The sequence below is a fragment of the Schistocerca americana genome, chromosome 1, assembly GCF_021461395.2.
Source record: "Schistocerca americana isolate TAMUIC-IGC-003095 chromosome 1, iqSchAmer2.1, whole genome shotgun sequence".
NCBI classification, from domain to species: domain Eukaryota; kingdom Metazoa; phylum Arthropoda; class Insecta; order Orthoptera; family Acrididae; genus Schistocerca; species Schistocerca americana.
In genome coordinates, this window is record NC_060119.1 from 1,014,246,452 (window position 1) to 1,014,318,540 (window position 72,089).

The 72,089-nt window shown below is 43.7% G+C and overlaps 1 protein-coding gene across 1 annotated transcript; it reads left to right on the top strand.

The window, feature by feature from the left end:
• The first annotated feature begins 18,514 nt into the window (after positions 1-18,514).
• LOC124548841 lies at positions 18,515-43,835 on the top strand. The gene is made up of 3 exons (XM_047125198.1): positions 18,515-18,671; positions 31,425-31,727; positions 43,629-43,835. The coding sequence occupies exons 1-3, from the start codon at positions 18,632-18,634 to the stop codon at positions 43,667-43,669; spliced, it is 384 nt and encodes a 127-aa protein (XP_046981154.1). The 5' UTR covers positions 18,515-18,631; the 3' UTR covers positions 43,670-43,835.
• Positions 43,836-72,089: the final 28,254 nt, after the last annotated feature.

Here is a 72,089-nt window from a genome sequence, read left to right on the forward strand (position 1 = left end):
AGATTTAAAACTTGCTTCGCTACCCATCAGATCACAAATGATCACAAATTGTTATTGCTGCATATTTAACTCCTTTCTGAGTCACTGATAGTTTTGATTATAGGGAATAAAGGTCATTTTTGCCTCTAGTTGTTGCAGGTATGCTCTTCTCAACTTGTGATGGGCTTTTTATGACGAATCTCAGAAGCAAATATGTGGGTTGTGACGGCGCAGTTAAAATGCCTAGCTCCTCGAACAGGTACCTTCATGACATCCGTAGGTGAACATCACATATCACATTGCTCACTTTTTGTAATAAATACGTTCTTTCTAAGTAGTGAGTTAACCTAGAAAATTATTCCGCAAGACATCATTGAGCGGAAACACGCAAAATATTTTAGGACGTTGACATGCTTGTTTCCAAGATTAGCAATTGTACGAACAACAAACGTAGCTGAACTTACTTGTTTGAGAAGCTGAGTAATATGCTTTTTCCAGTTCTATGGCTCATCAATATGTACGATCAGAAATTTGGAACAGTCTGCCCTACTTACTGACTCCTGCTCATGTGCTACTTAAATTGTTTGTACGACTCTATTTGTTGTACAGAAGTGAATGTAGTATACTTTTTCAAAATGTAGGGAAGTCCATTTTCAGAGAACCATTTAACAATTCTTTGGAAAATATTGTTTACCAACACTTCTATTCCTTTCTCTCTGATGTGATTTATTATAACATTTGTATCGTCTGCAGAAAGTATCACCTCTGCTTGTTGAATATTAAGTGGAAGGTCATTCATATACATAAGGAATGGGAGTGGAGCCAAAATTGAACCCTGTAGGGCACCCTTTACGACTCTTTTCCAATTTTCTATCTTGCTGACGTTGTCTGAGTTATTCAACACAGACTTTTGCATTGTGTTTGTCAACTATGATTCAAACCATCTGTGTGTAAAGCCATCAGTTCCATAAGACTTGAGATTTCCTAAGAGAGTAATATGATTTACACAATGAGTCAGTGTATAAATAGCATTCTCAGCCAAGCAAAACTTCTGGAATCTAAACTGTGATATGCTAAGTAAACTGTTTGCACTTAAGTGTGCGACTACTCTTGACTACATCACTTTTTCAAATATCTATGAAAAAGACGTCAGTAAGGAAACTGGACCATAATTGTTTACGTCTGACTTGTCTCCTTTCTTATGAAACAGTTTAAGAATTGCATATTTTAACCGTCTGGAAAAATTCCCTTTGGCAGTGATGCAATGCATATATCACTAAGAACTTTTCTTTTAATCTGGTACGACTTCCCATAATTCTGTTTGAAATTCCATTAACCCCGCAAGAGATTTTGTTTTTTAGGATTTTTGTAGTCGTATCAATGTCTGCGAAGAACAGTAATGCTACTTCCTGTTGCTTAAATTTTTGTGGAATGAGATTTTTAATATATTCTCGTGCTTCTTCAACTGAACCATGTAATTCTATATTTGCTGCTACGTTTAGAAAGCGACTGTTAAAAGTACTTACAGCTTGTGAATTATCAGCCACAACATTGTCATTTAGTTTAATTTTTATTAAGTCTTGTTCACTGACTGGCTGACTTGTCTCTCGTTTGACATTGTCCCACATAGTTTTAAGCATATTATCTATATTATTTATTTCTGTCAGGCCATGCATACTTCTGGACATTTTAATGACTCTCCTTAAAACTCTACAGAATTTTTCTAGTGAGCAAGTAACGTTGGATCTTGACTTACTCTAGCCCTTGCGTTATTTTCCCTCTTCCTGTTATATGAGATTTAAATTCCCTTATTTATCCACGGCTTTCTTGTTTCTCTAACAGAGGGCATGAATGATTTCCGATCCTTTGTAGATACCACAGGGCAGTGTTATTTCCGACCAAGTGGTTTAGTACCGTGTGTTTTCCGACCTGAGCCTTTCCCCACTGGTGATTTACACCAGCCGTTTACCAGTAGCGGATGTATTGTGGCCGGTAGTGAGGTAGTGCCCATGAGTTTCGTAGGCCTCAGCTACTTGTGTTCTATCGCTGTGAGAAACGGAAATAATTACAACAACGAAAGGGAAGCCGTAAGTTCTCAACGATGGATATCGCTGTCGGGTGCACAGAAAATATGGATAGTGTACGAACTGGTTGTGCTGAATTCTGATAGGAATAAAAATTGCAAATGGCAAATTCATGAGGGAACAGCAACGTCCTTGTCCACCTGATGAAGCAGATACGCAGATTAAGGAACGAGTGGATAAATGCAGAAAAAGCTTCCGCTAAGAAAAGACGGTACGTGTTTTCCAATATTTTTAAAGAGGAATTTCAAGATTTGGAAGATAACAGTTCACATTTCGTCGCAAATATGCCAAATTATGAGAACTCCAACGCAAGAAAAAAAGCTACTGAGACGACCAAGAAATCTGGTGCTACTTCTGAAAATAAATGAAGCTACATCTGCATAATTATTCTGAAATTCAGAGGGTTGTTCGAACCACCTTCAGGCTGTTTCTCTCACGTTCCATTCTCTAACAGCGCATGGGAAAAATGAACACTTAAATCTTCCTGTACGAGTTCCGATTTCTCTTATTTTATTACGATGGTGCTTTTTCCCTGTGTACGCTGGCGATAATAAAACGTTTTCACATTCAGAAAACAAAGCTGGTGATTCACATCTCGTGAAATAATATCGCCGCAACGAAAAACTTCTTTGTGTTAATGATTGGAACCTCAACTCGCTTGTCATATCCGTGACACTCTCCCGCCTGTTTCGCGATAATATAAAACGAGCAGTCCTTATATGAAATTTTTCCATGTTCACCGACAATTCTATCTGATAAGGGTCCCAAAACACACAGCAGTACTCTAGCAGAGGACGGACAAGCTAGTCTTTTCAGTAGACCTGTCGAATCTTCTAAACATTCTGCCAATGAAACGCACCCTTTGGTTTGCGTCCACACAACATAGATATAGATAATCATCGTTCAAATGTAAGTTGCTCGTAACTTCAATTCCTGGGTATTTAATTGAATTGACATACTTTAAATCGTAATGATGTGGATGACTTTAAACTTTTACTTATTCAGAGACAATTGCCATTTTTGCAACAAATAGACATTTTTTTTCCAAACCATTTCTGAACTGCTATTTGAGACGGAACTCAAGTTTTCTTTGAACAATTCAGCAACTGATTCATCTGAATCTGAGGGCCGGTTAAAGGGAAACAATTATTAATTCACTCCGATTTTCAAGTACAACCTCTACCCATACTAACTCACAGGAATTCTCTACTTCAATTTCGCTACGAAATAAACTACATCTAACAGTAACGAACACGCCGCCATCAACTGCATTTAATCTATCCTTTATGAAGCTGTTAGGTCCTTTGTAAAAATTTCGGCTGAACTTATCTCCGGCTTTAGCCAACTTTCTGTGCCTACAACGATTTGAGCTTCAGTGCTTTCTATTAGCGCTTGCAGCCCTGGTTCTTTCCCATCATCGCTATGACGATTTACAGTACGGATTGTTGTTATGCCTATCCTCTTCCTGTGTTCGACCTGAACCCCCTTAGACCTTTTTGTGTGTCCCCGAGACCTTCTAACATAAAAACCCTCCCAGTCCCCTCCATACAGGCGGCGCTATCCGAGTAGCCACTTCCTGTATGTAGTGGACCCTCACCTACTGATCAGAACCTGAAGCCCGACCACCCCATGAAGTAAATCGAGAAATCTGCAACCTACACGGTCGCAGAAACGTCTGAGCCTCTACACTCGACGCTGCACCAAAGGTCCGCAATCGGTTCTGTCGCCGATGCTACAGATGATGAGCTCTGCTTTCATCTCGCAAGCAAGACTAGCATTCTTCACCACTTCAGGTAACCTCCCAAAACCAGAGAGAATCTCTGCCGATCCTAAACTACACACATTGTTGATACTGACAACCACCTGCAGTCTGTTGCAGCCTGTACTGTTCACGTTATCTGGAAGAACTCCGACCAGTATGCAGACAGAGAGCACACTGAACTGCCTAAATACCTTTTACGCGTTGTAGTTAGTCTAATCTTGTCCTCACAGTCTCTACGAAAGTGTTGTTATCCATAGTCCTTGATTCCTCGTTTGGTACTGTTCTTGAAACTTTGTAATTAGGCCCCCGAAGAACAGTTGATTTCTATCCTCCTCAAATGTATACCAAATCCGGTTTTTCAGCCCCCCCCCCCCAATTTCTTTCACGAGTGAAATGACTCTGTAACCGGTCGTGCCACCATTCTTTGTGTATGTTGATTATCCCCCCTTAGCCCCATTTGTTATGGGTCCAAGCACTTGAGCAACAGTTTAGGATGGGTCCCAGGAGCTTTCAGTAAGCAATCTCATTCGCATACTGTGTTCCTTTTCCCAGTATCCAAACAGTGAAGCGCAACCTGCCACCAACTTTACTTACAACAGCTCCTGTTTGTTCATTCTATTTCATATCCCTATGTATTGTTAACCCCCAGAAATTTGTAGGAGTTGACTTGTTACGGTTGTGATTCACTGATAGTGCAAGTATAATATACGACGTTTGTGGAATGCATTGTTATACATTTATGAACATTTAAACCAAATTCATAGTATTTGCGCTACTTCCAAATCTTATCAAGGTGTGAGTGAATATGCTTTTTCTCATATAGTAGTTCATCATATATATCAGCACCACCTCCAAAATGTCTGAGGTTATTTTTAATATTGACTGCCAAGTCGTTACTGAAACACATGAGTAGCAGGGAATCCAGATACCGCTGGTTGCTAATGTTTTCTTCATCAACGGGATCCGAAACTTCGAGCAGGTCAGACGACAATGGATAACAATCAGTGATCGAGACTTCTGAGAAGAATCCTGCGCTACGTAAGTAACTAAACCGTAACGAACAGATGAGTGTGATGCCTTCTGGCTACATCGTCACGTCCACGCTTAGTGCTTACAGCATATAATTTTCCTATTGTAGAATGATGAAAACTGCTGTCATTGTCCTCCACTGAGAGAAAAATACTTTACCAATTGGAATTCTCAGTACACATTTGCTTCAGAAATTTACATTTTAAGTTAAGAATTCAGAGGGTTTCTCTTCCTTTTCTACAAATGGTACCCCACAAAAAATACCTTTAAAAGGTCGATTAGCAAACCAAAGTCTTTTCTTTGTTAATTTAGCGTTTCTTTTATGCGAGTCACAATGTTCGCTGTTGGGTGCTCATGAATCAACACTTGGTTATACCACGCTGTGATTCATTCGTAACGTTTATATTCTCTGTTGACATCAGTCCGCTGATTATTTTCTAATATAAATTATTTCAGTTGTGGATCTAACAGTAATTGATTTCTTGTCACAGCCGTTATGTAACAAGTTATTTATAAGATTCAGCTATTCCCAAGACTGAATTAATCAATCGCCATCTAATGTGGAGATACTGCACCTACACCATCAGTTTCTTTACTTTTAACTTTTTTGATGTTGTCACTTGAGATTTGTTTGTTAGCAGAACGAATAAATATTCTGTCATGTTACACATGTTAATTATGTTTTAGATAAAAAAAAATTGGCGCTGAGCACTATGGGACTTAACATCTCAGGTCATCAGTCCCCTAGAGCTTAGAACTTCTTAAAGCTAACTAACCTAAGGACATCACACACATCCATGCCCGATGCAGGATTCGAACCTGCGACCGTAGCGGTCGCGCGGTTCCAGACTGAAGCGCCTAGAACCGCTCGGCCACCAACGGCCGGCGTTTTAGATCATTTTTTAAGTTTATTCACTATCGAAAGACGATGTTTAAAAATGTTAATAACCTCATATGGGTCAACTACCCTCTTACTAGCAGAACTGTCACAGAATTTTTACTGTCTTGATTTAGGGGTCCTCCTCTGCAGCCAAGTGGACGCCAGCACGGTAGCTGTGCGTATACGGTAGTAAAAACCTCAGTGAAGGGCTCATCCATGAAATCTGAAACCTATCATGTGACATCTGTACAGAGTCACCGACGAAAAACGACGAAGCAACAGATCGGAGAAAAGTCTTCAGCGCATCTGACCCTTATGTGGATGACCAGGGTTCGACTATCGGTACGGCCACTGATTTTTCCTTGATGGGACGAATGGAACGGGGTGCGCTTAGCCTCGTGGAGGCAGCTGAGGATCTACAATAAAATGACTGGAAAGCCGACAACGGCCGGGAGCGCGGTGTGCTGACCCTGTGGTTCAAATGGTTCAAATGACTCTGAGCACTATGGGACTTAACATCTATGGGCATCAGTCCCCTAGAACTTAGAACTACTTAAACCTAACTAACCTAAGGACAGCACACAACACCCAGTCATCACGAGGCAGAGAAAATCGAACCCGGGAACCCGGGCGTGGGAAGCGAGAACGCTGCCGCACGACCGTTGACCCTGTGCTCCGCCACACCGCATCCTCCCGAAGCCACGTGGCAGAGGATGACACGGTGGTCGGTCGAAAGCTGGTGGTCTTCATGGCCTGATCGCGGAGTTTGATTTTAGATTTAGAGAAAGGAACTGAAACCAAAACTATATTGAACTTGAGAACAAGCATGCATCCATCGTCTTAATCACGTACCTATCACTGTACAAGAAGCTTTTCTACAGCTTATGTCGCGTTATCTGTAGCAATTTAAAGGAGATACGTTTTTATACAATGTTTTTATTCTTTAACAAATATTTTCAAAATGATTTAACAAATCCTTTCTAAATGACCCATACAGCTGTTTGAATATACACACATCAATGAAAGTTTTGCATCACCCAGGTCCCCAGAACTCCTGAAGATAGACGTTGACTGCGGATATTATATCACACAGTCCCTTTGACTGTTCAGAGATGTCACTAAACCCGCCCAGGCGTCTCGGAGTGAACCAAACCGGTGTTGTTCGGACATGGAGGAGATACAGAGAGACAGAAACTGTCGATGACGTGCCTCGCTTAGGCCGCCCCAGGGCTACTACTGCAGTGGATGACTGCTACCTACTGATTATGGTTCGGAGGAACACTGACAGCAACGCGGCCATGTTGAACAATGCTTTTAGTGTAGCCACAGGGCGTCGTCTTACGACTCAAACTGTGTACAATATGCTGCATGATGCGCAACTTCAATCCCGACGCCCAATCTTTGCCCATCTTTGCAACCACGACACCATGCAGCGTGGTACAGATTGGCCCAACAACATGCCGAGAGGACCGCCCAGGACTGGCATATCGTTCTCTTCACCACTGCTACAAAAGGGGCTCAATATGGCGCCCATCAATGCAAGAGGATGTGCAGAAATCTGGACCTCCACCTCTGAAGGTCTCGCTGTATGGTGGTACAACATGCAATGTGTGGTTTTCATGAGCAATAAAAAGGGCGTAAATGATGTTAATGTTGATCTCTATTCCCATTTTCTGTACAGGTTCCGGAACTCTCGGAACCGGGACGATGCAAAACATTTTTTTATGTGTGTGTTTATTTTAGTCATTAGTATGTAGCAAATTTATTAATTTTTTTCTCGTCACGTTGAAAGACAATTTCACAGCCTTGGGTTTAGGAACGCTATGTACCACAATGTTCTTATCAGTTAAACTTTTCCAGTTAATGATTCCATGTAACTAGTCATTTTTCACAAAGCATTTTCATTTTTCAGTCTTCATTCAGTTAATATACTTGTTATTCTTCGTCTAAATAAATAATACATTTAAGTGAAACGTGTGCCGAAATGTATACAAGAACTTACTGCACTTAATATTAACGTGTAGTAAACTACAAAACTTACTAAATAGTATTTTTGATATAATTTCTCTCATATACAAGTGGTATGTGTATGCAAATTACCTAAGTAACCATGGTTTCTTGAGCACACATACTTCCATAGTTGCTGTAGAGGTGAGTCCGCACCAGAAGCGCAAAATTCGTAGGAAGTGTTTAACACAGTTTCCCATACCACCTGAAAAATGACGTCGATTCTGTGAAAAGTAAACAAATACCATTATTAATTCCATCATAGCCTCTTTATTAATATGGAATGCATTGTTTTTCATCTTATTTTCGTGTGCAAAATCAGTATAAAATGGCCAGCCTTCACAAGTTCTGTGAAAAGTAAACAAATACCATTATTAATTCCATCATAGCCTCATTATTAATATGGAATGCATTATTTTTCATCTTATTTTCGTGTGCAAAATCAGTATAAAATGGCCAGCCTTCACAAGTTCTGCCGTTGGAGTCTAGTAAATTATTGTTTCATTGTTGGTGCTCCCCAATTACACAAAGGTGCGTGTGCCTCCAGTGGTTAAAAAATGGTTCAAATGGCTCTGAGCGCTATGAGACTTAACGTCTGAGGCCATCAGTCCCCTAGAACTTAGAACTACTTAAACCTAACCAACCAAAGCCATCACACACATCCATGCCCGAGGCAGGATTCGAACCTGCGACCGTAGCAGCAGCGCGGTTCCAGACTGTAGCGCCTAGAATCGCTCGACCACCAGCGGCCGGTGCCTCCAGTGGAATCAACAATATTTGTACCACCGATGTCAATGCACAAATGAAGTCCTGAATCACAGGATGAGAGCTGGTACAAATACAGGGTGAACATTGACAAAAACGACGAACTGCAGGACGGATTCCTAACTGGAAATGGAGGTAAAAAGTTCCTATGAACATGCGTCCGGAAATACATCGTTGTCACGGTACGCAGCGCTGACGAATGGAAGTCCCTCTGACCACGAGCTTGTGTTCCTTGTGTGTTGCATGCTGTGTAATTGGCGCAGTATTCCGTACGCAACAGAATGGTCCGTTATTCATGCCGGTAACAAGCCGATATGCTATTTGTATACGGCCAAGCAGCCTGAAACTGGCGAGACGCAGCAATGCTATATCAAAACAAATAACCTCATAGGTACCAACTACATCACATAACATTTCAAGCCCTTTTAGGCCGTTTAGTGATCATTGGTCCTTTCAGACCGACAAATGTGCGGGGAGGCGGTGAACTGTGCCTACACCAGACTTGGAAGATCGGGTGATTTGGAGGATCGCGTTCTATGTCTGTAACGCTATTCGGAGAGAGGACGGAACGCGCGAAATAATGCAGCAGTCCATGATGCGATGTTTGAACGCGTGCATTGCATGCTGTCAAGAACATTTTGAACATATATTGTGGTCTGCATGCGATACAGCTGTTTGTATTGTGCTCCGGGGCGATTTATTTTCGTTGCACGCACACCGTCCATTTCCGGACACATGTTCATAGGACTTTTTTCCTCCATGTGCAGTCAGGAGTCAGTCCCTGTAGTTTGTCGGTTTTATTAATGTTCACCCTGTATAATTCAAATGGCTCGTATGAAAAAGAGATAATTTCAAGCAATTTTATTGTGGAACCGAAAGAGTCTCTTGTGTTACAACAGAATCCACCATTATTACGTGAACATTTTGCGTTTTCTCTCCGAAGCTATCGATTGTATGTAGCTCCACTGCTTGCAATAAATTGTAGACTGATAAAAAGACCAAATAACTCAAATGAATCACATTACTCTATGTCCCGGAAGAATGTCCCGTAGCTACACGTGATAGCAACAATACGGAAACTAATCACCGTACGAGTACCGAAGTTGGTACCATTAACGTCTAGAGTATGGGGTGCATGGTTTCCATGCCACACAGCGCCACCGTCCACTTCCAACCATGGCCACAAGCTGTCGTGATCAGTGTCACACACCTGACCAGTCCCCAGTGCACTTGCTGATATGTCAACATGAGACTGGACAAAAGAGCAGGGCATTATTGTTGAAGCTCTATTATCAAAAAACAGTAATGCTGCAGCTGCACTTCGTGAATATCTTCGGCTGAAAGCATTATGGAAGGGTCCTCTTTGTCCATCTGCTGTGCAGAGCATGATGAAGAAGTTCGAATCAACTGGAGAACTGGTTGCACCACAGGTGGTTGAGGAAATCGCTGTTGCTATGGCAGACAACGCTGCGCGCAATTCCCGATCGTCAGGCATGCGTGTGCTATGTCACGGCAATGGAGCATCCCGTGGTCCATTGTACGGAAGGTGCTCCGAACCATTCTCAAATGGTATCCGTACAAGATCTATATCATACATCAGCTTGCACCACAGAGCGCACAACGGCGTATTGTCTTCGCTCATCATTTTCTCACAAGGACTGAAGTTGACGAGGCCTGGACCTGGACTATCCTATGGACAGAGGAAGCTCATTTTTCTCTGACGGGCGAGGTGAACACACAGAGTGTGTGGGGGTTCTCACCTCCAGTCACTGTCCATGAAGCTCCTCTGTATGGTGGACGTGTCACCGTATGGTGTGGCTTCATGGCTGCGTTCAGCATTGGCCCATTCTTTTTTGAACAAGTTGGCACTCAAGCACCAAAGACTTGCAGTGTGACTGGACAGCGCTACTGCGATATTCTTCGCCAGCATCTCATACCCGCCATACAGGAGAGTTTTCATGCAAGATGGAGAGCCACTGCACATCACTCGTGAAGTTCACTTGCTTTTCCGAAACACATCTGGAAACGATCGTATCCAGATGCTTGGGCGGCACGATCACCTGATCTCGCTCCCTGTGATTTGATTGTGGAGCTACCTGAAGGAAAGGGTTTACCAGGAGAATATTCACACGTGTGCTGATATGAAGCGCAGCATATCAAGAGAGGTAGCCCTCATACCCACGGAGATGCTTCATTCTGCTGTGCAGAATACAAGCCTGCGCTTTCAGACTCTTCTGGACACTGATGGGCGCCATATTGAGCCCCTTTTGTAGCAGTAATGGTACTGGTATATAATGGTATGACGTACTGCAGCAGCACATTAAAACTATCTCAGATGAATTAATTCTGGATCATTTCTCTTCCCCATGTCCTTGACATTAATGCTACGAAGTTTGGTAACCATATGACAGTTAGTTTCCGTGTTATAGGTGTTAAACAGGGAAAGTTTAATTATAACCACTCATTATACACTCCTGGAAATGGAAAAAAGAACACATTGACACCGGTGTGTCAGACCCACCATACTTGCTCCGGACACTGCGAGAGGGCTGTACAAGCAATGATCACACGCACGGCACAGCGGACACACCAGGAACCGCGGTGTTGGCCGTCGAATGGCGCTAGCTGCGCAGCATTTGTGCACCGCCGCCGTCAGTGTCAGCCAGTTTGCCGTGGCATACGGAGCTCCATCGCAGTCTTTAACACTGGTAGCATGCCGCGACAGCGTGGACGTGAACCGTATGTGCAGTTGACGGACTTTGAGTGAGGGCGTATAGTGGGCATGCGGAAGGCCGGGTGGACGTACCGCCGAATTGCTCAACACGTGGGGCGTGAGGTCTCCACAGTACATCGATGTTGTCGCCAGTGGTCGGCGGAAGGTGCACGTACCCGTCGACCTGGGACCGGACCGCAGCGACGCACTGATGTACGCCAAGACCGTAGGATCCTACGCAGTGCCGTAGGGGACCGCACCGCCACTTCCCAGCAAATTAGGGACACTGTTGCTCCTGGGGTATCGGCGAGGACCATTCGCAACCGTCTCCATGAAGCTGGGCTACGGTCCCGCACACCGTTAGGCCGTCTTCCGCTCACGCCCCAACATCGTGCAGCCCGCCTCCAGTGGTGTCGCGACAGGCGTGAATGGAGGGACGAATGGAGACGTGTCGTCTTCAGCGATGAGAGTCGCTTCTGCCTTGGTGCCAATGATGGTCGTATGCGTGTTTGGCGCCGTGCAGGTGAGCGCCACAATCAGGACTGCATACGACCGAGGCACACAGGGCCAACACCCGGCATCATGGTGTGGGGAGCGATCTCCTACACTGGCCGTACACCACTGGTGATCGTCGAGGGGACACTGAATAGTGCACGGTACATCCAAACCGTCATCGAACCCATCGTTCTACCATTCCTAGACCGGCAAGGGAACTTGCTGTTCCAACAGGACAATGCACGTTCGCATGTATCCCGTGCCACCCAACGTGCTCTAGAAGGTGTAAGTCAACTACCCTGGCCAGGAAGATCTCCGGATCTGTCCCCCATTGAGCATGTTTGGGACTGGATGAAGCGTCGTCTCACGCGGTCTGCACGTCCAGCACGAACGCTGGTCCAACTGAGGCGCCAGGTGGAAATGGCATGGCAAGCCGTTCCACAGGACTACATCCAGCATCTCTACGATCGTCTCCATGGGAGAATAGCAGTCTGCATTGCTGCGAAAGGTGGATATACACTGTACTAGTGCCGACATTGTGCATGCTCTGTTGCCTGTGTCTATGTGCCTGTGGTTCTGTCAGTGTGATCATGTGATGTATCTGACCCCAGGAATGTGTCAATAAAGTTTCCCCTTCCTGGGACAATGAATTCACGGTGTTCTTATTTCAATTTCCAGGAGTGTATTTCCATGATACTCTGCCCTTTCTTGAATGAGATTTCCAACGCTGCAGAAAGACTCGCAAAAGCTATATCGGGAGGTGATGGCTATCTTCTGGATCAACATCCATACCATGACCATGAAAACCACTGTGAAGTGCATGCTATTGTGTACTGCCTATTGTACTAGCTATTAGGGTGTACTCCCCCTACACTCACGTGTGGAGCGCAATAGAAATGGTTGCTAAAAGCCTCTGTGCGCGCCGTAATTAATCTAAACCCGTCTTCGCATTACTGCAACAACGATACGTAGGGATTCGTAATATATATACCGGGTGATCAAAAAGTCAGTATAAATTTGAAAAGTTAATAAACCACGAAATAATGTAGATAGAGAGGTAAAAATTGACGCACATGCATGAAATAACATGGGGTTTTATCAGAACCCAAAAAACAAGGTTCACAAAATGTCCGACAGATAGCGCTGGACAACAAAAGTCAGTGACTGCGCATGACAGTCGTGTATAAAAGGAGCTGTTATGAGAGATACGCCAGCAGTCGCAGCATGTTGACGTTACCTGAAAAGGCGCTTTTAGTGAAGCTGTATTATCAGAATGGGGAATGTGCTAGTTCAACGTTACGATCCTATCGCCATAGGAAGGGGATTCGAACGGGTAAAGGTCCGTTGACAAATGCAGCTGTGGTGAGAATGATTTCAAAGTTCGAAGCCACGAGTTGTTTAGACGATAGACCCCGTAGTGGCCGACCGAGCACAAGGCGTAATGCTGCTGAGACAGTTCAGGAAGAAATGGAGGCTGTAGTGGGTTCGTCTATGCACGGGAAAGTCAGCGCTCGTGCAGTCGCACGTCACACCGGCAGTCCATACACTACTGTTCGGTTGGCACTGACGCGTACACTCCGATTTTATCCGTACAAAATCCATCGGCATCATGAACTGTTACCTGGCGATTTAGTGAAGCGGAGGGCATTTTCGATGTGGGCGTTTCAAAAGATGGTGCAAGATGACGATTGGTTGAGTAACGTGTTGTGGATCGACGAAACTCATTTCACGCTCCGAGGGTCTGTCAACGCCCACAACTGCAGAATTTGGGCTACCGAAAATCCTAGAACTGTCGTGGAAACTCCATTGCACGACGAGAAAGTCACGGTATAGGTTGGATTTACCACATCTACCGTTATCGGGCCTTTTTTCTTCGAGGAAATGCGTGATTCTAGTTTTGTAACTGCTCCCGTGACGGATGAGAGGTACGCCGATATGTTACAGAATCGCATCATTCCCAGCCTGAATGATGGTGGACATATTGAGCATTTCCTGTAAAGAACATCACCTTTGCTTCGTCTTACTTTGTTATGCTAATTAATGCTATTCTGATCAGATGAAGCGCCATCTGTCGGACATTTTTTGAACTTTTGTATTTTTTTGGTTCTAATAAAACCCCGTTTCATTCCAAGCATGTGTGTCAATTTGTACCTCTCTATCTACATTATTCCGTGATTTATTCCGTTTTCAAATTTATACTGACTTTTTGATCACTCGGTGTATATATACATATAAAGATTCATCGCTTAAAGTTGTTTCTTGAAACATACTAAATAGGTTTTCATGGTATAGTTTACGACTATCTTCAACCTTTTGCCTGTTTACTTCTTTCAGCTTCTCCGTGACGCTCTCCAACTGGTCCAAACAAATTTGTATCCATTCGTATTGCTTTTCGTTGCGTGCATTCGGTAACCACTGTTGGCTCGATTTGGTGAACTGTGATTGGAACTGGAAGTATTGTTAGCGAAATTTGTGACGGTTGATCCAGTTTTTCTTCTTCTGCCTCTCCAGGGTTAGGCCTAGGACTTCTAACAGTCTCATCATCGGTCTCCCCACACTTCTCTGGCCCTATTACTAGTTTAGAAAGTCTGTGTGGTGGCACGGGAAGTACATGTACTCTCCATTTTTCTTTGTTTTGTGTTTCATTTTGGGTTACTGGTTGCATCACTCATTCTTCCCCTACTACTTCGATTCTGTCTTCCGTAATGCAACCTTTCACAGATCTCAGAAATTTCATTCCTAATGATTCTAGTTGCCGTAAATCTTTCTCAGCGTCCAACTTGGCACCCCATACAATAAAACGGGAACTGCCATGACTTTATCAAAATTTCACTGGTGACTCTTTCCTTGTTTTATGCTTAAGTGTTCTTCTGTATCTTTTTTTTCTTTCTTTTTTTTGAGTCTGGTTTGATGCGATCCGCCACGAATTCCTCTCCTCAGCCAATGTTTGCATCTCAGAGTAGCGATAGCAACCTAGGTCCTCCACTATTTGCTGGGTATATTCAAATCTCTGTCTTCCTCTACAGTTTTTACCCTCTACACCTCATTCTAGTGTCATGGACGTTATTCTCTGATGTCGTAACAGATGTTTTCTCATCCCGTCCTTCCTCTTTGTCGCCGATTCTACGGAGAATCTCTTCATTTCTTTCCGTATCAGTCGATCTAAGTTTCAACACTCATCCGTAACACCACATCTCAAGTGCTTCGATTCTCTTCTGTGCCTGTTTTCCCACAGTCCAAGTCTCACAATGCTCTGCTCCAAACGTACATTCTTACAAATTTATTCCTCAAATTGAGTCCTATGTTTGTTACTATCAGACTTCTTTTGGCAAGGAATGCACTTTTTATCAGTGCTATTTTGCTTTTGATGTCCTTTTTGCTCCGTCCGTCATGGGTTATTTTGGTGCCTAGTTAGCAGAATTCCTTTACTTCATCTACTTCGTGGTCACCAATCCTGATGTTAAGTTTCTCGCTGTTCTCAATTCTTCTACATCTCGTTACTTTCATCTTTCTTCCATTTAGTATCACTCCATATTCTGTACTTAGATTGTTTATTCCATTCTCCTTACGGAGCCACATAAGCAATGATAAGTATTAGTTTTTTTGTATATCCATATTTTGATCATATAATACGTCAAATCCTAAATGCTTGAAATGGGCTACCTATTTTATTTGTAGATATAGTCATATTGTAGTTTTCACTTATCGCATTTAGATTATGTGGTGCGATTTGTAATTTACGTTTGCTGTCTTCTGTGTTAACTTGACCATCCGCGAACAACACCGTGTTAATAAGTTTATTCCTCCAATATCTATGGATCATGTCATCTATATAGATACTGAATGATGATGGTGACAATCTAAACCCTTGTTTTATTCCTTGATTAGTTTGTGTTTGACGTGTTATATCTTTAACGTGTCAGTTCTAGTGTTCGTATATGCTGACTTGGATCACATGTTCATGGAATTCTCTTTTTTGTATTATTCTTGTAGCTTATTTCTATGAATTGTCTTGAATATTTCTTCATAATCCACAAATATTGGGTGAGTTTCCAGATTAAATTCTCGCCTCTTTCTGACTTATCTGCTTCAGTGAGAAAACATCGTCTATACACGATCTTCCCTTTCGGAAACGTGCTTGCTACGCCATTAAATTTACATCCGAAATATTTCGTATCCTTCCATTTATTATTTTGCTGTAGATTTTGTATCCAATATTCGGAATACTTACACCACTGTAGTTATTCGTCTTACTGCTTTCACATTTCTTTGATACTGAAATGGCTTTTGCTATATTCCATTCCTCGCGTATCTCATATTCTTAACACAACTAGCCAAAAGAGGCATCATTCTTAGCAAATTCCTCCGTGTTTAATAAATTTGGTATTTGTTTCATCTAGCTCTGGAGATATTAGGTTTTCCAATTTTCTACAAACTGTCTTCAATTCTGTCAGTTCTATATAATCTATTGCTTGCAGTTGTTCCGTATCATCCGCTTGATTGACTTCTAGTTTGTCGCGCGGTGTAGCCGCGCTGTATGGGGCGCCTTGCCACAGTTCGCGTGGCTCCCCCCGTCGGAGGTTTGAGTCCTCCCTCGGGCATGGGTGTGTGTGTTGTCCTTAGCGTATGTTAGTTTAAGTTAATTTATGTCGTGTGTAAGGCTAGGGACCGATAATCTCAGCAGTTTGGTCCCATAGGAACATACCACCACCACTTCTAGTTTGTATTAGACTTGTGCATGGGTTAGCAGCGTTTTTCCGTAAGTTTAATAAACACAACACATACACATAACACAGAATTCAGTCATCAATAATATATCAATAATATATTATCCTCCAGTATGTACACCAATATACCAACGCTGGGGTAACTTTTCGATTTCGTGGTTTTGAGGCGGAGAACTGGTCGAGCTGTCGGTAAATAAAACCATAACAACCAGAATATCAATATCCAAAACAAAAAACGCTATGAACTTATGTCCCAACCTAATACCATAGTTCTTTATAATGTGTAATTTATTCAGATGTTTGCATTACATTTAAATTTATCTGTACCCTTTTTTTTCTGTATTGACCTGTTTCATTAATTTTTGTGGTATTTCTTGTTTCCCATGGATCCAGTTTTTTTAAGGTCTTCATATGTTTTCAAAATACACTACTGGCCATTAAAATTGCTACTCCAAGAAGAAATGCAGATGATCAACGGGTATTCATTGGACAAATATATTATACTAGAATTGACATGTGATTACAATTTCACGCAATTTGGGTGCATAGATCCTGAGAAATCAGTACCCAGAACAATCACCTCTGGCCGTAATAACGGCCCTGATACGCCTGGGCATTGAGTCAAACAGAACTTAGATGGCGCGTTCAGGTACAGCTGCCCATGCAGCTTCAACACGATACCACAGTTCATCAAGAGTAGTGACTGGCGTATTGTGACGAGCCACTTTCTCGGCCATCATTGACCAGACGTTTTCAATTGGTGAGAGATGTGGAGAATGTACTGGCCAGGGTAGAAGTCGAACATAGTCGAACATAGAAAATGTTTCCAGAAAGGCCCTTACAGGACCTGCAACATGCGGTCGTGCATTATCCTGCTGAAATTTAGGGTTTCGCAGGGATCAAATGAAGGGTAGAGACACAGGTCGTAACACATCTGAAATGTAACGTCCACTGTTCAAAGTGCAGTCAATGCAAACAAAAGGTGACCGAGACGCGTAACCAATGGCACGCCATACCTTCACGCCGGGTGATTAGACAATATGGCCATGACGAATACACGCTTCCAATGTGCGTTCACCAAGATGACGCCAAACACGGATGCGACCATCATGATGCAGTAAACAGAACCTGGATTCATCCGAAAAAATGACGTTTTTCCATTTGTGCACCCAGGTTCGTCGTTGAGTACACCATCGCAGGCGCTCCTGTCTGTGATGCAGCGTCAAGTGTAACCGCAGCCATGGTCTCCCAGCTGATAGTCCATGCTGCTGCAAACGTCTCCGAACTGTTCGTGCAGATGGTTGTTGTCCTGCAAACGTCCCCTTCTGTTGACTCAGGGATCGATACGTGGCTGCACGATCCTTTACAGCCATGCGGATAAGATGCCTGTCATCTCGACTGCTAGTGATACGAGGCCATTGGGATCCAGCATGGCATTCCGTATTACCCTCCTGAACCCACCGACTCGATATTCTGCTAACAGTCATTGGATCTCGACCAACGCGAGCAGCAATGTCGCGATACGATAAACCGCAATCGCAATAGGCTACAATCCGACCTTTATCAAAGTCGGAAACGTGATGGTACCCATTTCTCCTCCTTACACGAGGCATCACAGCAACGTTTCACCAGGCAACGCCGGTCAACTGCTGGTTGTGTATGGGAAATCGGTTGGAAACTTTCCTCATGTCAGCACGTGGTAGGTGTCGCCACCGGCGCCAACCTTGTGTGATTGCTCTGAAAAGCTAATCATTTGCATATCACAGCATCTTCTTCCTATCGGTTAAATTTCACGTCTGTTGCACGTCATCTTCGTGGTGTAGCAATTTTAATGGCCAGTTGTGTATATTATGACTAGAAGTTAACAGGTAAACTAAAAACTACTTTTGGGTTGCAGAAATGATGCTCCCAACCTCGTGGAAGGCCAAGAAGGCATTGCTCCAGTGGAACACGGCCGTCGTTTCCATTAACGCTCCAGCAAGGTCACAGAGTGTAAAAGAAGCGCAGACAGGGCGATTCAGCTACCGTACCAGGAAAAGCCGTTGCGTCAGAGCAGAAGAAGGAGCATCGGAAGGCGGCGAACAGCGGGAGGGGAAGTGTCGACACGCGAGGTGAGGCGTGTGCCGGCGGAGTCTGCGATATAAGGGGACAGGGAGCTTCCGCGCCAGGAGCAGGACACACGCTGCAGACATGACGACAGCCGCTCTCTGCCTGCTGCTGCTCATCGCCGGTAAGTCGAGGCGTCTCCACGACTTTAACGCTGGTACTTATCCCGGATAACACACATCGAGGGACATACGGTGTGGCAGGCGCGATCATGAACCTCAGCTTTGAGGGCTGCAGATTTATGGAGCTGTTTCTAAGAGAGCGGCATTGTTTAGCGTATAATAATAATCATTAGGGATGAAGCATTTTTACGTCCGCAATGAACAAACTTTTTTTAGGGTTCTGCTCTTCAGTCAGTAAAAACGGGTCCTTAAAGGATGGCTTTTTGTCCATTTGTCTGACGGTCCGACTGCTAAGAAGACTTCTTCTCAGGAACGGGTAAACGCATCGTGTTCCATTTATGTCACATATTTAGGCCTGTGGTCCCTTGCGGGTGTAGAGATTGTAAGCTTCTGAGTCAATGCAGCCAAAAGATACGGCCATTTATGTCACATGTATTTTGATACTCGCAAACTCACTCTCAAAATCTGCTGGGTATTCCCTGGTGACCTAGAATCATGAAATTAAGCAAGAAGCAAGGTTTCATATCACAAGTAAACTAAAAAAATCTGAAACATTAAAAATTTCTTTTGCTAATTGAACACGCAGTTGCAGTGATCGTCCGCTAAAAGCATAATAGACGAACATTGCTGCATGCATACATAAAATGTTATAGCAAGTAAATAAAATATGTTTTGTTGAATTTTCTCTCTCTACATACCTAAACTGAAGTCCACTGCTCCCTTCTTTTTGTAAGTGTGGGCTAATCTCAGTAACTACTGTAGAGATTTTGGTACGTTGTTGAAGTTCCCGAGACTAATATCTTGTCAGTATCGATATCGACAACAGGCATAATTAAGTCGTTAGGAACGCTCAATGCGCGAGTCCTACACGCACGTTTAAAACTGACGTCATTGAACAACATTTCATTAAAAGCTATAAATCCGAAGACTGTTTGTAACACCACAGTGCCTTCCTAGGCATAGACCTAGTACGCCTTTGCCTTCTTCCTACTTTTGAACTGACTTATCCAGCCTTTTACGGGGGGACCCACAGTTTGTTATACAGCAAGAAATAAGACGGCACTTTTTTATTTTTTCTGTCGAGTGTTCGTTTTTGTCGCGAGCTTCTTGAAATCTGACTGTAACTAATGAGCGCTAAAGCCCACTCGAAATGTTCTCCAGTGAATTCAGTTGGGTTATTAAATTTAATGAACTTGAGTGTTGAACACAGCGATTCTCCCGCTAGTGGTCACAAAAATTGTGGTCTCTCGGAAAAATCTTTTGTGCCATCCTAAGCTGCTTATGCTTTACACCTGCTCCAGAAATATAGGTTTTTTCATACAGCAAATATAGTGTTACTGTAGATATGCTTCTAGGGCGAGGCGTCGGACGCCGCTGTGAAATTTCCATGTCTCATCTGCGCAACTGATCGCCATCTTGAGGTGGGGCGAACGCACTGCTGTTAACGAATTGTCAAATGAGGTGTGGAGAGTGGTATACTAGATACTCGTTTTTGCACTGTCTTAATGCTGTTGTAATATCACTTAATCGTCATATAACCGTGCACCTATACATACAAGACTGCAACAACTATGAAGCAGGATTACCTGCTTGTTTGCGCTTCTCGTGGAAAGAAAAGTTCGTATACCAAAGTTTGGAGCTATTAACTTCTGTTACTGTCAGAACTGATTGAAAGTTAAAACCATGGTACCACCGCGGCTGCAAACGTTTACCAAAATTAAAAATTTATCAAAATCGTTACAGCCCAGTTTCGGCTTCTGAGCCATTTTCAAGTGGTACTGATGACGCTTTCATTTTGGCGTACTGTACAATAGAGACTTAAGCACATGAACTCTGGTTGACAAGTTCGTCAAGAAACAACGTCTGCATTGACTTTCTGTGAGACTGTCAACAAAATGTGTTATGAACAGGGTAACAAATGAACTAAATAAGACAGCTTACGTTACGTTCCAGACCTCAAACACGTGGCTTCAATTTTCCTTAAATTGTTAGCGAATGGGAAATCCAAGATAAAGAACCTGACCGACTCGACAAAATGAGAGCTCTACTCGTCCCCTCCACACCGTGCCAGCAACGAATCTTACGTAATGAAGCGAACGTTACCGACCGTAGAAACTGCAGAGAACCAAAGAGCATACCACGCTGTGCACAATTTTCATCTCGTGGAACAGCTAGAGCTTAAAGTATACAGAAGTCAAATTCAGTAAGCAAGTAGTTTAATTTATTACTGCTTCTTAAGGTTTTCCAGATGCACGACAGGTCTAAAAATTTGGCGTGCGTCATCAGTGTCCGAGTCAATCAGAATTTGCATATATCTTTTCGTATTTGAGCAAGTATTGGAATGTGTTTCGAGAAACTGTAATTTGTATCCGTTCCTCTTATAACTGCAAGATGCACACACAAATTAATTAGTTATGGTTGTAACTATACGCAGCTGTTAAGTTACACAGAAATACTGTTCAATAATTTTATTTACATGTTTTGAAAGGTGGCTACACTGAGTCACAGCGCCAGAGATTGCGCCAAAGAGTTTTATTCCGCCGCTTCCACTGGCAGTAGTTGTTCAGAGAATGTCGAGGGCAGTTGTAGTTCAGAGATTGCCGTGGTCAGTGCTTGTTGAGAGGATGTCGATAGCAGTACTAGTTGTGAGCATGTCGTGTGCAGTTGTTCTGATGGGCTAGACAGCCGATGCTGTTCGATTGGTGATGTTGTAATGATCAGAGTGTATTTTTCGTCTATATATATGAGGTAATAAAACAAAATATTTTTATTTCAGATTTCCTAACTAACAATGTCTCTTGGTCACAGGTTCAGTCAACAAAGCATCTGGCTTGTGTTCATGTATTAGAGTGTAATTCTGGTTTCTATGTGCAATTATAGTATTTCTGTTTTTTTTAATCACTTCAGTATAAATGGTGTTTAAAATATCTTGTCTTATTGAGGAAGAACCGTGTCAGATGTGTACGTTGAATCACACTTCCACACACAGAACAGTCACACTTGTGCTTTGTTGTTTCGTAGCTGTTGTTTCGTAGCTTTTATAGTTGCTGGGGACTTAATTAATTAATTGTGTTAACGGAAATTTCCTTTCATTCTTTGTTGTTATTCTGTGCAGTCAGATTGCGTACTAATACTACTCAGGGCCAACCGGTTACGAGACTGCGTAACCGGACAGACAGCTACTAAAATTAAAATTATTTGCATTTTATTTAATTAAGCCCCCATGCAGTTTTTACTCCAGAAGATTAAGCTAATTACCAGGCGAAATGATATTGAGCCAGAGGAGTTCCCAAAAAATAAATGTGAGGTGTGTTTAGTTTTTCGCCTTTTGTCTTACAACATAGTAAAATTTCCCGAAAACTTTTAACAGAACCATCGGATTGCAACTGTTTAAGGTACAGTACTTTGACAGAGTCACCTATTGTCCCAGGCAACAGTCAGACAGTATGCGTATGAAACAATGGATAGTTGCATTTTTGATTTTGTACTTGTTGCTATATTTTTCATGAAATGACCTAGCTAAAGAAAACTTGAGTTTATAAAGGAACGGCAAGAATTAATTCGATAGCTATTAACTATCTAGTTTACGTTACAGAATTGCTTAGTTAGTCTGAATGCCCAAACCAACTTAACATGAGTTTGAATTGTTCACTAGAACGGCTGGCGAGACTACATCGTCGATATAAAGAACTCTATGGTCCAGCTCACCGTTAAATGTTACATTTGCTCGACTAGGTACCAGCGTTTGCAACAAATTCGTCAGAAATTTATTCTGAGGGACTCCGCGGCTCGTAGACAACACAAACCACTGTTATGCAATACTAGGAATCAACAACAGTATATCCGTCTATATGAGGCGGGAATAAGGGCTTAATTAGTTCACTCAACAGTGAGCTCTTCTGGAAAACCCACAGTCACCAGTTTTATAAATAGTTTATTGGTATTATACAATACAGTCACTAAGTAAGCCAAAGTCCTTACAGTAATATTGTATTCTGCAGAATATAACAAATTTTCTTATCGTTTATTGGCAGAAATTCATTACACTTTTCTGTCCTCTCATCAGCTCCAAAAGCGCAACTTTTCAACTTGTATTTCCGCTCCGCGAATACGAGTATACTTATTCACAATCGGCATTTTCACACATTTCGATTGTGCCTTGAAGAAAGAACGTGCTTGTTACGAGTGTTATACAACATTAAGGTCTACAATAGTTTCATTTTCCCATGTATCGAAAGTTGTTCTGTTAAATGTGAAAACAGAAGCCAACAACTACCCCGGTTTTTCCAGTCACTTTTTTCAGAGGCAAAGGAATCAGCAGATTCACTGTAGACAAGGCTGTTTACCCACAGACACACAATGCTAGACTGGCAAAGATGCGTCTTTTAGGGAACCCGACGTTTGGTGAGGTAAGATGGCGGTGTCAGCGCGTTTGTGTATGGGACTACTACGATTTTCTAAAATAAAATCTCATTGTAGCCTTTACGAGGCTAATCAAATTCTGTATTTGAGCAAATATTTGCGTACTAGTTGAGGTTAACATATACACTGTAGAACTGTATTAGGAGAAAGACATCAAAGTACATATACACACGTTTACAGAAGACCGTAATTTTCGAAAGAACACTCAAATGAATAAAGACACTTGTTATGAACGACAAATAGCACATTCCACTTATAGGAGCAATTTCGTAACGAGCATATTTTTCGAAGAAAAGCCAAAGTTGATCGAAACTGGTTAGTAAACATCATTAAGCTACGTCTGTTAATTCTAGAATTATGAAACCCGCTAAAATGTACATAAACTATTTAATCAATGCCGGTGTTTCAGATAAGACAAACTGTAATGCAATTATTTAGCATTACATACAGCACAAAAGCAAAAATACGTAAGATGTTTTTAGCTATTCTTACATAGTGACAAGTTCCTTTCCTTGTATCTTCCACCTGCTGTACGAGAAATTACAGTCAATCACGACGCATCTATTAACCATTTTGGCAAAACTCTAAAGGTAACACAGTTATATCAGCATAACCCCATTTCTTACGACTGTTTTATCAGTAAATAAACAACTGCTTACAAGTTCTTTGCGCTGGCCGCCATATTTCTACTCTAAAGTGACATCAGTGGCGCAGAATACGATATTGCCTGCCTAGTAACGTATGTCTGTGTGTTTACCAAAGAGCAAGAATATCTGTGGAGAGGACATCCAGAGCCGCAGAACATAATTATTGTAGTCAACCATTATCTCAGAAATATCTGGCTGTATAGTTACACAGAAATTAGTCCTCACGATATTAACTCTTCATTAGGTTGTATCTCAGTATTTTCAAATTACAACGTTGCTCTTTGTGGAATTATCTATCAAAAATGGCTTTTCTTCCTTTGATGTACTTCGATTTGCATCCATAGGAGCAACTATTATCCGCCTTTACTGTTACTAATTAATAAATGTGTGTAAACGGAGTAAACAGGTGTAATATTAAAGACTCGGTCTTAATTCAATATGCATACAAACGACGTTATACGTAAGTCACATGATTATACTGGATTGATGATGACGACAAGCGTAGTACGCTTTAACCTACATTCCTGCTTCGTGCTATTTCCTAGCGTGTTCTGTATACACTGTATTTTGAGCTACAGATGTTAGAGTTTGCCGTTGCACCTCATTTCTTGTCATGGTGGCCACAAAGTGTCACTAGTTTATGAGAGAAATCGCTTTACAATTAGGGTATGTCCTTGCAAGAATCTATTACATCGGTTGTTTCAGATTTCTGGAGAAGAATGAAATGAACTATATCAGAACTAATGCAAAAATTTTTGTATTCTGCCGTACAATTTTAAAACTCGAGCTAGATCTGGGAACTGAACGGCTGGTGAGAAAATCGTTTCTGTTTTATTTTCCCTTATTCTTTACCCGTTCCTCCTATTGTTGTGAAAATGACGCCAAGGTATTTGGTAGAAATCGATAAATTTCCTTCTTATTCCGCAATTCGTGGTATAGGCAAAATGGTAAGATGGATGATATATTAGATACTGTAATAGCAAATCATGAAATATTTGTAATTCGTACAGTGAGGCCCAAACAATGCAGATGGTTTTTGAACAAACTTACTTTGTTTACCAGAATTTATGTTGCCACTTGGACACCTTGTTGGATACCATATCAGCAAAGCTTGAAAATTTGTGATTCGTAAAATGAGGCCCAAACAACGCAGACATCTTTTAAACAAAGTTGCTTTGTTTACCAGAATTTAAGTTGCCAACTAAGACATGTTGTAGATGTGACAATGTATTTCTCTCAACACGATATTAAATGTAGATTTTTCAGAAAGGTGGTCTGCCAATCGATATGTTGCCACAGTTGTTTCGTTTACACTTGAGAAATTTCGTTGGGAAGCCCTTGCACATCCACCATACTGTCCCTATCTCTCCCCATGCAATTTCTATATTTTTGGAGGCTCGAAGAAAGACGTTCGAGGTCGTCGATTTGCTTCGGACGAATAAGTGCACACCTACGTAAAATAATGGTTTCTTAGGGAACATAAATATTTTTCCACTAAGACACTGACCGTTTTCACAGAGAGATAAATTTATTAACAGGTTGGGATTAATTTTTAAATACAAACAGTTTACTTACTTTTTCCCCATCTGACTCGATTTAAAGGATGGTCAGTTGCAGACTGGAAAACTTATAAGGGTATTGCGCGATAGACTGTGACGAGAAATAATTGCAAAGAAAAGAAATCGATGCGCTGCGCCTTTTCCGAGACAATTGACATAGAAGTTAGCCTATCAGGTCATTGCCCGCACAAATTCAAGCTGCCCGCCCAATACAATTGGTGTAAGTTGTTCTCATAGCGTAGATGATAGCGCACGAAACTGCTCAGCGTTTGGTTCAGATTCGGTCCTATGTCCAATTTCTGTATCGTTCTCTTGTTCGGTTTTAGGAAACCAAACGAGGACTTCTTTGGCGACACCGTCTCTGGCGGGCCGCTTGAATTTGCGCCCGCGTCGGCCTGACCGGCTAACTTCAATGCTAATCAATTCGGAAACGGCGCAACATATCGCACTGTTTTCTTAACAAGTATTTCTCAACACAATCTACCCTACAACATCTTTACAAGCTTTTCAGACTGTTTATGACTACGCTGTACATGTGATGGATGTTACGGACAACTCTCCTCTGCTGTACAGTTAAAGCAGTCTAAATAAGGGTCACGCAGCTTCGCTTTGAACCGCGAGACAGAGTTAAAATGGTCTATACTACTATACGGCTAATGAGTGCCCTGTAACAATCTACTTTCCAGAGGCCTTCAGATCCGACCACTAGATCGGAAAACGCGCATCGCAGACTGCCACCACATAGCTTCCAACCAGTTTCTAGTTCCACGTGCAGGTACCACAGATTATCAACTCGATAAAAAATAAATAAAAAATAATTAAAAAAGGATAAGAGTTCAAAAGTGAAAGGAAAAGGACACTATCAAAACGCAACATTTCTAGTTTCCAAGGGACTACACGTAATTTATTGACTTATATTAGACCTGGGCCAAGTTCTCCTCGTCTATTAAACCAGCTAGCTAATTGAGTCTTCTTCGTACATGTTTGCACACCAAACTCCAAGATTAGCATAGAAACTGGGAGAACATGGAAACGCTCCTGCGAATTGTTTCAAAGCTTTCTTCACTATAAGTAAAGTAGAGACGTATGGCATGAATAGCTGGGAGAACTCGAAGGGAGGTTCAATCGCCTTAGCGGAAAGGCATTCCCCAGAATTTGAGCCCGAAGGCACTTTTCCTTCGCTAAGTATGAGTTGTGTGAGGAAGTATATCTGTTAATGTAGGTGACTGTAATGTCTCTCTCTCTCTCTCTCTATGTGTGTGTGTGTGTGTGTGTGTGTGTGTGTGTGTGTGTGTGTGTGTGTGTGTGTGTGCGCGCGCGCGCGAGTGCGGAGTGTTGTTCGTGTTGTGTGTCGGCATATGGTCTACTCGCGAATAGCACCAAGGGGACCACCGAGCTTCAAATCCCCATCCTACTGATTGATTACCATCAACAGTGTCGCTTGCCCTCCTTTCTTGGAACACTGCGGAGAGGTTTAAAAATTAATTCAGGACGTTGGCACAAACATCTTACGCCGTCGCCTCTCCTGTCTCCACTGCCCCAGCGGCTGTCTAAGGACTGCCCACACCCGACGTTGCTTATCTGAAGGAAACTTGTGTATCAACGTCGACACGGCCGTTGACTCTTTACTGATAAAAACACTTAATTTATCGTGAGGCACTCTCGCTGCCGATCTGGTACATGAGACCGTTCTCAGAGGGCCAACGACCCGCCTCCTATCCCCCTGATTCCAGCCACGCATCGGGCCTAGTAAGGCTGGTCTTGCGTCTGGCCGCACATTTGTGTGTTCGCCAGAATAACAAAGAAACAAACCCCAAATAATTAATAATAAATACATGTGATTGTCCATTCCGGATATATTCTTAATGGTTCATTGGTGTACTTGTTATCATGTTATAAATTTTATTTTAAAGTCCCCAAATCATGGATAATGTTCACCTCTGATTAAAAATTCGAAGAGGGCGTAATATACTGATTCCTGACATGATGAGGACTAATATTCCGGAATCTAACGTCGGATGCGACCATTTTGAGAGAATTGACTAACAGCTTAAGATGGCGACAACCAAATTCAGACAAAAACTCAAACAGCTCTTCTACTTGCTTGAGGGGGCGTAGTGAAGACAGGTTGGGAAACCTCCGGGGACTAAAGATATTTTCTGTTCTCTAAGTCCCGGTAGGCAGTCCTCGACCACTGGCCCTCCCTTTCAACGCCATAAAACCCCAGAGCGCAGCTGCCCCAACCCCAGTTTTGCCAGCTTTTCGGACCACCGGATGGAGCAAGAAGAATCCGACACGCACGGGTATACTCCTGACCGCCTTCGGTCAAATTAAAGTTTGTCTGCTCATTCTGTTGAACAGAGGAAAGAAAAGTCGATCGCATATTTCGCCACCTTTCCTAGTAGACGCGCGGACTACGTAACGTTGTTGCGTGAGGCTACACTTTTCTACAAGCAGTCATCGCAACGACCATCTATCGTCATCTCGATCGCTGCCTCATGGGTTCAGCTCAATTTGTAATACATTAGATTTCTCACAGGGATCCAACTTTTTCCAGCGCTTAAAATCGAGGGGTCGTTTAAGTCCGTCTGATAATTATGTTGATTCCTGTATTCACTTATTACAATTTTCGTATGTCAGTAGTTTATGTTGTCAGTGAACGCTACTCCCTGCTGTATGTAAATTCTAGTAGTTTATGTTGTCAGTGAACGTTACTCCCTGCTGTATGTAAATTCTAGGAGAACATATCCTAGTGTTAAACTTTAAGGTGTCTTAATTAGAGTTGTGTCAACTGCCCAATTTCCTCATTTCCTAATTAACTGGGATACCCTACAAGTAGGAACGATGTTCACTGTCTTCCACAGTCGGAACTGAGGTACATCTCTGTTAAATTCGAGCCGACTTTTCGCCTCAAAAGACACTGCTGGAGTTGCAACCTGACACTACTGTGGTGAGCAGTTTACGGATGGCTGCCCAGCGGCTACAGGCTGCCGATCAACTGCTGCGCCGAGGTTGTTCAAAGCGTATTTCCAACAGTTTCTGGCAAATAAGTGCCACCATGGAAAAATCATTAATACTAAGCCAGCGCAGTATTCCCCAACTACAACCCACTTAGAATGATTAGACGGAGTCTCACGCATTGTCTCCGGGCTGGGAAAAGCTCCACTGGGAACTGGTGACAACAATAGCGTATTGAATGAACCCAGTAATTATATGCTACGAAGCTACACCCTAGAGTTTTATAAAATTCCTGTAGACTACGCTATCTGATCAAATGTATCGCGACACCTAGTAGCGGACATTAACATTGAGCATTTTACCATCGTTTGCCTCTATGAAGCCTTGAACCCTTCTAAGGAACTGTCAGTGAGCTACCTGAATGTCTGTGGAGGAATGGCAGCTCCATTCTTCCTGAAGTGCCGAAAGTAGAGAAGGTAGTGATGCTCGACAATGGGATCTGAAAAGAGAGAGACGTTCTAACTGATCCCAAAGGTATTCCATTGAGTTCTGGTCGGGACTCAGGGTTGGTCAGACCATTTCAGGAATGCTGTTGTCCACAAACTATAGTCTCACAATTAGTGCTTACAAGGGAACCTCCCCATCGCACCTCCCTCAGATTAAGTTATAAGTTGGCACAGTGGATAGGCCTTGAAAAACTGAACACAGATCAATTGAGAAAACAGGAAGAAGTTGTGTGGAACTATGAAAAAATAAGCAAAATATACAAGCTGAGTAGTTCATGGGAACATAGGCAACATCTAGGACACTGGGACCGTAGGAGCGCCGTGGTCTGGTGGTAAAGTGAGGAGCTGCGGAACGAAAGGTCCTTGGTTCAAATCTTCCATCAAGTGAAAAGTTTAATATTTATTTTCAGTTTATGTGACAAACTCTTATGTTTTCATCACTTTTTTGGGAGTGATTATCACATCCACAAGAAAACCTAAATCGGGCAAGGTAGAAGAATCTTTTTACCCATTCGCCAAGCGTACAAGTTAGGTGGGTCGACAACATATTCCTGTCATGTGACGCACATGCCGTCACCAGTGTCGTATAGAATATATCAGATTTTCCTGTGGAGGAATCGGTTGATCTATGACCTTGCGATCAAATGTTTTCGGTTCCTATTGGAGAGGCACGTCCTTTCGTATACTAATCGCACGGTTTTGCGATGCGGTCGCAAAACACAGACACTAAACTTATTACAGTGAACAGAGACGTCAATGAACGAACGGACAGATAATAACTATTCAAAAATAAAGAAAGTAAAATTTTCACCCAGGGGAAGACTTCAACCAAGGACCTCTACTTCTGCAGCTGCTCACGCTACCACGGGACCACAGCACTCCTGAACTCACGTTCTCCTTGATGTTGCCTATGTCGCCCATGGACTACTCAGTTTGTATATTTTGCTTATTTTTTCGCAGTTCCACACAACTTCTTCCTGTTTTCTCAGTTGATCTGTGTTCAGTTTATCAAGGCCTATCCACTGTGCCAAGTTATAATTAAATCTGAGGGGGGTGCGATGGGGAGGTTCCCTTGTTAGTGACAGGATGTATCGCCATGGTGATACAATCATCACCTCCGAACTGTCCTTCTACTGTAAGGAGTGCACATGTGCTCATATCCTTGCTCATATAGAATTTTCGTAAGCCTAATCAGGGGATGACACGCTAACCAACAAAAATACCCCAATATCGTAACTTCATCTCCTGTGTAATTCAGTTGGCGTTATACAAGATGGTGGGTAACGTTCTTCGTGCATTTTCCAAACCTAAGCCCTTCCATCAGGTTACCACTGACTTTATTGGTTAATCACTCTAAGTCCCACTTTTCCAGTCATTCACTGTCCAGTGGCGTCGCTGTCCACATCACCTCAAACGTCGTCTCCATCTACATCTGCATCTACTTAGACACTCCGCAAGCCACCGTATGGTGCATGGCGGAGCGGTACATTGTACCACTACTAATCATATCCTCGCAAATGGAGCGAGGGAAGAATGTTTCTTTCTTTTTTTTCGTCCATACGAACCCTAATTTATCTCAGTTTATGTTCCTGGTTCTTTCGTGAAATGAACGTTAGTGGCAGTAGAATCGTTCTGCAGTCAACTTCAAAAGCCGGTTCTCTAAATTTTTTCTGCTAGATCCCGAAGCATCCCCGTAATACTTGGGTGTTATCCAAAGCACTGGTAATAAATCCAGTGGCCCGCCTCTGAATTACTACGAAGTTTCCTTTTAATTGGACCTGGTGGGGATCCCAAGCATTCGAGCAGCACTCGAACACAGAAACGTAGGTTTGCCTTTTCTTAATCTATTTTCTAAGATAAGTCGTAGGGTCTGTATTGCCTCACGTGCCTACTTTCGTATGGCATCATATTTTGGAGTACTTCATCATCAAGGAAAAACGTATTCATTGTATAAAAGAGTGTAATCAGAGTAATAGCTGGAGCCCATCCGGCAGAAAAAGGACGTTAAGGAGTGGCAATCTGGTAACACTGTAACCACTTGTCTGGTAACTACCTCTGTCAGCACACACACACACACACACACACACACACACACACACACACACACACACACATATATATATATATATATATATATATATATATATATATATATATTCGCTTACGAAATTTGTTGTTAATAACCCATTACAATTAAAAAGCAATAGCAATGTGCATAGCTCCAGTACTAGGTGGAAGGCTGATCTTCACAGCTTTGGGTTGGCACAGAAAGAGGTGTGTTACGCTGCCACAAAAATCTTTGGTCACTAACCAAACAGCATCAAAAGTCTGACAGACAGTGAACCAACATTTAAAAACAAATTAAAAGACTTTCTGAATAAGAACACCTTCTATTCGTGAGACGAATTCCTTGATGTAAATTAATTATCTTACAACTAAAAATAAAAATGAAAATAAATAAATTAGAATTATGGCATGTAAACAAACTTTCGCTAAACTGACAAGTCACACATCATTACGAAGTGTCGTGTTCACGACCTGTGGAACAAGTACTAATGAAACCTGATCTCTAATCTAAGCCTATCAAATAGCCAACAGAGGGAAGACTTGCGCCGTAAGGCCAACTGACCGGTGGCTCTTAGTAAGCAGCGGTTTGTCTGCAGCGTCGGCGAGCGTGTCGGAGGCGCAGTTCTGGAGCAGGTGGGACGGCTCGCCCTGGTGGCTGAACCAGGACCAGGAGCCGACGCAGCGGCCGCAGGTGCGGCCCCGGCCGCGGCCCACGCCGCCCACGACGACCAGCACGACGGCGGCGGCGGCGGCGGGCGGCGGCGTCCCGGTGGACAGCTTCGGCCGCGTGGCCGGCTGCGACTGCCCGGCGCCGCCGCAGTACAACCCCGTCTGCGGCTCCGACGGCGTCACCTACAACAACCCGCAGATCCTCGAGTGCGCCAACCGCTGCGGCCACCGTGAGTACATTACACGGCGCAGGCGCTCGGTGCCGGGCTTCACTTAGGGATGGCTTCGGTTAAAAGCGATACCGGTATTTTAGTTCCGCTTAAACCTCCTCTTACAAGGGGAGGCCACCAATTGTGAAATTCAGATTCGATTCATACTGCGCATAATAAAAGCTCATAGCCAGAGGTGTAATGTGGCAAAGCACCAAGATGCACTTCTCAGCCGTTGTCGAGAAAATCGACAGTTAAAAGAAACCGTTGCGGTGAAATACTCTCGATGATTAATAATTTTCTACAGCGTCGTAGCGCAGCGGTAAGCGCTCGGGTTCGTAATCCGAAGGTCCCCGGATCGAATCTCGCGCCATGCAATTTTTTTTTATTATTAGTTTTTTGTAATTCAAATATATATATATATATATATATATATATATATATATATATATATATATATATATATATATATAAAGTATTAATGAATTGCTTATGCATGTTGGTGAAGGCGGATCGCTCTCCAATTGTACCGCCTCCATTTTTCCGTTTTTTTTAACAGGATGTACCAAAGCCCTCCCGTCCGCACTGATTTTCGACAATGTTATAAGTTGCGCTAGGGACCGCATCTACCTCCTTTCCAAGTTAGCAGGCAACTACGCTGTTATGCGGCGGCTCGTTTCGGCCCATTCAACATCTGTCATTCAAGTGTAACGAGCTAGTAACGGAGTTTATATTTCATACCTGCCACAGCAAATTTGTGTTCGTGGGGTCTCTATTCTAATTCGAACGTTTGACTTACACTATACGTATTCGTTTCGGTATATCGTTTCTACGTCTTCCGTTAACTATGTGTGGTTAACATTATGAAGACAATTAATAACATTTGTGAAACACAACTTTGTTTGCGGAAAACATAATGATGTTCGAAGTCGCCAGTTTTTCCACGACAAACGACTTTCAACAACTTATTATATGCATAATTGTTGCAACTGATTGCCGGGAATTATATATATATATATATATATATATATATATATATATATATATTTGAATTATAAAAAACAAATACTAAAAAAAAGTTGCATAGTGCGAGATTCGATCCGGCGACCTTTTTTTTTTTTTTTTTTTTTTTTTTTTTTTTTTTTCACCAGGAAAAGGGTAAATGAAAAAAAGATCTTTATTGGTACAAACTTAAATACAACAGAAATGCCATCCTTCCGGCGAAAATAACACAAGACAATATACTCGTACAAGGCGAGGAAATTTTTATTTTTATTTTTTTTTTTTATGAGCATGGTGTAGGGAAAAAAAGAATAATAAGTCTGATGTAATCTAAGAGGCGTGAAGCAATATACAGTGGAGTGAGGGAAAGACCAGTGTTGTCTGGGGTAGTGCATTAAAGAAAGGAGGCGCGTGTCCATGCGCCTATTCCACTGTGGGTTACAATGTAGAAAGTAGCGCGGGGAGTCTCAGATGTCAGCAGGGGGGGCGGGAGTGCTGTCGGCGTGTGGCACCATCCAACTGAGCGGGGGTGAAGTAAAGATCGCGTGTAGGTAATTGGCGAAGAAGGCGCGGTAGCGTGGTCGCTGTTCGACTTCACTGTGGGCGGTTTGTAAGTACTGCCAGAAATCAAGGCGTGATTTGTCGCCACCATTATACATGTAGGTGATCGTCCATCCCTTGACCCATACAATCGCATGATTTTTGGAGGCGGGGAAATAAGTATTCTCAGGATGGATAAAAGTCCGTGGGTCAATCGAGTCCGGCGGAACGCGGAGGTAACAGGCAACGAACTGTCGGGCAAGTTTCCAGACGTCACTGGTGGCAGTACAAGTCAGTTGATGGACATCGTCATCCACGAGGTGGCAAATGGAACAAAGTGGAGAGTCCTGTAGTCCGATGGCGTGAAGGCGATGATTTGTGGCGAATTTTTCATTTGCGACTTGGTACCATGTTGCCCGGACGTTGGAGGGAAGAAAAGGCTGGTGGATGTGACGCCAAACCGTTGGCCACCGCGTGGACGGATGTCTCAGTTCGATATTGTTGCTGGATATGGAACGAAGGAGAGGGGTGTAAAAATCTTTAGGTCGAGGAGAACGCGTGGTCGGTAAGTGTGTGTGAGCATAACTGAAGTCGACGATGAAATCAGAAATGTGCGTCAAATGGTGCTTGATGTGTCCGACTGGTACTGGTGGTGTTATGGTCGCGGGCACAAGAATTTCCAGCAAGCTGCGCGTAAGGGAGGTGCCCCCGTGCCACTGCTTGTGCATGGTGGACATGTACAAGGACGCCGCTCGGAGTCGCACATTGACAAGGCCGAGGCCTCCTGCTCGCGGGGAAAGGGTGAGCGTGTCGCAGCGGACCTTAAAGATCGTACCGGCCGTAAGGAAGTATCCGAGGGCAGCCTGGAGGCTGCGTCCGATAGTTGATGGCAGCGGGAGGACCTGTGCGATGTGGACCATTCTGGCCGCCACATGTTGATTGAGGTATTGGACACGTTGTAAAGAATCGAGTCGTCGGAGAAGATTTTGTCGCACCGTCGTGCGGATAGTTTGGAGTGCACGCCGAAAATTGATGGCAGCGGAGCGGCGCACGGTGGAGGTGAAAATGATACCAAGATATCGTAGTTGTTGTACACACGGGAGAGGTGCTAAGTCTTCGTGTGAGAGGCCGCGTCCAATGGGCATCGCCGCGGATTTAGCCACATTCATGTTACTGCCCGCTGCAGTGCCGTACGTTGATATCAAATCAAGTACCGTGTGTGTTTCACTCCGTGAGCGGATCAAGAGGAGGAGGTCGTCCGCATACGCACGACATCGAAAACTGTGCTGTCGCAAAGTGAGACCAGAAAGGTGGCTCGTCAGACTCCCGATGAGTGGCTCCAGGCTTATGGCATACAGTAGGGTCGAAAGTGGGCAGCCTTGCCGTACGGAACGCCGGATCGCCACTGGTCCCGCCACACGGCCGTTAACCTGAATCAGAGATTCGGCGGTGCCGTACAGGCGCCGGATCACGTCGATGAAGGCTGGTGGAAAACCCATGCGGTTCATCACTGAGAACAGAAAAGGATGCCGCAATTTGTCGAATGCGCTGTCAAAATCAATGGCAACCACTGCGGCGCGGAGTCTGCACGCCGCTGCCAGTGCAATTAAATCGCGACATTCTCCTGTGGCCGTTTGTATATTAACTGAGCCGCCCGGAGTTGTCTGTTCCGGGGATAGAATGTTAGGCGGGATCTTGCGGCATCGCGTTGCCAGTAGGCGTGTAAAAATTTTACAGTCTGCGTTAAGCAGAGTCAGGGGACGGTAATGTGCTGTCGTCACACCTGGTGTCGGTTTGTGGATGGGTATCGTCAGCAGTTCATTAAACATTGTTGTCCACCGTGATGCCATTAGTGTGAAGAAAGCGCGATAAAATTCTATCGGCAATCCGTCGACACCAGGTGACTTATTCAGAGCACCTTTTTTGATTGCATCGTGGATTTCGTCACGCGTAATGGGCTCCAGCAGCTCGTCCGCTTCGTCGCTGGTGAGGGTGCGAGTTACGTGTGGTAACACAGACTCCTCAGCGTGGTTGTTGGTAGTCTCCTCCTGGTACATTGTGCGGTAGTGGTCGACAAAGGCACTGACGATTTCGGCCTGGCAAGTGACGTGCTGGCCGCGACAGGTGGTGATCTCGGTGATAAGTTGTCGTCGTCGATGTTTCCTATCGGAGGCGATATGATGCATGGTCGGATGTTCTTGTTCCGCCGAATCTTGACGTCGGGTTCGCACCATAGCCCCCTGCAGTCTACGGCGTGTCAAAGTTACAATTTGCGCCTTAATCCTGCTGCGTTCCCTCTGGGTGTCGGGGGTGGGCGGTTGGGCGTCCAGGTCGCGGAGAACGGCGTAGAAATAGTCGGTAGTGTGCCGGCGCCACATAGCAACTTCCTTTCCATACTGAATCAAAGTACGTCGAATGGCAGGTTTGGCACATTCTAGCCACCAGGTCAAGGTCGTGCAGTATTTAGGTAAGCGACGTTCACAGGTGGCCCATGTCTCGGTAACACGTTGAAGACATTCGGGATCATGAAGATGGGAGGTGTTTAGCTTCCACGGTGCACGACTACGCCAGACCACTTGCTTGGGGAAGAGAATGTTGCAGATGTAGGCACAGTGGTCCGAAAAGGCCAGGGGCCAAAGTTCTGCACCTTGGACTGCAGGTGTGAGTTCCCGAGAGACGTAAATTCTATCAAGGCGGCTCGCGGAGTGACTCGTCTGGTAAGTATGTCCAGGCGCGTCGCCGTGCCGAACTTCCCAAGTGTCGCGGAGCAACAGATCTCGGACGACAAGACGCAGTTCTTGACAGGTGTTGTAGTGGGGCACTTGATCTTTAGGGTGCAAGACACAATTAAAATCACCCCCAAGCAAGTAATGGTCGCAGCGTCCAAGAAACAAAGGAGCGATTTCTTCTGAATAGAAGAGGGCCCTGTCGCGTCTGCGGGTGGAGCCTGACGGAGCGTAAATGTTGATGATACGCGTCCCCATGACGGTGACGGCCATGCCTCTGGCAGATGGAAGGTATGTGATATCGGCCACTGGAATGCCTTCTCTGGCGTAGATGGCTACGCCGCGTCCCAGGTGGTCACCAGGAGAAGGATAAGTGTTATATCCCGCGACGTCTGGTAGTGTGGCCAGGTGTACTTCCTGTAGTAGTGCGATATCGACGTCCGACGCCCATATCATCTCTCGCAGCAGTTGAAGTTTCACGGGTGAGCTAATGGTGTTAGTGTTGATCGTCGCTATTCGGTAGGTTTGGAGCCGTAACCCGCCGTGGAGGGGAACTCCACCGGCGGAAGATGAAGAGGGACGAGGCAACGGTGAGTCGTGCCGTACGCCACCTGACGGCATTGTCAGCGGCGTAACGATGCTTCCGTCTGGGGTAACTCTGTCCCCAGCGTGTGGTCCGGGTCCTCATCGACGTCCTCACTCCACACCATTGAAGGCGTTGTCGTTGTGATGGTCGTACGTTCCACTTCGGTCGTAGGGGCTGAGGACGTCTCGGCGGCAGTCGCATCTGTGGAGTCCATTGGTTCAGGAGCACCTGAGCGAGCCAGTAGAGTAGGCATCGACGTATCCACAGTCGGCGTCATGTTGTCGTCATTCATATCGTCGTGTAGGTTCTCCGAGGCCTCGTCGGGTCGGACGGCTTCTGGAGCATCGGGGGGTGGTGATCCGTCTCGTTCCGAGACCGTACGGCGCCTCCTCTTGCGCCTCTTAGGTGAACGTTGTTTGCGGGTTCGTCCCTCCGTGTCGGAAGACGGGAGGGAGTCGCGTCGCTCTGAGAGGAAGGTCGTCGCGGGAACGTCAAATGAAGGGGCGTCCATATGTTCAGGCGGATGGGTGTCGGAAGTCGTCGCTGTTGGTAGTGGCGCCGGAGTAGCGTCAGGCTTTGAGCGCGACGCGTCGGCCCCAGCGGTATCCGTAGCAGCTGGAAGGGTCACCGGTTCATGGTCCGATGGGCGGCGGCCGGTGGGAGGAGAACAGAGCGCCGATGCGTAGGTGATCGGTAAAACCGTCGTCGGAGCCGGAGGTGCCACAGTAGCGGCTGGTAATTGGGTGATTCGTCGCTGAAGACACTCAGATCTGAGGTGGCCTTCTTTGCCGCACCCGGAACAGGTCTTGGGTTGGCCGTCGTATATGACAACCGCGCGGCACCCGCTAATTTGCAGGTAAGATGGCACGTGGCGATGGAGATCGATGGTGATCTGCCGTACACCGTTAAGAACAGGGTACGTTTGGAATTGCGCCCAGCGTTCGGCAGTGTGGCCATGTACAGTGCCATAGGGGCGGAAAGCCGCGATAACGTCTTCCGCTGGAAGCTCGAACGGGAGTTCGAAAACTCGTATGGTGCGCATTCCTAAGCCGGCATGGTCGACAGTGACCGCTCCGACATTGCCGTCGGCGTGGCAAAAGCGTAATCCATGGTTGGTGTCACGAAGTATTCTTTCACATACCGCGTCATTGACGACTTTGACGTACACAGTACTGCTTAATATGGACAAATGGATGCCCAAGATGTCAGAAGCTGGGATCTTAGCAACGTCGCGTAGGAAGCGTTCCACTTCCAAGGCCTTTGGTCGTGCGTAGTCGTTGCAGAAGTTGAAACGTAAAGTTGATTTTCGAAAACGGTTGGCCATGATTCTAGTGCACGTAAGCGACACGTAAGTGACGGCCGCTGAAATGTAAACAACAGCGAGCGCGCGCGCTCCGCAGGCGGAAATAACAACACGTCCGCACTGCACGGCGGCGAAAGCCGGACTGTGTCCTTTGGATTACGAACCAGAGCCCTTACCGCTGCGCCACGACGCTGTAGAGAAATATTAATCGGAGAGAGTATTTCACTTCAACGGTTTCTTTTAACTGTCGATTTTCTCGACAACGGCTTAGAAGTGCATCTTGGTGCTTTGCCACATTACACCTCTGGCCATGAGCTTTTATTATGCGCAGTATGAATCGAATCTGAATTTCGCAATTGGCGGCCTCCCCTTGTTAGAGACACACATTGTTAAGGTTCCTTGTCCGGAATCACTCTATTAGTCTATTGGGGTAGGTAATGTGCAGTACACCCTTTTACCATGGCGAAAACCGGCCGGTTAAAACCGATACCTGTATTTTAGTTCCGCATAAACCTCATCTTAGAGACACTCATTGTTAAAGTTCCTTGTCCGGAATCACTCTATCGGTCTATTGGGGTAGCTAATGTGCAGTCCGTTTACCAAGGCCCCTCCTAATTAGCGAAATCTCGTTATTTTAGGACTGAAGAATAATAAAGGACTCCTAGCATCGCCGGGGTGTGTCAGCTACCATTTTGTCTCTGACAAAATTTGTTTCCCACGACGGAGATTATTTCCCCTAGACGTTTGATCCAAAGACTTTGTAATAAGTTACGGCACGTATTTCCAGATTCGTTTTTGTAGCGTGTACGTGCAGTCAGCCTAAACTAAGAGGGTGATCTATTGATCGTGACCGGGCCAAATATCTCACGAAATAAGCGTCAAACGAAAATACTACAAAGAACGAAACTTGTCTAGCTTGAACGGGACACCAGATGGCGCTATGGTTGGCCCGCTAGATGGCGCTGCTATAGATCAAACGGATATCAACTGCGTTTTTTTAAATAGGAACCCCCATTTTTATTACATATTCGTGTAGTACGTAAAGAAATATGAATTTTTTATTTGGACTACTTTTTTCGCTTTGTGATAGATGGCGTTGTAATAGTCACAAACATATGGCTCACAATTTTAGACGAATAGTTGGTAACAGGTAGGTTTTTCAAATTAAATTACACAACGTAGGTACGTTTCAACATTTTATTTCGGTTGTTCCAGTGTGATACATGTACCTTTGTGAACTTATCATTTCTGAGAACGCATGCTGTTACAGCGTGATTACCTGTAAATACCACATTAATGCAATAAATACTCAAAATGATGTCCGTCAACCTCAATGCATTTGGCAAGACGTGTAACGACATTCCTCTCATCAGCGAGTAGTTCGCCTTCCGTAATGTTCGCACATGCATTGACAATGCGCTGACGTATGTTGTCAGGCGTTGTCGGTGGATCACGATAGCAAATATCCTTCAACTTTCCCCACAGAAAGAAATCCGGGGACGTCAGATCCGGTGAACGTGCGGGCCATGGACTGGTGCTTCGACGACCAACCTACCTGTCATGAAATGTACTATTCAGTACCGCTTCAACCGCACGCGAGCTATGTGCCGGACATCCATCATGTTGGAAGTACATCGCCATTCTCTCATTCAGTGAAACATCTTTTTGTAACATCGGTAGAACATTACGTAGGAAATCGGCATACATTGCACCATTTAGACTCCCATCGATGAAATGGGGGCCAATTATCCTTCCTCCCATAATGCTGCACTATACATTAACCCGCCAAGGTCACTGATGTTCCACTTGCCGCAGCCATCTTGGATTTTCCGTTGCCCAATAGTTTACGTTACCGCTGTTGGTGAATGACGCTTCGTCGCTAAATAGAACGCATGCAAAAAATCTGTCATCGTCCCGTAATTTCTCTTATGCCCAGTGGCAGAACAGTACCTGACGTTCACAGTCGTCGCCATGCAATTCCTGGCGCATAGAAATATGGTACGGGTGCAATTGATGTTGATGTAGCATTATCAACAACGATGTTTTTGAGATTCCCGATTCTCGCTCAATTTGTCTGCTGCTGAGGTGCGGATTAGCCGCGGCAGCAGCTAAAACACTTACGTGGGCATCATCATATGTTGCAGGTCGTGGTTGACGTTTCACATGTGGCTGAACACTTCCTGTTTCCTTAAATAACATAACTATCCGGCGAACGGTCCGGACACTTGGAATATGTCGTCCAGGATAACGAGCAGCATACATATAACACACGCCCGTTGTGCATTTTGATCAGAATAGCCATACATCAACACGATATCGACCTTTTCCGTAATTGGTAAACTATCCATTTTAAGACGGGTAATGTATCACGAAGCAGGTCCGCCCCGGTAGCTGAGTGGTACCTCACCCTTCCTCGTAGTCGTGGAGGTCTTGGACTAGTCCATGTAAGCGACCGAGCAGTGGCTATTTATGTAACCACAATGATAAAGATGTGGACACGACACCAGCCAAGTCTGACGGGCAGCTTGATAGACGAACTCGCTCCACCTTCTCTTTCGGCTCTGGTAACGGTGGCTCACATCTCACCATCGCTTGCCCATATGCGAACCTTCTTTGTGGAACACAGTTATGTACATATGGAACTACCGACTACCAGGACGGCGACGGCACGTGATGTTTATCACATCTTGACTCGACGACGGCCGAATAATGCCGTAGAGCACCGCCAACCAACAGTTACGTGGTCAGTGGTATGGCGTACAGTGCACCACCCACACCTTGATACGGGATCGCGCGCACTGTGGTATCAGGTGGTAAATGGGAAATACGTGACCCGTTCCAGGTTGCATACAATTCATATGGCGGACGAGCCACTGTGTCCGCAGTGCAATGTTATAGGCACTGAGGAGCATCGCCTGATATGCGGTCCTTCGGCGGACGTATGGTGTTTGGTCAAAAAAATGATCGCCTTCCTCCTTTGGGTGGGGCCGCAAACAATAGAACCACGCACACTACTTCTCCCAGATAGGACATATTATCCCCGAACGAAGACAAACGCAGTGACTTGGATTCGAGGTTTGACTGTGCGTTATCTTTTCCGAGACGGCAGTAAGAATGTGCTTGACTTTTGGGCCTTACTACAGGAACATCACTCACAGCTTATGAGACATCCGAGATATCGAACATATTACGCAAATTTTTTAGGGAGTGCCTTGCTTGATCCCCCACCCAGTTGGGGTGTCCCGGGTAGGAGAATGTAATTATTGTCTATCAGTATCAGAACAAGAAAGGACCAGGACAGTGTAGAGGATCCACAAACACACGTGAAGACGTACCCGACACCAACGCGAGGTATGACGGGATTAGGGAGGTACGCGCCTAAAAGAGGAACGTAGAACGTTATTGTTTTGTACTGACAGAAGCAAGATATTTTATTTTATTTTTTTCACTATTATGTAAAAAAAAAGTCCACTTCTTTACGTTTCCCAGAAAAATTTTATTTTATAAAGTCATCGCCTTATATATTTAAAAAAAAATGCTAGAAGCAGTTTATGTTTGTTACTGTTACACCGAATGAAAAAAAAAAAGGGTTGGTAGAGCACTTGCCCGCCATAATCTCAAAAAAAAAAAAAAAAAAAAAGTGGTCAGCGTGACAGACTGTCAATCCTAAGGGCCCGGTTCGATTCCCGGCTGGGTCGGAGATTTTCTCCGCTCAGGGACTGGGTGTTGTGTTGTCCTAATCATCATCATTTCATCCCCATCGACGCGCAGGTCGCCGAAGTGGCGTCAAATCGAAAGACCTGCACCAGGCGAACGGTCTACCCGACGGGAGGCCCTAGCCACACGACATTTCCATTTTTTTATCACGAAGCAAATACCGTCCGCACTGGAAGAATGTTGCGTTATACCACGTACTTATACGTTTGTGACTATTGCAGCGCCATCTATCACAAAGCGAAAAAAGTGGTCCAACTAAAATATTCATATTTCTTTATGTACTACACGAATATGTAATAAAAGCGGATCAACCATAGCGCCATCTGGTTACCCCCTTCAAGCTAGGCGAGTTTCGTTCTTTGTAGTTTTTTCGTTTGATGCTTATTTCGTGAGATATTTGGCCCAGTCACTATCAATGGCCCACCCTGTATTACTCATCACGTCTTTTATACGACGTCGATTGTCAACGGAAGGCGTCAGTCTGTTTCACTTTCAAAACAAAATGATTTTTAAAGCGGAGTTTTACGCTCTTATTCAATAGAGCGGACCCACATTAGTCTATTGCGACATTCGTTTTATCGGTATGTATTAAAGGGACGAAGAGTAACCAGTAAAACACGAAGAATAACCAGTACTCCACCAATAACGTCAATAACGTCACTACCTTGGCCCTGACCGCCATACAGTAGCAGCGCTGCTCGGTCGCTGCTGGAGTACATGTTATTCTTCGTGTTTTACTCTTCCTGGCAACAAATATCGTTATAACGAATCTCGCTATAGACTAATGTGGGTCTGCTCTATCGAATAGGCACGTGAATTTCCGATTTAAAAATTATTTTGTTTGTAATGGGAAACCAATTGACGTCTTCCGTTGACAACGGGCATCTCATGAAAGATGTGATGAGCCGCATTTGGTTGGCCTGTCTCCAGCTACACATTGCAAAAACAAAATTTCAAATATCTACAGAAAGATCAGAGAAAGTGGAGACTTTTAGGAGGGATGCCCTGCACACTGAGCTTCAAAGTCTTTGCAGTGGTTTGCATTCGCTAAGGTTCTAGCCTTGTATTCGGAAAGTTTAAGGTTAATATTCCAATCGGAGCATCCAGATTTAGGTTTTTCGTTATTTCGCTAAATTGATACAAATGTTTGGCAGCATCCTGCCTTGAAAAGGCCGTTACTAACTACCCAAATTTGACGACGACCACTGTGGCCGAGCGGTTCTAGGCGCTTCAGTCTGGAACCGCGCTGCTGCTCCGGTCGCAGGTTCGAATCCTGCCTCGGGTATGGATGTGTGTGATGTCCTTAGGTTAGTTGGGTTTAAGTAGTTCTAAGTCTAGGGGACTGATGACCTCAAAAAATGGCTCTGAGCACTATGGGACTTAAAACATCTATGGTCATCAGTCCCCTAGAACTTAGAACTACTTAAACCTAACTAACCTAAGGACAGCACACAACACCCAGCCATCACGAGGCAGAGAAAATCCCTGACTCCGCCGGGAATCGAACCCGGGGAAACTAACCTAAGGACAGCACACAACACCCAGCCATCACGAGGCAGAGAAAATCCCTGACCCCGCCGGGAATCGAACCCGGGAACCCGGGCGTGGGAAGCGAGAACGCTACCGCACGACCACGAGATGCGGGCTGATGACCTCAGATGTTACAAAAGTCCCATAGTGCTTTAAACCATTTTGAACCAAATTTGACCCTCTCCGCCTCTCTCTATATTGATTATATTTAAAAGTGTCTTTCTTTAAAAATACTTATCTTCTACCATGGCCGGCCGGTGTGGCCGAGCGATTCTAAGCGCTTCAGTCCGGAACCGCGCTGCTGCTGCGGTCGCAGGTTCGAATCCTGCCTCGGGCATGGATGTGTGTGATGTCCTTAGGTTAGTTAGGTTTAATTAGTTCTAAGTTCTAGGGGACTGATGACCTCAGAAGTTAAGTCCCATAGTGCTCAGAGCCATGTTTTTTGAAAAGCAAGGTGTTATGTAAGCAGCCTTCTAGAAGTGTTGCTCTGGTACTGACACAATATTCTGGTGTTGCAGCGGTAACCATCAACTTCATCGGGCTGTGTGTGGCGGGCTAGCGACCCCTTCATCTCGACTTCTGGATACTTCCGTCAGCAGCCAGCACCTGACGACATCGACTGCCGTCACAGCGTCCTCACACTCAGTTCTTTGAGGAGTCGCATTTCAACTGTGACATCTTGTTTATACTTACTGTATTTGTAAAAAATAAATTTCTTGTGCCATTGTGCTTATTTATTGATACCAATACTGCATATACTGACTTTAAGACAGAAACACGCCCAAAATAAACAATCATAGGTATTAAAAAAGTTTATACTGACCTCGGGGTTTATCAGTTTGTGTTGCGAAGAAACCCTGGAACACCTGAGGCAGTACTGACCATATGAAGCAGCATAGAAGATAGGCTGAAAGGGGCTAGCAGCTGTAGGTGTAAAGAAAGCTTCTGACAGTGTTTACAGGGTTATACTCTTTAGAACTCTGAGGAAAATAGAGCGAACGTAATGTAATATACAACTTGTACATCGAAACTTTCTGGCAGATTAAAACTGCGTGCCGGATCGAGGCTCGAACTTGGGACCTTCGAAACAATGATTCCAAATTAATACAGTGCGATGTTACTTTTATCCATATGTATTGTAGGGTCTTTAAAACACAAAGAATAACCAGTTAGAGTCCCCGTCCGGTACACCGTTTTAATCTGCTAGGGAGTTTCATATCAGCACACACACCGCTCCAGAGTGAAATATTCATTCTGGAAACCTACAGAATATCGGCGCTCCATTTATAAAGGGATGAAAGGCTTGCAGTGGCACGAAAGGCAAGCAAGGGAGTGAGACAGGGCTATAACTTGGTCCCGGTGTTATTCAGTAGTATTATTCAGTGCTACACTGAGCAAGCAACAAAGGACACAAAGAAGAAATTTGAAGAGAGAATTAAAGTTCAGTGAGAAGAAAAAGAAAGTCGAGATTCACCAATGATACTGTAACATCAACAGAGACAACAAAAGACCAGGAAGATCTGCTGAACGGAATAGATAGTGTCTAGAAAATACGTTATTAACATCATCAAAAGTACAGAAATGACGTGGGATTTAAATCAGCCAATGCTGAGCGAATTAGATTAGGAAATGAGACCTAGAAGTGGTAGATGAATTTTGTTGTTTGAGTAACAAATAACTTATGATAGTCGTAGTAGACAGGATATAACATGCAGCCTGGTAATGACAAGAAAAGCATTCCTGAAAAACAAAACTTTTTAACAAAAGAAATAAATTTGTGTGCTCGGAAAGATTTTTTGAAGGTATTCGTCTGGTGTGGAGCCTTGCACATAAGTAAAATGTGGACGATAAACATTTCAGACAAGAAGAGAATAGAAGCTTTTGACATCTAGTACTACAAAAGAATGCTAAATGTTGGACGGATAGATCAGATCAAGAATGAGAAGGTACTGAATCGAATTGTTGAGAAAAGAAATTTGTGGCATAACCTGACTAGAAGAAGGGATCGGTTGGTAGAATACGTCCTGGAGCAGCAAGAACTTGTCAGTTTGATAATGGAGGGAAATGTGAGGGTAAATACTGTAGATACAGTCCAAAGTCTGACTACAATAAGCAGGTTCAAACGGATGTAAGTTGCAGTCGTTATGCAGAGACGAAGAGGCTTACACAGGTTAAATTAGCTTTGGGAACTGCAGCAAAGCAGTCCTCAGACTGATGGCCACAACAACAGACAAATTGTACTTGAAACCAGGGAAATTAAATTCAGTCAGATTTTCTGTTGTTGCTGCAACAGTCTGGTTCGATACAGCTCACCACTTCAGTCTGTTCTCTACAATTCTTCTTAACTGCAACCTACATACAAGTCAAAATGGTTACTGCCTGCAAGCCTTGCTGTCATTCTAAAATTTGAATCCCTTCACATTTATCTCTGTTTCTAAATTATCTGTTCCTTGATGGTGAGGCTGTCTTATCAATCTTCCATTCCATTTCTTTTAGTCAAGAAGTGCGATAAATTTGTTTTCTCAGTGAACTGATTTGTCACCTCGTCATTGGTTGTGCGATCTGTCCATCTATTCTTCAGCATTCTTATTAACAAGAAATTTCAAAAGCTTCTATTCTTTCCTTCACTGTGCTATTTATCATCCGTGTTTCGACTTGTGTAATGATACTCTCGGGTGTGTCCCAGGGGCGTTTGATAAGCCCACTACAGTGGGTGCTATACATTGACGGAAAAACAAATCGCAACTCCAAAACATAATTAATGCAGAATAATGAAATTTCAGGAATACATCTGTCTAGGTAGCATATTCAAGTGATCAACGTTGCAAAATTACGGGTTAATGTAAGCGCGAGGTAAGCCATCGCAAATATGAAATACTGGTGCATTATTAACCGCTTTGACCGCCAGAAAGTTGAATGCAAGCATGCAGACGTGCATGCATTATGTTGTACAGGTCACGGATGTCAGTTTGTGCTATGGAGTTTCATACTTGTTGCAGTTGGTCGGTCAATACAAGGACGATCACTGTTGTTCTAGGATATCGCTGAAGTTGTCGTTCGGTGATGTCCCCAATGTGCTAAATTGGAGACAGATCTAGTGATAAACAGACCAAGGCAGGATGTTGACACTCTGTGGAGCAAGTTGGGTTTCAAGAACCGTATATGGGCGACCATTATCCTGTTGGAAAACATCCCCTGGAATGCTGTTCAAGAATGGCAGCAAAACGGATCTAATCACCACATTAACGTACAGATTTGTAATCAGGGAGTGGAGGATAACCACGAGAATGCTCCTAATGTCATACGAAGTCCCACCCCAGACCATAATTTCATGTGTAGGTCCAGTCTAGTACAGATCCAGTCTAGCGCGCAGACAGGTTGGTTGCAGGCCTTCATCTCGCCTCCTTCTAACCAACACACGACCATCACTCGGCCATCACCGACATCTAGGCAGGAATAGCTTTCGTCAGAAAACACGACAGACCTTCACCCTGCCTTCCAATGAGCGCTCGCTTAATGCCATAGAACTTGCAAATGACGGTGGATTGGGGTCAGTGGAATGCACGCTATAGGGGGTCTGGCTCAGCGCCGTCCTTGATGTGACCGATTTTTAATAATTCGTTGCGTTACTGCGGTGTCAACTGCTGTTCAGCTTGCTCAAAAATTTACTTTTGAATACATTATGGGAGTGACAGTTATCAATGTGTTACAAATATTTACTATCAGAAACAGTCTTGATCACAATTTATTTATTACGGTGACCGGTTTCGACCACTACTGTGGCCATCTTCAGACCAATGAGTAAGAACCTCTTTCTGCTGGAGAATCACTCCAGCAGAAGGAGGTTCTTACTCACTGGTCTGAGGATGATCACAGTAGTGGTCGAAACCGGTCACCGCAACAAATAAATTGTGATCGAGACTGTTTTTGATAGTAAATATTTGCTCAAAAACGTTCAAATGTGCGTGAATTCCTAAGGGACCGAACTGCTGAGGCCATCGGTCCCTAGACTTCCACACTACTTAAACTAAATTATGCTTAAAACAATACACACACCAATGCCCGAGGGAGGACTCGAATCTGCGGCGGGAGAGGCCGTGCAATCAGTGACATAGCGCCTCTAACCGCGCGGCCACCCCGCGTGGCTTCGACTTGCTGCTGCAGATGCAGCATGAAGAGCCAGAGCCATACGCCGCACACGATGGTCTTCTTTCTCGGTAGTGCCACATGACCGTCTGGAGCCCGGTTTTCTTGCGGCCAAACATTTCCTTAATCACAGCTGCCACGAATCACGTACAGTGGCTACATTCCTGCCTAGTCTTTCTGCAATAACGCAGGGGGAACATCCAGCTTCTCATAACTGTGTTAGAAGACCTTGTTCAAACTCAGTGAGGTTTTGTTAACGGCGTTTTTGTCGCCTTAAAGGCATTATTGCCTAACATCAACTCACGAGCCCAGTCTCAAAGGTAACTAACGGTCACGACCGCTACAGCGTGTATTTGAAGCAAACCTAATTTGCATCCTCATAGTGACGCAATTAGCGCCATTGTTAAGCAACTGGCGCAAAATTGGAATATGCATCACCTTTCAGATGTAGAAACACGCCTACCAACTTTCGTTAATGTCGCACAGTTCCTTAGTGTTGCAACATTTTTTAAGTCAGTGCATATCAATAGCGATGATAGTAGCAGCAAACATAGAAAGGAGATGACATGATAATCTATGAAGACGTGTATCTGAAGAAAAATCGCTTGAAAATGTTGACAACTTGGTGAACGAATGATGACAGCAGGGACCAAGGTAACACCATTTTTCATGGCATCCAGAAAACCGATTTAATTCCGAGCCTTCGCTAAGTGGACAAAATACATCCATTCGAAATATCAGACGGACATGTAATTTGACTGAGAGCCTTCCATCAAACAGAGGCAACAAGATTATTCATTAATTGACTAAAACTCCTAAGACGTTCTGATCATGTGTAAAGTTAATAAGTGGATCGAAAGCATCTGTTCAGTCGCTCAGTCACAATACTGGTCTGGAAACAGAAGATCGCAGACGAAAACCGCTGACGACAATATGTTTTAGAGTTATGGAACATGCTTTCTGGTCAAGGCTTATGACTTTTAAGAGACCGAAAATCTCCACTTTAAACGTCGACATAGATAGCGTAAACTCAGGTCTGTGAAACTCAGGTCGCTCTGTTCGTCCACGAGATACTGAGAACCGCACGCAACAGCGTTAAGGTTGACTCTGCGTTGTTTGACCTTCTGACGCCGTTCAGTATGATCCGCACTTCCGTTTAGTCAAAAAAATACGAGCTTGCCAAGTACAGACTATAGATCTACATCTGTGACTAGATTTGCAAATGCCTACAGATCTAACTGAACAGAACGAAATAGATAGCTGTAAAGGTAGTTTCGAGGGTATCCACAGTGAGTGTTAATATTTCATTAGATGTAAATGATGTAGTGGAAGGCTTTTCATAGACGATGCTGTTGACTATACTTCGTCCGGAACCGCGCTGCTGCTACGGTCGCAGGTTCGAATCCTGCCTCGGGCATGGGTGTGTGTGATGTCCTTAGTTAGGTTAAAGTAGTTCTAAGTCTAGGGGACTGTTGACCTCAGATGTTAAGTCCCATAGTGCTTAGAGCCATTTGAACCATTGCTGACTATAGGGTAACGCAGGAAGACCTACATAAGAACGACAGTTCGTGCAAGGACTGGCAGTTGAGCCACAACCTAAGTAAACGTATCATATTCTGCATAAATTGATCAGTTTACACTATTCGCTATAAATAATGGGAGACAGAAACAACCGTTAATTACGTAAATCTAACCATCTGGGGTGTCCTAGAGTGCAGTGACAAAATAAAACTAATTGCATTAAAAGTAGATTCAAAGGTGAGATTTATCAAAAGAATCTGAAGAAATTGTATTGGTCCACGAAAGAAGCGGCTTACGAAACATGTGTTCGACCGATTCTTGGGTGTTGTTCATCAGTCTAGGACGCTTACCCGATTAGATTAATAGAAGATTCAACTAAGTGCGGCGTGTTGCGTCACGGGATCGTTAAGTCTGCGCGAGAGCGCTACGGAGATGGCCAACGAACTCCAATGCTGCTTTAGTCCATAATAGATATCTAACAGTGACTGCACCATATGATGACGTGATATGCTTTAGTTGCAATGCACTTCATAGCCTGAACAAAGTTTTGGATGATAACAATCTGCCGTAACCAAAGTAAGGCTTCTTTACAGGTTACAGTCATCCGTAAATCATTGCACAACCAAAAGGTGCAGTTCTAATGATTGTAGAATAACCGTATATTTTGGTTCAAATGGCTCTGAGCACTATGGGACTCAGCTGTTGAGGTCATTAGTTCCCTAGAACTTAGAACTAGTTAAACCTAACTAACCTAAGGACATCACACACATCCATGCCCGAGGCAGGATTCGAACCTGCGACCGTAGCGGTCTCGCGGTTCCAGACTGCAGCGCCTAGAACCGCACGGCCACTTCGGCCGGCTCCGTATATTTTAATTCAAACAACGGCAGCTAGTGAAGCTGACTTATCATAAAAAGACACGTTAAATTAGCTCTTCTAATTACCAGATCAATTCGAAAGTTTAAGCTACTGCTCAAAACCCAAATAGGTTTATGTAGAATTGGTAAGTTATGTACAACAGTATCTCAAATTTTTTCTGGTGAGACCGAGATCTAGCTCTGATTATTTGGAATGGTATTGTTGCAAGCCCCCGTTAATAATGTAGACTTCCATATCTGCTACTGCTTGGGATAAATTTATCTTGCTCTCGTTGGTTATCCAGCATTGTAGGTTCGCGGATATGCTTCATGTTTGAAACAATATCTAAGGTTGGATGTAACAAACAAGAACTTTTGCGGAATGTTTGTTTATTTGGCTTCCATGCATAGTCAACAAGAGAATGTACTGAACATTCTCGCTCCATCAGTGTTGTCACCTTCGGACCAGATAAAAACAATACAGCACTGCCTTGAAAATAATCCGTACCTGCCAACCGTCCGCTTGCTAATCCCGTCGATATCATGCCAAGACTATCTTCCGAAGATGAAAGATATGCATTTAACTTGGTGTCTGGTGACGTCATTGGTATAGTATCAACTGAATTATTCGCGACTATGCTGATCAACAGTTATACTGATTATGATATTTAGAGTCCCTCACAAATTGCCGGCTCTGGTCGGATGCAAACCGTGTTTTAATTATACTGGCTGAACTGGGTCAGATGTGGTCGAAATGCTAAAAACATAGTTTGCGTATTTCCACTCAGCTGTGTCGTACAGAATAATTTTCTAACTCATCACTTGGAAAGAAAGTATCGATGCACAAAAGCTAACAGTAAGAATAATACGTGGTCTTCACCCATGGAGGTATGCGTTTAAACTGCGCCGTCACAATTCATACATTCGCTAATATAATTTGTCATAAATAATCTGTCACAATTTGACAAGAACAGTGGTTTCCATACGTACATTAGAGGGAAAAATGAGCTGTTAGTGGCTCAGTAAGGCGTTCAATGTGCAGCAACACAATAACATAAAATGCCTGACGGGTAGCAAAGCAAGTTTTAAGTCTAATTTAAAATCATTTCTCCTAGACAACTCGTTCAAACCCACAGACGAATATCTACTAAAAAACTGGCAATCAGTGAAAAAAGTGTAGTTGGATGAATAGGACTAAAAATATTATGATAGAATTTTGCAGATTCATCCAAAGATATATGCAGATATTCTCTGCGAAGTATGTTGCCACTAAAAGTGAGAAATTAAACTGTCTGCTGCTGAAATCTGACTCCATAACAGCAAAAAGGTAGTAAGCGATAAACGTATTTCCTTTCGTCATTCTGTTGGGAGCGTCAGCGAGAAAACGTTATGTAAGGGTTGGAAATCATGTTTAAAGTTTGTCAGAAGTCGGTAAGTGCTCTCTCTCTCAAATACTGAACGAATAAAGTTCTTGTATTTGCGCGCCGCAAGTTACACTTCCTTAAGACATTGTAATGCTTGTCTACTGTATTAAACTTTAACATGATATTCTACCTCTCAAAGAGCAAATTATGACATCATTTTAAACTCTTAAATTCCGTCAATAATTACGTGAAAAAATGAAAATAATATTTTTCTTGTCCCTGGAAGCAATTAGATGGGCAGCTGTAACTTTTACCAGGTTCCGATTTCCTGGTTAGGCGCACTCAAGGTTTGGAAGCGAAGCAACTACCCATTGGCAACGGTCCGTTGCGTATCATGACCCTTTAGCGTATTTCAGGGGGTAGATAATAACTCACGTCCGGCAGGTTATGAAAGTCTTTATTTCCTAACAAAAAATAACCCTCTGGCGATTAGAGCACGGTTCGCTGAAATCGGACAATGCCCTTCACCCATCCTGTGTGCGTGGATCGTCCCAGAGGTCTTTCCGAGAGTTCTTGAAACAAGCTTTTCGTGGCTCCAGTGGTCCATGAAACTAGTGGGGAGCTTATTTTTGTAATGAAAGAGTCTCTGTAACGGCTCATTATGTATAAGCGTGGCACAAGAGTTAAGTTTCATCAAATATTATTCACTGTTTGATTGTGAAACTGACGTGATATAATGATGTACAATGACCAGTCACAAGCCGTCTATGGCCTATAGATGGTCACCATAGCAGCAGCCACGACAGTCATTTGTTCCTGACGAAGACGTTGGAGGGTTGCGTCGAAAACGATGGCACGTGACAATAAAACGAGGAAGTTTTATGCAACGAAGCAGTAGCGACAAACCTCGTGGACTTTGAGCCACAGTGCAATCTGAGACTGTTCACATTAGCTAATCTTTTTCAGAGCTGAAAGAAGCGATAAGTGACAGGAAAATCCTAGGATCGATTAAGTCCCAGACCTTAGGACTTACGCAGACTGGGAGGCAGAACAAGTATCAGCGTCAGAAAAACTCATCCATCAACCATCTACGACAACAACGATATGTTACTGTTTTTCTTAATAACGGTATAATCCGCAGTGATCATATGGGACAAGGTGAAATTGCATGATGTGTTGGTAGCAGTGCTCTAACGACGGTCTGTTACCTGAAAAGCAGGTACCCTCGTTCCATTCCCAATAAGGCATCTTCTTTAATATTTTTACTTAAAAACTACACACAGAATATTCGGCTAAGAGTGAAAGACATTCGTTTCAGTGTACTGAGTGATCTTTCAAAGCGATTATATTTTTCTCCACTACTCAGACGCTGGGAAACAGAGGTCACAGGTTTATTAGTAGATGCAGTAGCTTATGCGCGCGTGCAGGAAGTCTCGTACTGAAGCACACGCAAGACCACACGGCGGCTTGCGTCAGCAGAATAGATAAGAAGATTCTTCGCTATCTGTCTTCTTTGACGCTGCATGCGGCGTGCTGCAAGATCAACAACATGTGTGTATCAAGATGGCAGCCGCGATACAGCACCGTGCGTGCTGTGCCTCCACGAAACGTAGGCCTGGCTTTGTGGTGGGTTTTCTGTACAACACTGATCAACGATACTGATGACATCAGTTATATCGTTCAGTAGTGAAATGGAAATTATATACGACATAGTCTGTACTGCTAACGGCAAGAGCCAGAATGTTTTCCATTCACAGCTTGTACAGAAATTTGTTGTACCGTGTCTCTTTGTATTTCCGTAGCACAACTTCATTCGTCCATTCTGGAGACAGTTTACTAACCTCTCGAAGCGGGGCAGACTAAGCATACAGATGTAAGAATACAGTATGTAACTGACGCGCTTGCTAGAGAACCATCGAAGAAGATATAAGATGTGAGTGCGCCGTCTCTCGCATGTCATCTTCCGTTTGAAAGTTTAAATCATGCATTTAATGACATTGTCTGTGGTCATCCTAGACCTTACATTTCCGCTATTGAGTTGCGTACGTTTGAGCGGAAGAATCCAGTTGTTGATACGGCCCCAAATACCTTCATAAATATAAATAAGACATCTGATTTAGGAGTGGAGCAAACATATTCCGAATACATCTGCTAGAAGTTTTTCATTTACTTCGGCACTCCGGTGAGCATCGAGAGATGCATACGAGTACAAGACGGTAGTTCTTATTGCAACATACATATCCTTCGGGGAAGTGTGTATTAGCCTCTTCGGTTTTTTTAGTTGAGTTTTGCTATTTGGGGAGCAAAATAACTGAGGATGGTGGAAGTAGAGAGGATATAAAATGTAGATTGGCAATGGCAAGGAAAGCGTTTCTGAAGAAGAGAAATTTGTTAACATCGAGTATAGATTTAAGTGTCAGGAAGCCTTTTTCTGAAAGTATTTGTATGGAGTGTAGCCATGTATGGAAGTGAAACGTGGACGATAAATAGTTTAGACAAAAAGAGAATAGAAGCTTTCGAAATGTGGTGCTACAGAAGAATGCTGAAGATTAGATGAGTAGATCACATAACTAATGAGGACGTATTGAATAGAATTGGGGAGAAGAGGTATTTGTGGCACAACTTGACTACAAGAAGGGATCGGTTGGTAGGACATGTTCTGAGGCATCAAGAGACCACCAATTTAGTATTGGAGGGCAGCGCGGAGGGTAAAAATCGAAGAGGGAGACCAAGAGATGAATACACTAAACAGATTCGGAAGGATGTAGGCTGCAGTACGTACTGGGAGATGAAGCAGCTTGCACAGAATAGAGTAGCATGGAGAGCTGCATCAAACCAGTCTCTGAACTGAAGACAACAACAACAACAATAACGACAACAACAGTTTCCTTACTTAAAACATGTGTGTGTACATTTATAAAACGGTTCTGCTTGTGGCTCAAACGCCTGGTGCAAGTCTTTTAATTGCCCACCACTCCAATGACTTGTCTGTCCCCATCCCAACAATTCTATCGGGGAAAGGGGACTTATAGTTTAGCTTGGAAGCCAAATCATGTGTCGTTCCTGACGTCTCTTGAAAAGGTTGAAAGGTGAAGGTTAGAATAAACGTAGAGTGAAATAATCCGTGGTCTGACTGGGGTTCGATCCCATGTTCCCTCGGCTTGCAGGCACGTGCTTTACCGGTAGACCACAAGTTCCTGCGTTTTCTGGTGATGCGAGCAATATGTATGTTTAAGTGAGCGTGCACCAGTTTAGGGATTTTAAAAAATGTTTGTGGAACAGTGTCACGAGTGTAATACCTGTGTGGCACATCGCACCATCCTTCTTAGTGCACGCTACATGTCCAACATTGGTAACTCCAGCTGTGCCCCAGTGAAGTGTGCTGGAGCACTTGCTGCTCACGTTTTATATTAACGATCTTGCAGACAGTGTTAATAGTAACCAGAAACTTTTTACAGATTGTCTGTGGTCATCCTAGACCTTACATTTCCGCTACTGAGTTGCGTGGTTTGAACAGAAGAATCCAAGTACCGACTGAAAAACAAGTTGCTCAAATATTCAGTCGGGATCTTGATAAAATTTAAAATTAGTGATAAGTTCCACAACTTGGTTTAACTGTTCAGAAACGAAACTTTGCACCTCACAACACCAACGATTCCCAGTTGGAACACTCAGCTCATAGAAATACCTGAATGTAACAGTTTGTAGGGATGTGAAATGGACCGATCACACAGGCTCAGTCATAGGTAGAGCAGGCGGCAGACTTCATTTCATCTGCAGAGTGCTAGCGAAGTGCAGTCAGTCTAGAAAGGAGACTGCTTACAAAACACTCGTGCCACCCATCCTAGTATACCGTTCAAGTGTGTGGGACCCGTATCAAGTAGTACTAAGAGAGGATATTGAACTTAACGTAGACAAGGGCAGCACGAAAGGCAAGAGGCTTTTTGAAAAATGCGAGAGTATCGCGTAGATACTGAAGAAACTGAACTGGCAAACACTTGAAGATAGAAGCCAGCTGTCCAGAGAAGGGCTGCTAACAAAGTTTTAAGAAGTAGCTTTAAATGGTGAATCTAGGAATATACTACATTCGTCTTCTTCGTGGAGGGTGCCACAGCAAAACATTTATTGAATGAATGTGGCATTTTTTCTAGTTAGCCTTTTACTTTTTTAATCTTTCTTTCTTTTCACAACCGATTTAGGATTATGAAGAAAATGGCCTCATAAAGCGAAACCGGTAGTGAAAAGAGAGACAGATCAAATAAATTATAGCCTTAGAAGAAAAAAATGCTGCATTCATTCAGCACTACATTACCCTACGTATCACTTCCGTAGATATCATAAGGACAGGATTAGATTAATTACGGTCACACAGAGTCGTTTATGTAGCCATTCTCTTCGCACTCCATATGTAAGTGGAAGGAATAGTATCCTCTGAATTTATATCTACAACATACTTGTACCTAATGGTGTGAGGCGGAGGATACTTCTGGTACCAGGAACTGATTTCCCCTACCCTGTTCCAGTCGCGATGACGTGTGGGAAGAAGGACAGTCGGTAAGCCTCTGTATTGGATCTAATTTTTCGAACTTTCTCGTCGTAGTCATTGCGCGAGGTCTGTATGGGAGGAAGTAAATTGTTGTCCGATTCTTCCCGGAAAGCACTCTCTCGAAATTTCAGTAGTAAATCTCTCCGTGACGCACAACGTCTCTGCCACACACTTCACAGTAGTTCGAAAATTATGAATGTAGGTGGTAAAATCCCACACATGCGAACATTCCAGTGTGAGCCATCTGTTATATCAGCAAATTTTGCCTTGCTTTGTTGCTCCTACGTGTCGTATGGCATGACTAACTGCAGTTACTATTCAGTAATTCAGCTATATTTTTACGTTTCGTGGAGTACAGAACTTCACATATTTCTCGAAACACAACCAGTTTGCAGTAGAAACCTACATTTGTTCTACGCAAGCTACCGCATAGCTTATGAAAGTGGGTTCATTGGATGCCAGTTTCATTTTCTTCCTTTCCTATTTCTTCTGCGAACTATGCGTGGAAAGAACGTTTTTGATAGCCTTCTGTAAGTATCCGAATTTCCATAACACTACCCTCATGGTCATAACGCAAGATGTGAGCCAAAGCAGTAATACAGTTCTTGATTACTAATGGAACTCGCGCTTTCGGAATTTTGAGAGTAAGGCTCTGGGCAAAACAAAGTTCACTTTTTGTAAGCCTCCAGTTGACTTTTCTTAATTCGCGACCCTCCATGTTGATTAAACTTACATGTGAATAATCGCGCAACTCTACTTTGATTCTCCACCTCTACCGAAAATCTTACTGAGTAAGAGTCCAATACCGAAGGACAAAATTCAATCAGTGGAACGTGTGTTTTGTTATCGCCTTCCTTCGCGGTATATTACTTAGCTGCGACTCTTCTGATAAAGCTCTTTCTGACAGCTGGCTCTACCACGGTTAGATTTATATGGTCGTCCCAGTTTCACACACGCTGTACACAAATTTCCCGATGCGTGACGATCGTGAATGATGCAAGTGATTGATTTACGATGATGTAGTATATTATATAATATATAATAACATCATATTACTTTTTATTTGTTTCTGAGATTCATCTGCCAGCCTTTATACAATTCACTGATTAGCTACAAGATTTCCTGCATTTCGTAGCAGATTTCTAAGAACGTAACACATACAAAAGATTCAACTGCTAATAGTCCCAGAGTTCGAGTTTTATCACGACATTAACGGCCCCTTTACATTTATTTTAGAACGCAAAATTCACTTACGACAACGTCTACCCATCTGAATTGATATCAACATTAGCTTGTCAAAAGTATCGGACCAAAGATACGCGATGTGGAACTGGTCTGCAGATGTCACTAGAGACGCATCCGTCGGTAATGAAGGAGGTGGAGTGTGTTGTCTTGTCAGCAGAGGCACTGAAACAACAGATCGATCGGCCAGGAGCGCTTCCTGACTTCGAACGTGGACTAGTCATTCGATGTCACCTGAGTGACAAATCATCATAAACATCTGAATCCGTGTAAAACTCCTCAAGTCGGCTTAGACGATATCATTGTGAAGTGGAAATCCGAAGGAACAACCGCAGATAGACCAGGACCAGATAGAGCTCATGTACTGACGGGTAGGGAATGTCGAGCACTGCGGATAGTACACTACTGGCCATTAAAACTGCTACACCAAGAAGAAATATAGATGATAAACGGGTATTCTTTGGACAAATATATTATACTAGAACTGATATGTGATAAAATTTTCACGCAATTTGGTTGCATAGAGCCTTAGAAATCAGTACCCAGAACAACCACCTCTGGCCGTAATAACAGCCTTGATACGCCTGGGCATTGAGTCAAACAGAGCTTGGGTGGCCAGTACAGGTACAGCTGCCCATGCAGCTTCAACACGATACCACAGTTCATCAAGAGTAGTGACTGGCCTATTGTGACGAGCTAGTTGCTCGGCCACCATTGACCAGACTTTTTCAATTGGTGAGAGATCTGGAGAATGTGCTGGCTAGGCCAGTAGTCTAACATTTTCTGTATGCAGAAAGGCCCGTACAGGACCTGAAATGTGGGGTTTCGCAGGGATCGAATGAAGGGTAGAGCCACTGGTCGTAACACATCTGAAATGTAACGTCCACTGTTCAAAGTGCCGTCAATGCGAACAAGAGGTGACCGAGACGTGTAACCAATGGCACCCCATACCATCACGCCGGGTGATACGCCAGTATGGCGATGACGAATACACGCTTCCAGTGTGCGTTTACCGCGATGTCGCCAAATACGGATGCGACCATCATGATGCTGTAAACATAACCCGGATTCATCCAAAAAAATGACGTTTTGCCATTCGTGCACCCAGGTTCGTCGTTGAGTACACCATCGCAGGCGCTCCTGTCTCTGATGCAGCGTCAAGGGTAACCGCAGCCATGGTCTCCGAGCTGATAGTCCATGCTGCTGCAAACGTCGTCGAACTGTTCGTGTAGGTGGTTGTTGTCGTGCAAACGTCCCCATCTGTTGACTCAGGGATCGAGACGTGGCTGCACGATCCGTTACAGCCATGCGGATAAGATGCCTATCATCTTGACTGCTAGTGATACGAGGTCGTTGATATCCAGCACGGCGTTCCGTATAACCCTCCTGAACCCACCGATTCCACATTCTGCTAACAGTCATTGGATCTCGACCAACGCGACCAGCAATGTCGCGATTCGATAAACCGCAATCGCTATTGGCCCCAATCCGATCTTTATCAAAGTCGGAAACGTGATAGTACGGACTTCTCCTCCTTACAGGAGGCATCACAACAACGTTTCACCAGGCAACGCCGGTCAACTGCTGTTTGTGTATGGGAAATCGGTTGGAAACTTTCCTCATGTCAGCATGTGGTAGGTGACACTACCGGCGCCAACCTTGTGTGAATGCTCTGAAAAGCTAATCATTTGCATATCACAGCATCTTCTTCCTGTGGGTTACATTTCGCGTCTGTAGCACGTCATCTTCGTGGTGTAGCAATTTTAATGGCCAGTAGTGTAGTTGTAAGAAATCGCAAGAAATTAGCAGAAGAAATCACACGTGTTGTAGTGCTTTAAATAGTGGCAGGGAGAAATTGTCTTAGCGTTGTACTGCACCAGAAGTCATTTCACGAACTCACAAACTCGGCCTGCCATAATAGCAGTAGCGACGAGGCCTTTACAAAACTGGCGACGAGGCCTTGCAAAAGAATGCATAAGTTCTGAATAATGTTAGCCAACGTGCTGTCTTCTATAGTTCTTGTCCCCTGTGCACAAAACAGTTCGACGGTCGTGAGTCCGTTATCTTGAGACCGAAATAAACTGTTAGCAAGCAACTGGTATTCAATAAATAGTTAAGTGTGAACTGATGTGTTTAAACGAGATACCACTCGCTTTTTATTAGCTGTTACGAGAAACTGCAAATTTAGAGACCCCTTTATGAAACACAAATAATTTCCATTCTTCACACATTCATAGAAAATAAGCAAAACTATGAACCATGAATTTGCGTAAATACTAACAAATTTTTCTCAATTACAAGTTCAAATAACCAGAGATCACTAATTAAGTTCTTAACAGATACCGACCAAAGCAGACAACATGTTTGTATTTCGAGACTGCCTAACCAGCTCTGCTCTTACAGCCGAAGTACTTTGCCCGCCATCCAAGTTAGGCGCGATCTGAAGATCTCTGAAGTGTTTGGTCTGCCTTTTTGTTTAGCTGTTGTTTGTTATTCTGCTGGCTGTTAACACTTTTGAGGTAATGGAATGATAGCCTGCTATTGAGAGATGCTTTTATATGAAATGCAAGTAAATTCACTGTTTAGTTTTTCTGCTATTGATAACAGAAGCCAATCGTGGAGAAGAACCGTAATTTAGGCTGTCTTTCTCGCGATACGTGTAGTGAACGAATGATCCGTCACCTGTTTCTCATGTCATAATACGCCATCTTGCCACTGCTGCCTTCTAAACTGCTCTAAGAAGAACTTCTTGTAGCTAAACATGATGCAGTAATGCCAGAAATATTACACTGCTATCCGTAAAAAATACTTCAAATGGCTCTAAGCACTATGGGATTTAACATCTGAGGTCATCAGTCCGCTAAAATTAAAACTACTTAAACCTAACCTAAGGACATCACACACATCTATGCCCGAGGTAGGATTCGAACCTGCGACCGTAGCAGCAGCGCGGTTTCGGACTGAAGCGCCTAGAACCGCACGGCCACCCAGGCCGGCACTAAGGAGAATACTTGCTAAGTGCAATTTAAAGAAAGCAGGTTGTGGAACATCATCATACTTGGGTGAAGATGCAGAAAGGAAATTAGTTGCCCATGTAAAGAAATAGTAAGTACGTGGCCTTGCTCCCAAACCGTCAGACCTCAAACTAGTAGCATTCAGTTTAGTTGATCAGAGGGGATTGAAAAATAAATTAATCAAGGAAAGAACTGTGCAGTTGGCTTCTCTCATTTTTAGAACGCAATGCAGACTTAAGCATCAGAAAAGCGCAAGTGCTTACTGTTGCCAGAGCGATTGGAATGAACAGAGACGAAGTCAATTCTTACATTGATCTAATGACAAAAGCGTTGACAGAAAATGTGCTTTTAGATAAACCAGGTAGACGAAACTGGTCTACAGTTAAACAATGACATAGAGAGGCTGTGGCGGCAAAAGGAAGCAAAGATGTCCATGTTATTACTTCTGCTGAAAAAAGAAGAGACAATAACATTTATTGCCTGCTGAGTGATGGAAATTTCTTACTACCTTACTGCATTTACAAAGGGATGAATAAAAAACAAGACGCTGAAGATAACACACCTCCAGGATCAGCTGTTGTTACGAGAAGAGAATACGCTTACGTCAACACTGATATTTTCATGGATTGGTTCAAAAACCATTTCCTTCCTAGAAAGGCACCTGGCCCTGCTCTGCTTCATGGTCATGAATCTCGTATGAATTCTGCCACATATTTGTTTGCCTAGTCAAACGGAACACTTTACTCGTACTGTAACTATCCAGTGCGTCCGGGTTTACAGCCACTGGAATTTATCCCGCTTGATAGAGCAGCAACTCCAAATCACGCCTTTGTTTGCGACATTAATAATACTGAGGCTAAACTGCCAACGATTGAAGACGTATCTGATGATTTGACCCCAGATCAGCAACCAACATCAACGTCTGAAACAAATTTGTTGAAAGGACCCATTCTACTTGCAAACTTTACACAAATTTGGCTAGTGTTCGACCAATTACAAACGGCATTGCAGTGAAAATGACGACTCAGTGTCTCTTCATGGAGAAACTCCATCAAACTTCACCTGTTCCTGCACTACCTTAGAAAAGTAAATCCACAAGAAAAGAATCAGTTTATGGCAGCGAAAAGAAAGAAAATCACTGAAGAAAAGGAGAAAGAAAAAGCCTGTGCACAAACGAATGTGAAACGTCCCCTTTGAACAATTATACAAGACTGTGCTTATCCTGACACACAATATTTTTAGCGCAACGCAATCTGACTTTCAAAAATCCCTACAAAAGAATGGCCCTGACTAACATTAACCTATACCTTTCACAAATCACTTACCTCACAAAAATCTTCGTTACTCGAACTACTGCAATACAGCGAGCGCCACTACTGCCAGCTAAATAAAAGATTCAAACTACGGATGGCACTAACTACTGATAGGCATAGTTAGCAAATGAAAGATTTTGATAGAGAACAAATGATGTATTTACCTTAATAGTCATAATATATATAGCAGTTCATGACATCCAGTCTTACAAATTTCCAAACTCCGCCATCTCTCTCCCCACATCCACCACTGCTGGCGGCTCACCTCCAACTGCGCAACGCTACGCGCTGTTCACATCCAGCTGCCGCTGCCCAACACTACAATGGCAGACAACAATGCAAACTAGACACAGACTGCATACAGCACAGCCAGTGATTTTCATACAGAGGTGGCGTTACCAATAAAAAAACCTTAACAGCCTACTTACATAGCCCCCATGCTCCCCACAAAAAATTTTTTAAATTGGATTGGGCAGTGGCCAATACAGATTTGAAAAAAAATTTTCATAATTACAATAACAAATAAATCAAATGCACACACTTATTGATACAATGTTGGTCAAAAGCTAAAAATTTCTCACAGTCCAGATTGTTCATCACAGTAAAAATGCAGAGTTTTTCTCAAAGTCTGAGCAGTAAAAGAAAATGCACACAGAAGTAGTGGATTTCCATGCAGTCTTGAAGAAGTAGTGTTGTCCTTCCAACGGAAAGACAGTGCTGACTCTTGACATGCATACAGGTAATGGGCCACAACAGAGCAAACCCACAGCAGAGTCATTCGAAGTTTTGACGAATATTGGTAGGTAGGTCATCACAGAGCAGACCCACTGGAGTCCTGGTAGAGATTCTGGTATTGGTGGGCCACCAGAGGTGCAGACCCACTGCTATGAAACGTCCCCTTTGAACAATTATACAAGACTGTGCTTATCCTGACACACAATATTTTTAGCGCAACGCAATCTGACTTTCAAAAATCCCTACAAAAGAATGGCCCTGACTAACATTAACCTATACCTTTCACAAATCACTTACCTCACAAAAATCTTCGTTACTCGAACTACTGCAATACAGCGAGCGCCACTACTGCCAGCTAAATAAAAGATTCAAACTACGGATGGCACTAACTACTGATAGGCATAGTTAGCAAATGAAAGATTTTGATAGAGAACAAATGATGTATTTACCTTAATAGTCATAATATATATAGTAGTTCATGACATCCAGTCTTACAAATTTCCAAACTCCGCCATCTCTCTCCCCACATCCACCACTGCTGGCGGCTCACCTCCAACTGCGCAACGCTACGCGCTGTTCACATCCAGCTGCCGCTGCCCAACACTACAATGGCAGACAACAATGCAAACTAGACACAGACTGCATACAGCACAGCCAGTGATTTTCATACAGAGGTGGCGTTACCAATAAAAAAACCTAAACAGCCTACTTACAAATGTAGCACCTAAAAGAAATCAAATCCCCAAAACCAGAGGGAAAAACATCGCCAAAGAAGCTTCTGTTTGAAGACACAATTTCAGAAGAAGATGATGATGACATTTACCTACACAGAAGTTGTTCCACCGAATTAAATTTTTGTAGAAAAAGAATGTGTAGAGTGCCTTGAACTTGATCAGGAAAAGTCGTCTACCTCAGATTGGATTCAGTGTGTAGGATGTTCTAGATGGCTTCGTGGATCATGCACTCTCTAGGAGAATATGTGCTGCTTGTGAGGACGATTTAAAAATAAAATTTAAGAACAAAACTCAGACTGAATGTCATTTTTAGTGTCTTTTGCAATCGGCCATCTGCTCCTCCCTTCTGCGGTAACCTGCCGACCATTTAATATTTTCTTGAAATTTACAAGTCATTTTATACCATAAGAATGTTCCTTTGTTACAAAGTTTTATGAAATACGATAATTTCTGTAACAATATACAGTGTTCAAACACCAGTCTTGTCCAAATTTATTGCGATTTAAGTGTTTATATATATTGACAAAAATCAATTTGAAAAAATGTGCAGCATCCATCCCGCTTTTACCTTATCTGGTTGCAAGGTTAATGGCGAACATCTCGAGCACATCATATCGTATAAATATGTAGGGGTAATACTAAGAAAAGTATGAAAAGTAATCATGTAACTCACTATCAGGTGAGGGGAATGAAAGGTTAGACATTTTGGAAGTATTCTGGGAAGATGTGGTTTATGTATAAAGGAAATCGCATAAAAGCTCTCAGTGCGACGAATTCTAGGTTACGGCTCCTGTGCATAGAGGTCGTACCAACTTGTTTCTACGACAACAGAAATCAAACGATTTCAAAGATGTGCTGCAAGAATCGTTATAGGTCGATATTGTCCACATGAAAGTTTAAGAGAAATACTTGAGAACTTAAATGGTAAGTTAAGAAGTTGGAAGAAAGACGACGTAGATCTCGCTTAATCCGCCTGAAAAATTTAGTTAACGAATGTGACTTTACGCCATTATGCTATCATAAACGCATATCTGACACAGGGATTACGAGAAAAAGAGTACACGAATGGATTAGGAAAGAAAACTGATAATACTGGCACGATGTATCCTCCGCCATGCGCTGTACAATGAATAGGTTGCGGAGTGTTGATATAGGTGTATATGTAGAGGACAGAGTGGTTGTATTCCCCTCTGTTCTGAAGAAGTTCCCACGGCCCAGGCGTACGTCAGCACGGTGAATCAGATGGTGTAGTCTTTCTGGCCGTGCGCATCTTCTACGGAAACAATTACGATTGCTAACGTTACAAGCAGGATTCAGGGAAAGGACGTCAGGTATCACGGCTTTCCCGGTAGTGACTGCGGCATCTTGTGCAAGGACAGGAAGATATGACTGACCCATTACTTCGGCATTTTTGACGCCAGAAGTAACCTTGGGAGTTGTAGAATAATAGAGCGCCACTGGAGTACTGTGAAAATACGTAGTAGCCTAGATGACAGCTTCGTTTACACCACTTGATAAGTTATTGCACTATTATAAATTCAGAAAATATTTCTGTCATCCAGTTACCTCCTTCAAAATCAGCAAAACATGTCAGTTTAAATTGTAAAAGCAACACGGGAATTACAGGAGCAGGATAGCAGTCGGTTCCGGTTTATTAGTTGACGTAGCGATTTTGCGTCATCGTAGTTAAGACGTCTTGTAAAATCACAATTAGTTTAACTCTGTAAAATATGTTTCGCTTCATTCCGAAGAGTCATTAGTGGTCACATTTGTGTTCTCCCACAAACAGCCGTCAGGTTTTCTTTAAGATTTATTCGCCGATTGCGATTTACTTGACATTACCTGTATTAGGTACAGATCTACTACCCAATAGTGACCTATGGAAATTATCGCGATCCAAGTTCGAGTCACGAGCAGGCACACAGCTTCATGTCACTCTCGGGAAGTAGACCTATGCCTAACGCAGCTGACATCAAGGAAATCGCAATCAGCGAATTAATTTCGAAAGTACTTCGTGCAGTTGTGGATCGTGAACCGTGTCAGTTCTTTCAGCTATGCATGCAAGCATCCGGTATTCGTTGCTGTTCAGTACTGAAGACCATGGCTGCATTTTTACGCTGTATAAATCTTAACTGTAAGTATTCCGAAACTGTTGAATTCGTAACCTACATCCAATAAGCTCTTCACTGACTTCCAACTACGTCAAAGAGTAGAAACTACACGAACTTTCGGCCACGTGCTGCTCGGTCTTTGCCAAGTACTGTCTACACATTATCGTGCCCCTTTTTTAAAATTTTATTTCCATGCATACTTTCCACTATTCTAAAATATGCTTGAGTAGCTGCGCGCATTAGCACGCAGCTTCCGTGATTCGGGGAGGAGCATCGGCCGCGAATCGATTCCGCACGCGGAATTAACGAAAAAGGCGGGTGTGCTGGCCAACCTGGCTGTGCCAGAATGACTTTTTCACTCTGCAGCGGAGTGTGCGCTGATATGAAACTTCCTGGTAGATTAAAACTGTGTGCCGTACTGAGACTCGAACTCGGGACCTTTGCCTTTCGCGAGGAAGTGCTCTGCCACTAAGCTACCCAGGCACGACTCACGCCCCGTCTTCATAGCTTTAATTCCGCCAGTACCTCGTCCCCTACCTTCCATACTTCGCAGAAGCTCCCCTGCGAACCTTGCGGAACTAGCACTCCTGGAAGAAAGGATATTGCGTAGACATGGCTTAGACATGGGGGATGTTTCCACAATCACATTTCTTCCAGGAGTGCTAGTACTGCAAGGTTCACAAGAGAGGTTCTGCGAAATTTGGAAGGTGGGAGACGAGGTACTGGCGGAATTAAAGCTGTGAGGACGGAGAGAGAGTCGTGCTTGGATAGCTCAGTTGGTAGAGCGCTTACCCGCGAAAGGCAAAGGTCTCGATTTCGAATCTTGATCCAGCACACAGTTTTAATCTGACAGGAAGTTTCAACCTGGATGTGGTTTTAGGCGGTTTACCACGTCTCACTAGGTGAATACCTGGATGATAGGCACGTCCCGCTTCGGTTACAAGATTCTCAAACATCTACGTAGACATTTGGAGTACACAAATGCGGTTCTGAGGGAGGGGGAGGGAGAGAAAAAGGGATGGGGAAAAGGTGGCGACAGGTAGGGCATCCTGCTACCCTCTGCCACTAACATTGCCAAAACCAGACAACTTGCCGACACGTTGAAGAAATGGGATGATGATCCAAGAATCACTATCCATGTACTCGATCCTGGCCTCTACAAAACATCGGTTCGGTTCGGACAATATACTGACGTGGCACTATCTCCCATGTTTCAGTGGCCGAGCGGTTCTCGGTGCTACAGTCTGGAACCGCGCGACCGCTGCGGTCGCAGGTTCGAATCCTGCGTCGGGCATGGAAGTGTGTGACGTCCTTAGGTTAGTTAGGTTTAAGTGGTTCTAAGTTCTAGGGGACTAATGACCTTAGAAGATAAGTCCCATAGTGCTTAAAGCCATTTGAACCATTTGAACCCATGTTTCATTTAACTGTGGCGCTCTTCCACTTTGGAACTTGTACAGTGATCACTATAGAATTCTCTTCTGTCATCTCTGTCACACACAGATTAGTATATAAACTACTGGCCATAAAAGTTGCTACACCAAGAAGTAATGCAGATGATAAACGGGTATTCATTGAACAAATATGTTATAGTAGAACTGACATGTGATTACATTTTCATGCAATTTGGGTGCATAGATCCTGAGAAATCGGTACCCACAACAACCACCTCTGGCCGTAATAACGGCCTTGATACGCCTGGACATTGAGTCAAACAGAGCTTGGGTGGCCAGTACAGGTACAGCTGCCCACGCAGCTTCAACACGATACCACAGTTCATCAAGAGTAGTGACTGGCGTATTGTGACGAGCCAGTTGCTCGGCCATCATTGACCAGACTTTTTCAATTGGTGAGAGATCTGGAGAATGTGCTGGCTAGGGCAGCAGTCTAACATTTTCTGCATCCAGAAAGGCCCGTACGGGACCTGCAACATGCGGTTGTGCATTATCCTGCTGAAATGTAGGGTTTCGCAGGGAACGAATGAAAGGTAGAGCCACGGGTCGTAACAAATCTGAAATGTAATGTGCACTGTTCAAAGTGCCGTCAATACGAACAAGAGGTGACCGCGACATGTAACCAATGGCACCCCATACCATCACGCCGGGTGATACGTCAGTATGCCGATGACGAATAAACGCTTCCAATGCGCGTTCTCCGCGATGTCGCCAAACACGGACGCGACCATCATGTTGCTGTAAACAGAACCTGGATTCATCCGAAAAAATGACGTATTGCCATTCGTGCACCCAGGTTCATCGTTGAGTACACCATCGCAGACGCTCCTATCTGTGATGCAGCGTCAAGGGTAACCGCAGGCATGGTCTCCGAGCTGATAGTCCATGCTGCTGCAAACGTCATCGAACTATTCGTGCAGATGTTTGTTGTCTTGTAAACGTCCCCATCTGTTCACTCAGGGAACGAAACGTGGCTGCACGATCCGTTACAGCCATGCGGATAAGATGCCTGTCATCTCGACTGCTAGTGATACGAGGCCGTTGGAATCCAGCACGGCGTTCCGTATTGCCCTCCTGAACCCACCGATTCAATATTCTGCTAACAGTCATTGGATCTCGACCAATACGATAAACCGTAATCGCGATAGGCTACAATCCGACCTTTATCAAAGTCGGAAACGTGATGGTACGCATTTCTCCTCCTTACACGAGGCACCACAACAACGTTTCACCGGGCAACGCCCGTCAACTGCTGTTTGTGTATGAGAAATCGGTTGAAAATTTTCCTCATGTCAGCTCGTTGTAGGTATCGGCACCGGCGCCAACACTGTGTGAATGCTCTGAAACGCTAATCATTTGCATATAACAGCATCTTCTTCTTGTCGGTTGAATTTCGCGACTGTAGCACGTCATATTCGTGGTGTAACAATTTTAATGACCAGTAGTGTAGTTTACTGAGCTAAGGAACTGCGATATTGTCCACTAAATAATATGGTCGCATCTTAGAAAAGTGCTGTATCCAGAAAATTTATGGAAAAGCCGAGGCTAGGGCAGGAGAAAAAGTTTGCATGGGAAGTCATGGGAAGCTGAAATTCTTGACCGCCATGATGGAAATACGAAGGGAACTGTCATTAATGGGAATGCTTCCATCTTTGTAGCGCGTCGCTGTCTCCTTGGGAAAGTGAAGCGGTTTCATCCATGTAATGCACCGAAGTCGTTATGAGATAAATCACTTTTGTTGTAAAACGAGCTTCATAGTTTATTTAGCGTCCGGGCTACATTTGCATTTGGTGTTGTTATGTTCCCTGATGGAACCTGTGTTTATCATGGGAGTACAGCTGCCATAGGCAGTTTCTTATCCAACCAACTATTAGACATTTCCAGAACGAATTTTCTCTCTGTAGCTGAGTGTGCGCTGATGGGAAACTTCCTGGCAGATTAAAATTGTTGGCGAACCGGGCCTCGAACCCGGAACTTTTATGTTTAGGCTACCGGTTCAAAATGGTTCAAATGGCTCTGAGCACAATGGAACTTAACGTCTGAGGTCATCAGTCCCCTAGAACTGAGAACTACTTAAACCTAACTGACCTGAGGACATCACACACATCCATGCCCGAGGCAGGATTCGAACCTGCGACCGTAGCGGTCGCGCGGTTACAGATTGTAGTGCCTAGAACCGCTCGGTCACTCCGGCCGGCTAGGCTACCGGTATTCAACAGACTTTTTACATTTTTTAAATAAATGTTAAACTTACTTTCTTAAGACAGAGATACGATTTCTGCTCGTAAGAAAAATGTTCTCATTGAAATTAAAATTCGTTTCTTATGAACAAATAAATCTATCCCTGCCACTGTGAATCTGCTTTTCAGCAAAGAAAACAGAAAATAGAAATTTTTATTCCGCAGGAACCGCAAAAACTTATAAATACTACTTTCATGGGCCAGTATCTTTGTATTTGGTGCAATGTAGTAGCCGACCGCGGTGGTCTGGCGGTTCTAGGCGCTCAGTCCGGAACCGCGCGACTGCTGCGGTCGCAGGTTCGAATCCTGCCTCGGGCATGGATGTGTGTGATGTCCTTAGGTTAGTTAGGTTTAAGTAGTTTTAAGTTCTAAGGGACTGATGACCACAGATGTTAAGTCCCATAGTGCTCAGAGCCATTTGAACAATTTTTTTGCAATGTAGTAGTTTATTGTGCTCTGCTGTTAGGTAATGCCAGTAATCTGCATGACTCATTTTGGTTTTCTGGCTGATTGAGTAGTTGCTATAGCTAGTGAGCAGCCAGAGAAAAACTTTGTTTTTCATTCTTGGATACTGAGCTATCCAGGGATCAGATATTTCAGTCACTAGAGCGTTTACACCCAAAAGGCAAAAGTTTCGATTTGGAGTCCCAGTCTGGTACACAGTTTTAATCAGTCAGGAACTTTCATCGAAATATTCGACTTTATCAGAAAATCATGTTGGATGTACGTGTAGTGTGCTTTAGGTGCAATGTATGCGTTTGAGTAGTGGGTGTGAATTAACATAACTGCCTTACACGTATCCTAATCAATCTTTCCCCTAGCCAAGAATGGGCGATGGAAAATTTCCTGTGTATTATCATTTGCAGTCCTGTATCAGAATGTTTATGCCGTTTCTGTTGACCTTCCTGTTATGTATAATTGAAAAACACGTCTTGCTCGAGGGCCGAATGGAAGTCCTTTCGACTGGGCGCCCCTTTGGCGACTTGCTTGCCCCTAACCTACACCAGTAATCCAACTGGGGAATGGTTCATCGGAATGATGTCGTTCCTGGCGCCTCCTCACATCGTTGAGAGGTGGAGGTTAGGTTAAAGACAGACAGAAAGCTTCTATTGTCCGACCAGGCCCTCTCTGTTTACAGGCACGGGCTTTGGCACTAGACCACCAGGCCCAGTGTGTTGGAAGATGATTAATGTGGACATTAAACAGTAGGGACCCTAGGGTGCTTCCTTGCCGTACTCCAACCTGTATAAAATGTGTTGTCGATTGATGGCCCGAACTGTTAGTTTTGCGAGCTCTGTCAGTGAAACATGGGTGGATGACATACACGAGTCGATATGCAGGTGAGGCCATTAGGTCACTGTTCCTCATATCCGTGCTACCAGTGGTGACGTCACTGATACCAGTCCTTCTGTTCAGTAAAGAATAGCACTCCAGGCATCGACTTTGTTGAGAGTGTCAAGTGCTAGACTAATTTATAAGCCTTCTTTTCTGTTGATGAAAGCGGGCATTGTTGCCTTGAATATATACTCTGCAATATACAGTGTGATTCCGTGATGATGTTGCAGTCTTTCAGGAACGATGTGTCAATTTGAGATAAGGGACCCGGGTCCAGAAACGATGGGGTCCTACGTTATAAGCGAAAATCATTCTGATACCTCTGACAGTGAACCACTTCTACTGCAATCCCTTTGCTTTCCATATTTTGGGAGGAGGTAACATGGAACAAAACAAGAAAATTTGTCAGGTAACGTAGGCTCTAAAAAGCATACATTAAGAAATTGGAAATTTGTTGTAAGTTCCTATGGGACCAAACTGCTGAGATCATCGGTCCCTGCGCTTACACACTACTTAATCTAACTTAAACTAACTTACGCTAATGACGACGCACACACCCATGCCCGAGGGAGGACTCTAACCTCCGACACTGGTCATGGTGGCCGAGCGGTTCTAGGCACTACAGTCCGGAACCGCGCGGCCGCTACGGTCACAGATTCGAATCCTGCCTCGGGCATTGGTGAGATATTAGTTAGGTTTAAGTAGTTCTAAGTTCTATGGGACTGATGACCTCAGAAGTTGAGTCCCATAGTGCTCAGAGCCATTTGAACCACTTGAACCTCCGACGGGGGGAGCCGCGCGAACCGTGACAAGGCGCCCTAGACCGCACAACTACCCCTCGCGGCCATACATTAAGAGGTGTGAGCACTAGTTTAGTAGAAGAGACGTGTTTCAGTGTGCCAAAGATGAACAAATGCTCATAACCATTAAGGTATGCACTTTAGAGCCCATGTTTACTGGACGTTTTTCTTATTTTGTTCCATACTACCTCCTCGCAAAAAAGGGAAGCAAAGAACTTATAGTGGAAGAGATCTGCTATCAGAGGTATCAAAACGATTTTCGCTAGTAACTTTGGACGCCACCGTTTTCTGACTTGGGCTGTTCACCTCAGACTGATACATTTACCCTTCTCCATCATCTCTGAAAGTACGTAGGCCTAACATCACCAAGGAATCAAACTGTACATCAATGTGAGAAGGAAAACGATTATTTTCGTGACTTTGTGTTCATGTTGTCGTGGTCTTCAGTCCTAAGACTGGTTTCATGCATCTCTGTCACAACAACCCAGTGCTTGCCTCCTCCTCTTCTTTCTTGCTTCTTTTGTCATTTGCTGAGCAGCTAACTCTGCTTCACGTACACGAAGCTCATCCAATTCCCGCAGTCCTTTATCTGTGTTCTGTCCAAATCTTACCCTAACTTCTCCAGAACCTTAAGTCTTTCATAGTTCCAACCATTAAAAGTTATTACAGCATCAGACACTGCTAACTTTAGAGTCATAAGCCCAACAAATACCTTTTTAGGCACACGGCACCATACAACATTATTGAAGGACTCATTCATGTTCTGGGTCTTCCCATGTAAACACTTCTTTAGTACCTCAGGATTTGCCAGATCTCTGTAAATAGGTTTGATTGCCTCTATTACCGCCAAAGTCATCACTTTTACCACTGTCGCCAGTTTCTAAAGCTACTTTCCTTTTCGATGCACCAGGGGGTGTGGTCACTTCAGAAATATTATCGTAGTTTACTTCACTGCTAGCACAAGTGTTTTCAAGTGCTTCAGAAGAAAATGCAGGTCTCAGATAGATGTTACCCGCCAATTTGCGTTTCTTGAAGTTAATTTTACACTCAGTCATTTTATTTACGCATAAAAAGTAATAGAAGTTAGCTTACCACAGAAATACCCGTTAATCACACTACTTTCAACGAAAACTAGTACCAGAAAGAAAGGATTGATTTGTTTATTAGTAATGCCAACTTCTGAGACGTAGCAGTAGGCACGAAACAAAGCAATTCACAGCGTTATAGACTGTGTAGTTCCACTAGTCGCGAAATTTGCAGTCACTCGTTAACATTCAAAATATTATTTGAAGGTCTCACAATTGTCTGATTATACATCAAAATGTCCAGAAAAGTCCAAAGTACATTATGGAGTAGAAAACAGAAAATGTCAAATTTCAACGAATTTCAAGTACAATGTCCCCTTAATGACAGGAATGACGTTGATGTTTTCTTCAGTAAGAGCAGTAACTCGAACGCCGGGTCTACCTTCCTTTGAAATTTATGGGCTCCTCTCTTTAAGAAATTTAAACTATCTACGAGCTGTGCTGAAGGGAACAACAGACTCTCACCATATGTCTCTGTAACATTG

Coding starts and splice junctions, on each gene's coding strand:
- LOC124548841 (XM_047125198.1), top strand. CDS start 18,632: ATGACGACAGCCGCTCTCTGCCTGCTGCTGCTCATCGCCG. Junction 18,672..31,424: donor CCTGCTGCTGCTCATCGCCG/GTAAGTCGAGGC, acceptor GTTTGTCTGCAG/CGTCGGCGAGCGTGTCGGAG. Junction 31,728..43,628: donor CGCCAACCGCTGCGGCCACC/GTGAGTACATTA, acceptor CTGGTGTTGCAG/CGGTAACCATCAACTTCATC.